The 60,948-nt window shown below is 33.1% G+C and overlaps 7 protein-coding genes and 1 pseudogene across 8 annotated transcripts; 3 read left to right on the forward strand and 5 right to left on the reverse strand.

Annotated features, from left to right (window-relative positions):
• Positions 1-3,423: 3,423 nt before the first annotated feature.
• On the reverse strand, positions 3,424-4,585 carry LOC7469049 (cyclin-dependent protein kinase inhibitor SMR6). Its single transcript, XM_002312642.4, has one exon. It carries the CDS (start codon positions 4,059-4,061, stop codon positions 3,723-3,725), a length of 339 nt encoding a protein of 112 aa, XP_002312678.1. The 5' UTR covers positions 4,062-4,585; the 3' UTR covers positions 3,424-3,722.
• Positions 4,586-6,817: 2,232 nt separating this feature from the next.
• LOC7469050 (glutamate--glyoxylate aminotransferase 2) lies at positions 6,818-12,160 on the reverse strand. The gene is made up of 14 exons (XM_002312643.4): positions 11,928-12,160; positions 11,368-11,511; positions 10,529-10,594; positions 10,283-10,400; positions 9,825-9,906; positions 9,590-9,677; positions 9,249-9,407; positions 8,766-8,939; positions 8,547-8,678; positions 8,303-8,368; positions 8,132-8,196; positions 7,823-7,914; positions 7,565-7,721; positions 6,818-7,118 (listed from the first exon to the last, which is right to left on the reverse strand). The coding sequence occupies exons 2-14, from the start codon at positions 11,482-11,484 to the stop codon at positions 6,989-6,991; spliced, it is 1,446 nt and encodes a 481-aa protein (XP_002312679.3). The 5' UTR covers positions 11,485-11,511; positions 11,928-12,160; the 3' UTR covers positions 6,818-6,988.
• A 2,791-nt stretch (positions 12,161-14,951) lies between these two features.
• On the forward strand, positions 14,952-18,875 carry LOC7469051 (lysM domain receptor-like kinase 3). Its single transcript, XM_052454942.1, has 10 exons — positions 14,952-15,916; positions 16,188-16,391; positions 16,531-16,670; positions 16,777-16,866; positions 16,957-17,062; positions 17,424-17,575; positions 17,774-17,871; positions 17,981-18,119; positions 18,230-18,328; positions 18,602-18,875. Exons 1-10 carry the CDS (start codon positions 15,259-15,261, stop codon positions 18,761-18,763), a joined length of 1,848 nt encoding a protein of 615 aa, XP_052310902.1. The 5' UTR covers positions 14,952-15,258; the 3' UTR covers positions 18,764-18,875.
• Positions 18,876-23,095: 4,220 nt separating this feature from the next.
• On the forward strand, positions 23,096-27,149 carry LOC7473216 (AP-1 complex subunit mu-2-like). Its single transcript, XM_052455552.1, has 11 exons — positions 23,096-23,500; positions 23,667-23,813; positions 23,906-23,968; positions 24,057-24,233; positions 24,340-24,443; positions 25,126-25,233; positions 25,378-25,474; positions 25,571-25,668; positions 25,785-25,926; positions 26,084-26,206; positions 26,807-27,149. The coding sequence occupies exons 1-11, from the start codon at positions 23,372-23,374 to the stop codon at positions 26,903-26,905; spliced, it is 1,287 nt and encodes a 428-aa protein (XP_052311512.1). The 5' UTR covers positions 23,096-23,371; the 3' UTR covers positions 26,906-27,149.
• A 150-nt stretch (positions 27,150-27,299) lies between these two features.
• LOC7473217 (disease resistance protein RPM1-like) lies at positions 27,300-29,777 on the forward strand (annotated as a pseudogene).
• A 1,068-nt stretch (positions 29,778-30,845) lies between these two features.
• On the reverse strand, positions 30,846-36,139 carry LOC112328448 (L-tryptophan--pyruvate aminotransferase 1). The gene is made up of 5 exons (XM_024607001.2): positions 35,384-36,139; positions 34,794-35,097; positions 31,919-32,199; positions 31,427-31,728; positions 30,846-31,303 (listed from the first exon to the last, which is right to left on the reverse strand). Exons 1-5 carry the CDS (start codon positions 35,470-35,472, stop codon positions 31,074-31,076), a joined length of 1,206 nt encoding a protein of 401 aa, XP_024462769.2. The 5' UTR covers positions 35,473-36,139; the 3' UTR covers positions 30,846-31,073.
• Positions 36,140-36,278: 139 nt separating this feature from the next.
• Positions 36,279-40,463, reverse strand: LOC18101688 (uncharacterized). The gene is made up of 8 exons (XM_006379946.3): positions 39,923-40,463; positions 39,716-39,810; positions 39,510-39,613; positions 39,266-39,366; positions 39,074-39,177; positions 38,143-38,580; positions 37,636-37,767; positions 36,279-36,642 (listed from the first exon to the last, which is right to left on the reverse strand). The coding sequence occupies exons 1-8, from the start codon at positions 40,196-40,198 to the stop codon at positions 36,483-36,485; spliced, it is 1,410 nt and encodes a 469-aa protein (XP_006380008.2). The 5' UTR covers positions 40,199-40,463; the 3' UTR covers positions 36,279-36,482.
• Positions 40,464-52,195: 11,732 nt separating this feature from the next.
• On the reverse strand, positions 52,196-57,323 carry LOC7469052 (uncharacterized). 2 transcript variants are annotated; one of them, XM_024606343.2, is made up of 7 exons: positions 56,507-57,317; positions 56,296-56,382; positions 55,947-56,159; positions 55,039-55,203; positions 54,519-54,572; positions 54,249-54,395; positions 52,196-52,854 (listed from the first exon to the last, which is right to left on the reverse strand). In XM_024606343.2, the coding sequence occupies exons 1-7, from the start codon at positions 56,870-56,872 to the stop codon at positions 52,477-52,479; spliced, it is 1,410 nt and encodes a 469-aa protein (XP_024462111.2). In that variant the 5' UTR covers positions 56,873-57,317; the 3' UTR covers positions 52,196-52,476. The 2 variants fall into 2 exon arrangements, with proteins under 2 accessions (XP_024462111.2, XP_024462112.2); XM_024606344.2 differs by lacking the exon at positions 55,039-55,203 and having other exon boundaries at positions 56,507-57,323.
• Between the last annotated feature and the right edge of the window lie 3,625 nt (positions 57,324-60,948).

The following is a 60,948-nucleotide window of genomic DNA, read 5'->3' on the forward strand; positions in this document are numbered from 1 at the left end:
AAACGTGTCAATAGGTAGTTATTAATAATATATGTGTGTGTCGGCGTGTGGCATGTGGGTTAGGTAGAGTGTATTTGTTTTTATATTTAAAAACAAAATTAATTTTTTATTTTAAATTTTAAATTATTTTAATGGATTAATATTAGAAATATTTTTTAAAAAATAAAATAATATTAATTTAACATATTTATAAGTAAAATTTATTTTAAAAAACAACCTTCTATTATTATAATTTACTCGAAAAAAACATGATTGGATGTGGGCTAAAGTGACATATATGAGTATATGACAAATGTTATAATAAGTTTCGTACAATAAACAGAGACAGGATGACAGTGTTTTATATATATAAAAAAATCACTTTATCAATCTAAACAGCTTTTTTGTGAAAAAAAGCCATTAAAAAAAATCACTTTAAACTATTTTTGTCGCTACCCGTCCCTTGAAGATATTACCGGGTCAGATAAATATTACCCCATAAGTAATCAAGGACGTCGTTTTATCTTATGAAAAGGTTGAAGAAAGACATAATTATGTCAAAAATGTTTTCACACAAAAATTTAATCTCAGATTTTATTAATAAATGTTTCTTATTTAAATAGTATATTTATATAAGAGGTTTATTAATTTTTTTCTTAAATAAATCTAAAAATATATAGACTTAAACAAATTCAACAAACTATAAAATACTAAAATAGAGATAAAAAAAATAACAAAATCACCTAGAAAAAATTTTTGAACCTAATTTGAATACTTTCATGACCTTGATTGGTTATAGCTAGGGGTGATCATTTTCGTTTCGATTCGGTTCGGTTTTTTAGGACAAAAATCGGTTCAAACTAGTTTGACTCCGTTTTTTCTGGTTTTTTTTGTTTGGGTTCGGTTTGGTTTTTTCAGTTTCAGACTTATAAAACCGAACCGAACCGGTCGATTTTTTCAAAATTTTAATCGATTTAATCGGGTTTTTTTCACGATTCGGTTTTTTCAGTTATTTTTTTCCAGTTTTCTCGGTTTAATCGGTTTTTCAATTTTTTTCCTCACTCCTGGTTATAGCCGACTACATCCTTATACAATTGAATATATATAATTTTTTTAAAAAAATTGAAGTATAATTCAAAATTACATAAAAAATAATATATCTTTATGTTAAATCAATCATTCGGTGCAATCCACATCTCTTTTTAAACCTAGTTCTTGTTGTTTATAAATATTCATGCAAAGATATCCAAATAACTCAATTATGAGATATCTATAAATAAACTAATCAGAAACACCATCATCGTACCTCAAGCAATTTTACCGGGAAAAGTTAAAAGATGTCGATGAAGGAGTAACTTGGTAAGAGAATAATATAATAATATATGGTACGATAATTAACAACAAATCCAAATTTCCAAACTCGATCTGTGGGCGTATGTTTGCTCGCATAATTGGTGTCATCACGCGTCGATTTAAAATACTTTTGCTCCCTTGTCTTTTCCTTCTTTGTTTTTCTTTTCTTTTTTCGGTGCAGCTCCCTCGTACGTCTTTAAGCATAAAAAAAAAAACTTGTCGAGAGTTGAATATTAATTAACATATATGAAGCTTACACTAATTGCCAAGCACATAGAATATTATCCCTCGAGGATTCATCATGTGGTCTCCAATAATGTTACTATGCTGCCACTTAACAAAGCAGCAATAATAATAATAACAACAAAGATATAATCATAATGGATGTAGCTTAATTAGTTAGATTTCAAGTTTACTCTCTAAAGATCACAAATTCAAGTCTCACAAACCTCAGGACCATTAGAGACTTACATGCATAGTCATTAATTTCAGAACCCGTTGGATTAGTTGAGTTACACGCAAGCTAACCCAGACATCCACGTTAATAAACAACAACAACAACAACAACGATACTTTACCCTTTAATTTGTCCTTATAGATTCCTCGGTGTTTCATTTCCACTCATATATTTTAAAATTCCTTAATGTTTCCCTTTATTGCTCAATAAGTCTTAATATTGTTGCGTTGGTAAAAAAAAAACCAAAAAATAAAAGTTAAAAATCAAATTTAGAAGATAGACTATTAAGGGGATATTTGAAAATGTGATATTTTTTTAAATATTTTTTGCTCGGAAATATATTAAAATAATAATTTTTTATTTTAAAAAAATTATTCTTGATATCAGCATACCAAAACGATATAAAAATACTAAAAAAATATTAATTTGAAGAAAAAAAATTCAAATTTTTTCAAAATTATTTTTGAAACGCAAAAACAAATATAATCTAAATAATAGTTAAGGGTAGCAATGAAACTTTTTAGGAAATTGAAGATTCCATTGGGAAATTTCAAACTCAATATTGATTGATCTACAAGGATAAAGAAGAAGTTTACCCAGAATGAGTGATTTAAACCACCATTAACACAGTTTAATTACAACTAGCTAGCTTCCAAGTAAAGATCACTCGCAGCATTTCTGCAGACGTGGTGGAAATCGATTGCCCCACCAACAGCTCCGATCCCGAGAAGCTTTCTTGTAATGTAAGTAAAATGAACCCAAGATTCGGTGAACTTCCCCTGGCTAGCTATCTATGTTGTCGCTGTTGTAACATTTGCTTTCATAGCTACATTATTATTCTCTAGCTACCAAATAAACAACTGGGAGTCCTTGATTACTAGGGTTAGATAAGATTATATTATTCATGTATGTGCTCGCGCTCGCGAATAGCACATAGGATTCTAACCTCTACCAATTCACATGTTATCTGTCCTTTTTAATGGTTCTTACGAGAGAAAGCACTACAGAGAGAACTTTCCCGGCCAGTTCCACTACCGTCAGAGTCCGAGGTGGGTGGGGTGGGTCACAGAAAGACTAAACACACTTAAAGTTTAACGTTAAACAAGGATGATACATCGCAAATCAAGAGTCCATAAAAAGGTTTTGATCAACAGTGGGTCTAAATGGCTATAGGGTCCGAGGGGACTTGTCTCAGTCAATCAGGCCGTCAAGCATCATGATCCGTGCAGCATCTTCTTATCTTTGAAAAGGATTTACCCCTACCAGCATTTGACAACTTTTGGCTACTTAATTGCTTAGATGTTGACTCGCATGTCTCTTCCGCTCCGCATGAGCATGAACAGTCCCATAAAGAGCAACAGAAAGATATGTACCTCTATCAGAAGATGAGAACAAACTGATCAAACCACTGCCATGTTTTGATTAACTTGAAAACTGATCAAGCCCAAGAGATCAGATCAGGAAACTAAGACTATTAATCATTGCGAATTGTTTAGTTGTCTTCCAACATGGTTGTAAAACAAAGCCATTTAACAAGGGCTAGGAAACCTAATTAATTTAATTACTCTCTTTAATTAGTACAAGAACAAAGAATATAAGTTCATCTGACCTTAATTTAAAACATGGAAGCAAAATACCAAGAAAAGAAAAAAAAACAACTTGATTTGTTAAACATACAAGTAGTAGTATTATACAACTAGCTAAAAGCTTGGTAGGCCAGGAGCTTTTTTTTGACGAGTAACAAAGACAAAAACATATCAGTGAAGGCAAGTAATCATTCCAGATTTTCTTTTATTTTATTACTAATTATATGACCTATACAAGCAATGAGATCCTCCTGCTAAGGTTGCCTGCCTAACTCGATCGAATATGCAAGGAAATCTAAAGAAGTAAGTAGTCGTTAAAGGAGGCGAATTAAGAAGTCAATCAGTGATCAGTTTGCCCTTTGTATAAAAAGGGTTTCCAAGTCAGGAGGAGTAAAGAACTCCCTCATACCACTAGTGTAATTACACTTGAAAGTAGCTTTTCGCTTCCTGGGAGCCGGAGGGCACACCAATTTAGAAGGGATTTTGGCTTCTTCACTCGTTGGCGTTGTTGAAGTAGTGCAGTTGCTCTGACCATCATCGCTTTCGTCGTAGATCTCTTTCTCAACTGGATTTGTAAATATGGGTTTCAAAGGAGCTCTTAAAGGAATTCCAGCAATAACCCATCTTTTATTTCCATCTAAATCCAAGCCACCATCCACAACTTGAGGCTTCTCTGAGAACCCCATGTTATGTTTTGGATCCCGTACTTTAAACTAGAGCAAACCAATACTATAGGAGTAGCTCGATCGGAGAGAGGGAGGGAACTAGCTAGCTATTAAGGAATAAGGAATAAAGCTATTGCTAGCACAGATAGAGAATAAATAAAGATGAGAGTAGGGATTGGTAGAGAATCAAACGAAACCAGAAGGAAAGTGGACTCGAGAAAGAAGATTTGTAAAGTGAAAATGAAAGGAGATTTTGGTTAAATTCCTGAGTCGTCGTCGTCTTTGTGAAGCTATAGGGAAGGTGGGAATAAGCAAGGGAGGAGATGAAGGTCCATGAAAGAAAGAAAGAGAGAAAGAAAGAAAAGTAAGGAGTGTTGTTAGCTAATCAAAAAGCTTTAAAGGGGGCGGAGGAGGAGGAGGAGGTAGGTACATGAATATGATGAGTAAAAATAAATAATTGCTGAATGTTATTGTTTATAGCAATCAGATTTTTGATGGAGAGTGAGAGAAAGAGAACCCGAGGAAGGAACCTCGTGACATAAGCAGATCCTATTTAAGATTTGATTATTTATAAAACCAAAATAATAATAAAATGAAGACTTGTAGCTAGAAAGAGAGTGGAGTGCCCGTGAAACAAGCTGAGCATGGCAGGATCGATTGACTTGGGATTTGGCGCCAAAGACATAGGGATCATCAACTCACCTGTGCCTGTTATTCGCCCCTTTATGGCACCTAATGTCTTGTGAACAAAATTTAAGAATAGGACGCCCCCCCCCCTGGTTTTTACTGTTTAAAAGTTTGAGTTTTTTTTAATTTTGTTTTTGGATATTTTAATCAATAAATAAAAAAAATTCAACTGGGTATGATTTTAATTCTAGATTTTAGAGAATGAAAGAAATGCACCACACAAATGGTTTAATTCTTTCATCTGATTTAGTCCAAGATCTTGAAAAATAAATTAATTTGATGTTTTTTTATCCAAACCAAACTCTTGAACCGATGCTCACCCCTAATGTTTTTTTCTTCTTCATTGTGATGCAGCTATGTGTCATTGATGTAAGTAGAAAAAAAGTTGATGCAAGATGGGACAGGTTTGCAAAGTAGATTGCGATGTCAGTCTTGTACGACCAATGCCTGCAATTATGTGAGTAGCTCAGCAAAATTTACGATGGATAATGACTCTTAATTATTTATTTTTTTTTGAAAAAATATATGGAACATCTCTATCGTAGGGAGATGACTTGATGCTATCAAGCTGGTAAAATGCTAAAAGAAATTGAATTTTAAGGATCTTATTTGTATGCTTAGCATCAAGAAATTTATAAAAACTTAATGACTTGCATTATATCTTACAATTTTGGCTGAAAAAAAGACACAATATAATTAGTAACATCATGTTAATTAGCTCTCGAGATTCGTAATAAAAATATTTTTATTTATGATTTATTTTTTTAAAAAAGTATAAAATAATAATTAATAAAAATATTCTAATGACTTGATCTCGAGACTTAGTATTATAAACTTTTATTGACTAACATGTTCTCAAAATGTATCTTTCAAATCATGTACCGAGGGACCATGGTAAAAATATCATAGGACCATCTATTACATCAATTTATCTTTCATATGTATCGAGAGATCTAAGAATATCATTGGACCATGTGTTACATCTTGAGACCTCGTGTTATAAACTTCTCGAGACTTACTTTTGATGTAATAATGGTCAAATGATATTTTAATCGTTATTTTATAAGCAACAAACTAATTATTTTTTTTCTATAATATTTCATACCTAAATGGACCAAACTCTACGAAAACCATCAAATGCCTGTTGTAAACTCTCTCTCCCTCCCTCTCTCAAGTTATCTCTTCGTGCGTGCGTACTGTTCTTCTTATAACATGCAGCGAATATTTATATTTTGAGCATGCATTATTCTAACATCTGGTGCTACTTCAAATCCCACATATCTGAATTATTTATTCTAGCATTCCCTTTTTATACCTCGTATGTCTTGAACTCTGTATTGGGTTTGCCCTCTCAGTTTCCTTTTGATCAGTAAACCTTTCATTTATCAGAGGAGAAGAAGAAGAAGAAGAAGAAGAAGAAGTTGTTCTTACATATTTTGTAGTCTATAAAGATGGACTAAAGCTCTCTTTCAATCAATATGTTTTATTATTTTCAGTGATTATTTTTTCTTCCCAGATGTTAATGAATTTAATAAAACCATGTCTTAAAACATAACTAAATTCCTGTTTAAAAGTCGAAGGACTTCCTTATTAATTGGGTGTTCAAACACCATCACTTCCGATCTTCATATCCGTTTCTAGGCTGGCTGCCACTTTAGTAGCTAGGGTGGGGGGAGGCATAAATGGCTGGCTTCCTTTCAAAATATATATATAAAGAAAAATTTGCTTATTTACGAAGGGAGTGCGGTTTTAATGGGTGGCAGAGCTAGATAGTAGGCTTCATCGAATTTAAAGAAGGCAGTTCATATTGACAGGCTAAGGCAAGCCCTTAGAGGAGGTCGTAGGCCTTATTTACGAGGAGCACAGAAAAAGCGAGGACTGAATTTATGTTAATCAGAAAAGGGACAAGAATCACGAAAGGCTTAAATTCCAGGGCAACTAAGGTTGCTTAGGTCCATCGGCAACTTTTCTTTCAGCCTGGGACAAGATACTGATGCGAAGAGGCAGAGGTAGGCATCCATTTAGTCGCTAGCTCATCAGATCAGAGTAACTGAGTGAAACCTTTAAGAATGACAACATTAGACGTTGGATTGAGCAGGTATTCATGCAGACGATTGATGTCTGAGTCATCATTAGCAGCAGAAAGAATCGTCAACAGACTTTAGCTTACATAGCCAAATCCAGGCAATTCAAGGAAGCATTTACCAAACGGCTTGAACTGCCCAATAATATGATACAATTTGCAGAATTTGAAGAATTTCTTACAACCTTGAATAACCACCGTGGCCTTCATATTGCTCCATGAACTCATCGTTGAACTTCTTGAAACTGTCCATGATTTCCGGCATGTCTTCCTCTGCCGGTAAAATGGTGGTTCTTAAATGGAATACCCTACAAGAAAGAATAACAATCAGACACTAGCATTTAATTATAGTTCAGAAACAGACCCATCTAGAGACTTGCTTTTGCACACCCGCAAAAGGAAGGCCGAAGGGGGAAAATGCAAAACCCCCTTCAGAAACAAAAAGTGAGAAGCTGAGAAGAGGAAAAAGAATTCCCCATACCCCTGTCAGATGCTTACATGTCATCTTCATAAATACATGATTCATATTGAACGTGAAATTAAAAAGATTCAGTATGTGTTAGGAAATCAATCTGCAGGAAGAGAAACATAACCAGGAGAAACTAGAATCGGCAGAATTCTCTTTTGTTTTGTTTTATTTGTCTGTTTTCATGCATGCTTGTGTGTTTCAAGCAATGTAGAACCATTTGATAGAATACGATAGGAAAATGGCATTTAACCACATCTAAATCAAAATAAAACAACAAGCAGTTACCCTTCTTTCTGTCCAAATCCTGAACCAGGGACAGTGGAAATGCCAGTGGCCTCCAAAAGCTTGAGACAGTAGAAAACATCAGGAACTTTTCCAGCCATTTTGGCAGCGTCTATTGCTTTAGGTGGCAGTCTTATTTGAGGAAATGAATACATGGCACCTAAAACCAAATTCTACGATGTCATACAATGATCACATATAGATTGGGAAAGAGATCACGAAATGAAAGATGTTAAAAATAGCTAAGAAACAACAATTTACCTTCTGTGAAATTGCATATCACATTTCTGCAGCTGTTGAATCCATCAGTCATCATCCTAGCTCTTCTCCTTAAAGATTCCAGGATCCCTTTGCTGCGTTTTTTTTTATCATAAAACACTGTTATTACCTGCTCAAAGCAGACAATTCTTTGACTTTGACAGTGGACATCAACATCCATTAACTAGTTTGGTAATCAGATTGACAGTTTAGCATGGTATTAGATCAAAGGGGAATGTCCTTGGTTCCATTTCATAAGATTATCATGAATACTGAATTGACTCCCAAAGAACTAAATCTTAGCAGGCATACCTTTCCCTAATGAACTGCTCATATGAAATATCTCCAGGTTTAGGCGGGTTGACCATCAGCCCCATCTGTAAAGAGGTAGACTTTTTAATTGGAGTAATAACGAGAAACAAGAACTGGATTTCCCAGTTAAATAGATAAAAATACCACTACAGAGTGTGCAAGTCTACTTACGAATATCTGTGCAGGGACATTTGGACTGAGTGATACTGATGCAACCTTGTAAATCTCATCAACAGCCTGCAGCATAAATCATAACAAACAAAAATGACTTTTGGATGTTTGTAGTTCAAATACTGCCGGAATTTAAAGATCCTTCTTATGTTTAATTTCAATATTGCAGGTCGCAAAATACATGAGACTGAAAATAGTGAACAATTATTATGGAAAGGAGAAATCTATTTGATAAAAAGAAAACCTTTGGAGGAATGTTGGTCATCTCAAAGTATCCACCCCGCTGCCCACATTCACCCCAATATCCTTTGGACACGGTGTGGAAAGAAATGAGCTGAACTTCCTTGCTTACGGGTGGCCCCATGCCCATCAAAACCTTCCAAAGTCGCAACAAAAATATGACTAATACAAGTTGTAACTCCAGGTAACAAACACTTGAATTTCGAGGCAAAACAATATTTACCTTTCTAGCACTGATAAAAGGACGCTCATCCTGATAAATGTTCTGCTGATAAACTTCGTCTCCAAGAAGAACCAAGTTTTCTTGGTAACAGAAGTGCAAAATTTCCCTTAAATTAGCTTCACTAAGACACTGACCAGTGGGGTTGCCTGGGTTAATAATCACCATTGCTCTTACCTGATCACATATCAATCATGTTAGAGATTTATTTTGCAGTGATGAGTGCTACAAGATAAGTTGGGTCAGCAGGTAATTAATGCACGTTTAGTTTTCAAATGGAAGAGGACAATAAACCAATCTTCACAAGTATATATATATATATAATCTCAGAGGGTGATTGTTCAAATAACTGGCTAAACCCGGACAGTTAAACCAGTACCCTGATCCATTCTGTTTTTACAGTTTTCAGTTAACTTCTTAGGTTTCAATTTCCAAATAGATAGCTAGCAATTGCATATATAATAGGAAGAGTCAAAGCATACTAACAGTTATTCCTTTAGAGCGAGCTTGTGCAACTGACTGTCTCAGGTCATTTACATCAAGACCCCAGTTTGCTGTCTCTTCTAGAAAATATGGAACAAGGGAGCCCCCAAATAGAGAAATTGCAGCAGAGTAAAGTGGGTACTGTGGCACTGGAACCAAAATCTGACAAATATGCAGTTTTTGTATTAACAAGCATTATCTTGTAAACGGTACTATAATCGTACTAAGACAAAGAAAACCTCCATTGTTACCAGCAGGAAAGAAGGGATTGGAAAGTTGTAGAAGAAGCAGCCTACATTCAATCAAAGAGGGAGACAATAGTACTTGCAGGGAAGTATACGTACCCCATCACTTTCACCTCTGATAATAGTATTCAAGATCTGCATAACACCTTTGCTGGCACCATCAGTGAGAAATATGAGTTCTGGGTCACTGTCAACAAAGCAAGCAGCAAAGTGAACTTCGGCTTACCACTTCCAGTCCAAAGATAACTATTTATTCGAAACACAACTTTGGTTTTTATTTTTTTCATGTAGTCAAAGAGTTGAACAATAAAAATCAATGGCTATAACACATCACCTTGGATATCCATCACGCCTTTCAATGAAATCTGCTACCTCCTTCCTAACTCCCGGCATACCTCGGGAGTCAGTGTAAGCACCTAAACATATGAACAAGAGTGGCTTTAATTTGCATTGCAGGCTGATGTCTCAGTGGAACTACTCTTTAACTAGCTAGACTTCAGCAGCACAGTATTGAAAACCATAAAGTTGTTAAGACAAGAACATCTATGAAAGGAATATTGGCGAGAATGAAATAACAATTAGGAAAGATATGTGTAGAGTAGGCATAAGGGGAAGAATCTAGAACACAACCAACTAAAAACAAATCTTAATATTTCAATGCATGTGATCTAATGACCCTCCATAGACCACCCCCATATACGCATGAAACACCGAAATACTCGATACAATTGCTTTGGATTTTTCAACCCTATCCCAAACTTGTGTAAGAAAAGGCAGATAAGAAGAAGATACCTAGACCACCAATAGTCATAGCAAGATAATGTTTAGCTTTTGCAATTGCATCCGCAGGGAAAAACAATCCTACATTTGGATCATCTAATAGAAATGGAGCTTGGCAGAGAGCAACCACCTGCAATAGAACTTTTCATGGTTCAACTCGACTATATAGACAAGAATGCATAAGCAACTCAAAACAGTTCGTTTAAGCAGTAAATACATAAGATAAATAGACAGGAATATAATATACTTCAACTTAACCTGGCGAGGAAAGGTAAGTGGCTTCTGTCCAAGCGCATGAGGATTGCCGACATTTGTGAAAATAATCTACCGAATAAATTTGAAGCAGTGAGACTCAGAGAAATATGCATAGGATAATGACATGTTATACAAAAAAAAAAAAAAAAAAATCAATTATTTGTCCTGGTTGATTAAAGCCAAAATACAGATGCCATCTCATGGTTTTACAAGGAAGAAAATGATATGTGAAGTAAGATTTTACACATAAAGTAACATGTTAAGGCCCTAGAATAATATCAGGTCTAACGTTTAAGATTGTCATTGATAGCCAAGTGCAGGGCCGTGGAGGATTAATTGCTATTGCATGGCTCATGGCTGTGCTACGAAATATGCAAGAACATGTTTTTGCGGATACATGCTGTTCTTCAATAAACAAATTATACGCAATAGAAAATGCATCTCATATAGGACTAAGTTTTCACATTTGACGAGAGAAAAGCGTCCCTCTAATGAAAAATGCACGTTACAACATGTGACAAGTCCTTCATGAATTCAAAAGAAGAAGAAAGGGAATACAAACAAGAGGTATATCCAACAAAGGAACGGCAGTGATTTATACGAACACTTGGAAGACACTGAATAAGCAACCGAAACTAGAAGCTATTGATAAAGATTAGTCAGCAGATTCAAAATTGAGGTGTGCAAAATCAAGTAAAAATCTCCAGTTGTTGCATCCTGATAAACCCAGTAGAAACTCAACACATTTAAATCCACTTAACATCATAAGCAAAATTATGAACAGCAACATTTCTAAAGAAAACTTGAGCAGACTACACACACACACACACACACACACACACCTTCTTCCCTTCCTTCTGGAGCTCAGAAGCTCGAAGATACAACTCGCCTCTAACAGCATACTGAACCTTCTTGACATTTTCATTCAACGATTCATAGTCTAATGCTCTAGGTGCCATGACAGTTAGTCTACCTTCTCACCCGGTCTGAAAAATCAAGTAAGACAGCAAACTCAGTTCCTAGCCATCAATTTTCTTCAGAAAACATTAGAATGAAAACTAAACATTGGATGAAGCAACTGCTCTGTGATCTTAAGAAAAATTGCCCAATTGTCAGAATTTTAAATCTAATAACAACATTTCAAGCTACGAATTTTGACAAGGAATTCACAGCAACCAACGAATAATTATATAACAAATGAGCCAGAGAAGTCAACGAAAACCATCAAACATTTTAGAATCAGACAAAGAACATGCTAACACAACTTCGAAAGGGAAAAATAATTGAAAAAAAAAACCTCAAAGCCAAGATAGAGCAAGAAAGAATAGATCAAATTACATTCACGAGAAATCCCTTAAAAAGATTAAGAAAAAAAAAACATCAAATGGTTTGGTGAAGCTACCTGGCTATGACACTGTTTTGGTAAGGGAGATTCACGTGTGTGTTTTCTGCTTGGGCGGGCAAAGACAGGAACTAAACTATGCTGCATGCACAAGAGCAGAATTTCTTTTTTGTGTCAGCAAAAAAATCTGGTTGTGAGGATATACATATATTTTTTATTATGTGGCAGCAGTCAGCACATGCACTCAATATTGGCAGCACCAGAGCCACTGAAATTTGGACTTGTTCTGGACTATTGTTTTGTTTATTTGACCCAAAGGGATAAAGCTATCAGTATTCAACAAGTGTGGTGTAGCTTCAAACACTGAGTTCTTGGTAGAGACTCTTCTCGTGGTCATCTCTCTTGGTTTTACTTCGCTGGAGTCAATAGTAGTCACTCTCAGCTCAATGCCTGAGTGATCCTAGCATAGCTACTAAACCCTGTCACGAGTGGTAAGTTAATTTGAGAGATTTAAGATGTGGAGCCTAATTTATATTGAATTGGATAAAATATAATTTAAAGAATTTTGATCAACTTAGTTGACCTCATCTAAATATTAAAAAAATAAAATAATATCGTTTTAATAAAAATAATTAATCTGAATAATTTTATCCATATAATAAATATGACCATTCAACTTATTAGTTAAAATAACTTGAATAATTATGAAGTTTTATATACTATTTGTTTTTTATTCGGGCTAAGATTTATTCTTAAAAAACATCAAAGAAAGCTGCAATATATTTTAAAAAATACAGATCAACAGTGATAGCTGACAGCCTCCAACCAGAAGTAACTGCTCGTCTGATTTCTAGTTTCTCTGTATGAGAATGATTTTTGTATTTGCTGTATCCTTATTTAGGTAATCTTGGGCGGCCTCTCCTTTGTAACCAAAGAAGAAAACTAGTATGTCCGTTAAACGAAGAGACATGTCAAGAATCGACAATGTCATGGTATTGGAAAGCAAATTTCGACACCAACAATCATTTCTAGCCCTTGCGTTCGAGGGCCTCTGCAAATGACTGCAAGAACTAGGATAAACATTTTCAGTTCAGTTCGATTCTGGATTAAAAAAACATAACCAAATTAAAATTATTTTTTTTTTAAATTTTTTAACCGAACCGAAAACCGGTTCAAACCGACCAGTTTTGATTCGGTTCGGTTTTTTTCCTTCCAAACCGGTCGGTTCGGTTCGCTAGCTTGAAAATCTATGAAATGATGTCGTTTCTGTACAAGCCAAAATACACAACTTTCTCCCTGAAAAGTATGAAATCTAGGGATTGATTCTAGCTTCAAGACGAAGCAGAAGAAGTAGCTGCTACCGCTTCGTGGGCTTCCTCTTTTTCTTCTGAGTCTGCTTGAAAGGTAACTCGAGAGTTGAAAGAACTAGAATAGAGCATGACAGAACAGAACCAGTAGCTTTGAGCTTTCAATGACCGGAAGAAGGAAAACAAAATCAGGATTTGGCGAAGCTCACTGTCCCGTTCTGAAGTTTCCCTCTGTGTTGGTGCAGCAAGACAGGGAGATCGTATCGAAAAAACTAATTTTCCTCTCCTCCCCAGTTGAAGTATCAGATGAAAGCCTAGCTAGAGTGAATAGAAAGAGTGGATTGTTAAACTCATTGTCCGTCCTCTCTTTCCTTTCGGTAGTTGTTTGTGTGTGCGCCTTCGGCTACTGGTTAAGAATCTTAAGATTAGAGAAGGTTAGATGCAGAGAGCAAAACAAATGGAGGGGCGGCTAGTTATGTATTTAGGGAATGCTCCTTTAGGTTTAGGGTTAGAAAAAACTATCTATTTATACTTGTTTTATTTTTTAAGTGTTGGCTTGGTTGAACCGGTTCGGTTCAATCGGTTTCAGACTTTCGAAACTGAACCGAACCGGATTTTTTTGTGATTTTTTAATCGGTTAATTCGGTTTTTTTTCGGTTCGGTTATTTTGGTTTTTTTTTTTATTTAATCGATTTATCGATTTTTTTGCTCACCCTAGCAAAAACTAAACTACTGCGTTCTTCTTCAGCTCTTATATTGTTTTCTTTCTTACTTCCCAGGAAAAGAAGAAACGGGGCTGTTGCTGTCAGGTTGATTAAGGGATGAAAGAAACAAAGGGAAGCAGAAGCAACACATCCAAGTCGCTAGTAAGAGCTTTTAAAATCTTAATTATTCTCATAAAGTCAAGTAAATTTATAAGCGCATTGTGTTAACTGTTATGCCTGCAATTCTCAATGCTTGTATCCTTGGAAAAGAAAACAGCCAATGCAAAGATAAAAAGGATAAAAAATCCCTTAAAATTTACAATAGGAACAAAACCACAAGGAACACTTCACAAGATTACAAAATCTGTTCCGAGCCGAAGAGACAGTCGAAAAAAGCTCTGCGCAGACGGGAAAATCAACATCCTTCCAGTCCCATTTCCACAGCTAATGCGAAAGGGGCATGGCTTATTCTATGCCCTGATACATATATGATTATCTTTATTCCTTTTCATACAGCTGTGTTACTTAGTACCAGTGCATCAGACAAAATTATGCTTGCAGAGAGCCCAGCAGACATATTTTGTACACTACACTACACAACCAAGCAAAGTGTGTAGCTGGTAGTTTCCTTCTATGCAAACGAGCATGCGTCACTCATTGTAGGTGGTGAAATATTCTATATTTGACTGCCGTTAATTGAAACAGCAAGGCATGGATTCTTCTCTGCATGGTTGTCGGATCCAGCTAGGGATCGACTAATCTGAAAAAAAGGTTTGGGTTGTCGAGTCACCGAGTTAATCCATGAGTTATTGAATCATTGGTCAAACCGAACCAACCATTTTTGTTAAAACAATACCATTTTGTTCTTCCTTCATTTTTTTTTTAAATTTCTCGTTATTAATGCTATCAGATTTGATTAAATAAACCTAATGATAGACATGATTGGATCAATTAAGTTTTATCCGGTTAATATTTTGTTAAATTCAACTTTCCCAAATTAAGTTAAACAACCATGCTTCAACCCATTGAGGAGGAAGTGTGTTCATTGGTAAATCAACAGACAAAATTGTCTCAGTCACTAGATTGTAAGCATCGACATAATTAATTATATCATCTTATAATGGATGGGGGAAATACTTTGGAAATTACAAAAACCATATCATATTCAAGATGGAGAACTACAGCTCTCCTTGTAAGAGCCTAAAACCAAAGGGGGTGGGCCACATGAAAAATGTCAATCCGACACAATTAACTGTTGTGTTCTGATGCAAAATAAACAAACAGGTAATGAAGGAGAGGAGAAACTATAGTTTCTAGCTCCATCACTTCATCTCATTTTCTTCCACTCTCACGGGAAAAAAATTCCTATGCTCTACAACCATGACTTCCCACAATTTCCTTCTTGGTCTCCTGATCACTTTAATGGCAACCCTAGTAGCTTTAGGTTTTGCCTCTGATGACTCCACCAATTCACCAAATATGTACCCATTTACTTGCTCTGATTCTGAAGACATCAAAATTTGTAATGCCTCACTGTACCATACCAACTACGACAGCTTACAGAAAGAACAGCTTGCTTCCATTTATGGTGTCAGCCCAGCTCAGATCATTTCTATTTCCTATGCAAGCCGACAAGACTATCTTGTAACGGTACCTTGCTCGTGCAAAAATATCAATGGCACTGTTGGATACTTCTATGATGCAATCCACAACGTAAGTCAAGGAGAACTGTTTTCTAATGTTTCAGCTCAGATTTTTAATGGGCAAGCTTGGTGGGTTGAAGATGAAGCGTGGTTGTTTAATCCAAGAAATAATTTCTCCATGCATCTCTTGTGTGGGTGTACAAAAAGCAAATCCCAAATTGTGGTAACATATACTGTTCAGCAGCATGACACATTATCAGATATTTCAACCAGGCTATCATCTACAGTAGGTGGCATACAGAGCATGAACATAAATCTGATTAAGAACCCAAGTTCCATAAATGTGGATTGGGTGCTGTTTGTTCCCATGGACAGTAAACCGGCCTCTGGAAAAGGTGAATACGAGTTCTTTCCCAAATTTTCAATATTTCATCGATATAGAAGATAAATGGAGATATATCATTTATGTTTCCAATGTCTCCGTTTCTTCTATCTTGAGAGAGTAATCATGCGCTATGTTTCACAGCAATATTTGTCTTTTCGGGGAAAAGAAAATTAATCGCATACATGTATGTATGTTTGCATGAAATGCAGAACTTGATTGAAATTGAGTAAAATCCTGTGTAATTTTTCTTACATGTATCTTTGTCTTGTGTTTCCATTCAGGATCAGGAAGGGGACACAAATGGATAATAATCGTCGGCATACTATCTTCTCTGACAGCACTTTCAATCATCACATTGGTAATCCTCCTTCTTAGGAGAAAAGGATGCCGACAGAACAGCGAGGAGGACTTGAAACCTGTACCCAAAAGCATGAGCACGAACAGAGCATTTTCCTTGCAGAGTCTGTACAAGGGAAGTAACGAAGGTTAGATTTACTCATGGAATCTGAAAAATCATAAAAAAAAAGTCGCATTAGTTTTATTGTACATGGAAATAACTAGGGTAGCATTAAATTCAGCTGAGACGAAAGAGCCTGCAGTAAGTGATGAGTTTGCATTCTGCAGATGGGACAGCTTTTGAATCAGAAAAACCAGTCGTCTTTAGTCTAGAAGAGATTGAAGAGGCTACAAAAAGCTTTGACAAAACGAAGAAAATCGGAGAGGGTGGATATGGATGTGTGTACCATGGATTATTGCGAGGACAGGTATAGACTTCTTTCTTGATTTCTCCCGAACCCATGCTCATAAGAGAAGGTCTCCAAGGTAGAAAAAAAAAAGTATGAAAATACGATTTTTCCTTGCAATATTCAGGAGGTTGCAGTAAAGAAGATGAGATCAAACAAATCCCATGAGTTTTTTGCAGAGCTCAAGGTCTTATGTAAGATCCATCACATAAATGTGGTGAGTGATCATTAACCATACTAGTCAATCTCAATGCAATTTTGCAAAGAAACATTTGCCTCTATTTACCAAGTATAAATCATGTAACAGGTGGAACTTCTGGGTTATGCCGGTGGAGATGATCACTTCTACTTGATTTATGAGTATGTTCGAAATGGGTCACTTAGTGATCACCTTCACGATCCATTGCTAAAAGGTATTCAAATTAGCGGTACAACATATGCCTCTTAGTTTAGTAAGATGACTTTTCTGCTGCTAAATGTATTATAGGGTAAGCCTAAGATACCTCTCTGTTAGTTCATAATGAACCCAGAAGAGAACCATGTCATTTTTTCCTTTGAAAAGGATGTTCTTTGAGACTAATGAGTTGTATATTTAGTTATCTGTAGGTATCACAAGACAGGATTGATGCATGTCTTTGGAAAACATGGTTTCAACTTCCTATAGATGGAATATTTTACAAATTTGTTGAGCATTTGGTTTGCAAAAGCTTTACATTTAGGCATTTAACAGACAAGAAAGCTAGCTAGCAGCTGAAAAATGGGGTCTTGAATCAGGTCACCAGCCACTCTCTTGGACAGCAAGAGCACAGATTGCCCTTGATGCTGCAAAGGGAATTGAATACATCCATGACCACACCAAAGCACGCTATGTGCACAGAGATATAAAGACAAGTAACATTCTACTCGATGAGGGACTGCGAGCAAAGGTACTTAAAACATGTTTTACTAGCAGTTTTTTTATGCTATTATTATCATCATCATACTTCATTCTCTAATGATACACAACTGTCTTTGACCAAATGAAAGGAGTTTTCCTCGATGTTAGAGCGAGCTTCCATCGTTTTATCAGACAAGACCTTCTAAAATGGAAAACACAATTAGCTAATCATCATCTGGCTCTATAGGTTGCAGATTTTGGATTGGCAAAGCTTGTTGAACGAACGAGTGATGAAGATTTAATAGCAACACGACTGGTAGGAACACCAGGCTATCTTCCACCAGAGTAAGTCTGTTATATCCTGATTGAATTGTGTGTGCGTGTGTGGTGTCATTCTAGTTTGAGAAAGGAGAAAATTGATCTGTCTTTCTGATTTTACGTACTGCTTGGAAAGATCTGTGAAGGAGCTGCAGGTGACTTCCAAAACTGATGTATTTGCATTTGGAGTAGTTTTAGCTGAGCTGATAACAGGACAACGTGCACTTTTGCGTGACAATCGAGAGAGAAACAAGATGAAATCACTCATCACAGTTGTAAGCTTTACACATAATTACTCAATCATTCTTAATATAAGACTTGCATATATTTTTCTGTATCATATATATGCAACTATGGTCAATACTAACCTGATACATGCTGTCAGGTCTACAAAATTTTTGAAGATAAAGATCCAGAGACTGCTTTAGCAGATGTCATAGACAAAAATCTCCGCAACAGCTACCCCATGGAGGATGTCTACAAGGTTATATATTTAAATATAGCTTGATCTTATTACTGTATCTGTCTCGTGGATTTCTACGTTAAGCCTATACAGAGGACACATTAGTATATTCCTATTATGTATTTTTTTTTTTTATGAAATTGAATATGAATGTTTTTCACCAAATCCAACAGCATAACATCATGATGTTATAAATCATTTTCCATGTATATAGCTTAATATATGATAATTAAATTAATAAAAAAGTTGATAATAATAAATATAACCATGATTTTTCTTTCTATTTGGTTGCAGATGGCAGAAATTGCTGACTGGTGTTTGAGCGAAGAAGCAATTAATAGACCAGAGATGCGAGAAGTAGTTCAAAAATTATCTATGATCGTAGTGTCCTCAGTAGAGTGGGAGGCTTCACTGGGAGGGAGCAGCATATTTAGTGGGGTTTTTAATGGAAGATGAACAAATTGTAATTTTCGAGTCTATGGTGTGTTTTTGAAACGTCTTTCATTTAATTGTAAGAGTTTTAAAAGACCCAGAAACATGTGTAATTAGGATTTGCAGTGTTAATTTAATTTTGCATCATAATTTTGCTAGTCACTAACTTTTTTACCATTTAGGTTACAATAGTTTTTTTTTTTTTTATGTTTTTTAAAAGGGTATTTGTATTGAAAAGATATTAAATTTATGACTTCTTAGTGTTTTTCGATGATTTTAATGTTACGATATTAAAAATAAATTAAAAAAAATTATTTTAATATAATTTTAAGTGAAAAATACTTTTAAAAAAACCAAAAAAAACATGTGTAATTAGGATTTGCGGTCTTAATTTAATTTTGTATTATAATTGTGCTAGCCACTGACTTTTTTACCCATTTAAGAGTGCCATAATTTTTGTTTTTGGATACTTTTAAAAGCATGTTTGCTTGAAAAAAATATTAAATTCATGTTTTTTTTTGTGCTTTTCGATGATTTTGAAGTGGTAATGTCAAAAATTTTAAAAATCTAAAAAGTAATTATTTTGATGTATTTTCAATCGAAAAACACTTTTAAAAAGCATATTACATCACAATATCAAACACACATAACTGGTTATTTTAGTGCTCTTGAGTCATATATTAGAGCAACTAGGGCTGATATAAGGTATTTTTGGTTTTTTACAAAAAAAAAAAAAACAAAAAAGTTGTTGACCACGTGTCAGCAGCTTCGCCGTCTTCTATGGTGCATGTGACTCTCTTCGATGGTTGTAACCGTGATTTTGCCGTATCATTTGATTTATCTCAACATTCTCTTCCTTTCTGGGTAGCGTGTATGGTGGTTCGGTGTAGTTGGATCCAAAATTGATTTTCTTTTCTTTATTTTCCTTTTCTTTCTTCCTCAAATTGCGTGTTGGTCATGTAAAAAATTATATCAGCCCTTCAAATTATTTTTTCTTTTGACTCATTCCCTCTTCTCTTATTTGGAATTGCTTTATTTACAATTATTATTTCTATTTAGATTTTATTTTTGATTTCATCACTGGTCATTTGATTTTTAATTTTTTTTTTTCAAATTTAGTCCTCATTCTTTTCATTGTTATTTGTTTTGTTTTGAATCATTTTCTTGATTGATTTTTTTTTCAATTCCACCACTGGGCATTTATTTTCATTTAATTTTTATGTCAAATTTGGTCATAATTCTTTTAATTGTTATTTTTTAATCATTTTCTTAATGGATTTTTTTTACAATTCTATCCCTAAACATTTAATTTCATTTAATTTTTATGTCGAATTTAGTTCTAATTCTTTTAATTGCTGTTTTTTTTTTTGCATTGTTTTTTATTTTTTTTTCAATTTCATTCCTCAATATCTGTTTGATTAAGATTCTTGCTTCTTTATTTTTTTTTTTTTGGTTTTCCTTGAATAGGATCACCCAGATCTTATGACCTGGGTCATAGATCCAACAGATTAGTTCGAGTTGATTTTCATATTTTTTAAAGTATTTTTTTTTGAATATTTTTTTATGATATTTTTTTCACTTTTCTATTTATAGGGTCATTCCAATTTCATGTCTTAGGTCATATGTTTAATTTGTTGACTCGGGTTGGCTGTTGGATTTGCTCAAGGCTTTTTTGTTATATTTTTGTTTTGCTCTTAATTTTTTTAAAAAATTTTATATTTTTAAATTGGTTTATAATTAACTTCTTGATACGACCTATCCAGGGTTTTATAGGTTACGAACTTTTTAAGATTTTACTATATTTAGGTTCTTTATCTGGGTTTGCTTGATATTTACAAATATTTTTAATTTCATCTCCTATTATTTTTTTAATCTTTAAAATTTAATTCTTATTATTGTAGCAAAGGACTTCCATGGCAATTTCAGCACCATCCATCGTCAATATGTTTTTCCCTTTGGATTACAGCAACAATGTCGCAACTCTGGCACCCAACAACATCTCAGCTGCCATCAAAATCATCTCGTTCTCCAAATATTGGCATGGAATCGCAATCGCTGCGAACACAACCACAACCTTCTTCTTCTGATACCGCCCCTGAATCGGAATCACCATAAAGACAACCTCCACCTTCTCCACAATTACCACCAGAAATGCTGCAAGTACCCTATCGCACCATTGATCAGCCACAACTAAACAATATGATCCGCCTGGAGCAGGACTTGGAAATGGAATTACTGAAGGTACTCTTCAATTTGTGCTTCACGAGAGCACTTCATATTACAATTCAGTACAAAGTTGTTGCCGAATCTGAATTTCATCATTCCATCAATTTGATATCCTTGGCTACTCTAGTTGTTTTCGTTTCTCTCTTCATTTCACACTTTATCGGCAAAAGGCTCCCTATGCATCTAAAATGTTTGAGAAAATTGCATTCTTCCGTACAGCCACGACATTTTTCTTTTCCTTTTTCTTTAATTGTAACCGTGATTGTCCGGGCTAACTTATACACATTTTAACTAATCTTCTAAGAGCCTGAGGTTAACGACCATTAAGCCTCCAGTGACCTTGAGGTTTATGACACTCGAACTAGTAATCTAGAAGCAAACTTAGAACCAGATCAGTTAAGTTATACCCTTCGGGTTACAACATTTTTCTTTACTATATTCATTCTGTCCCCCTTAAGTGTCAAGTGTATTAGGTTGTCTATGTCTTGTTCTTGATCGCTATTGCCATCTGCAATTGCCTCCAGGCGCTTGTATTTGGTTTTGAAAAACAATCCTACATTGATATTTGTTATGATCAAAGTTTGTTACATTATATGTTCTTTGAAAATGTCGTAACTTCCATATTCAGAAGTTGTATTGGTTATCAAATAAACACGAACATATGTAAATTACCTATGTATTACTATAATCATGAAATAACCAAAAAACCATTTTAACTTATATTATTAAATGAAATCAAAGATATAATTTTTTAACACACATTTTTAAGTAAATGTCTTCTAAGTTTAAAACTTGCATAACTCAATACTAGAAGAAAAAATAAAGTGTTTGTGAATATGTCCTGTAGTCAATCATTTGGTTATAAGTAATATTAATTTTATTCATTTAAAACATATTTATTATTAATAAAAGCTTTTTTATCTTTAATATTAATTTATATTTGATTAATGAATCTAATATTTGGTGAATGAATCTAGAGTAAAGATAAAATCCGTGAAAAAAAATTATTTTACATAGTAAATTATAAATTTGTTATAATTATAAGATTCCTATTGCATCAAAGTATTGTTCTTAAATCTTCATGGTTAATGTTGTATTAAGACTTGATATTAATTAGAAATGTAAAGACCGATATATATTATGTTCATCATTTATAAAAGGAAACAATTGCTTTTATAAACTGAGGTACGAAGGATATCTGAAATTAATATATAGGTGTTTATTAAATGACATATACATTAAATTGACATGTAAGAGAATTCTATATGGAGAGATCACATGTCTATATAAAGATTCATGTGATAATTGTGTTAAGTGATCCTTAGACTTGATATTATTAAATTATTTTATATAAAAAGTGTTATACTTTAATCCTAATCACACGTTGTCATAATTAAAGGTAATAAAAGAGCAAATATTAAGTATAATATAAATTATACTAAGGTATCTGAGTAATTTAGAGAGGATTCATTATCTTAGGTGAATTAGAAAAAATATTTCATCTGTTCTCAAATAGTATTGATTGTGAAATTCTTGGACAAAATGGAATAGAATTCGAAAATAGTTTCAAATCTTACTAAAAAATTCAATGACTATAGCGTTAAGAATAAAAATAATTTAATAAATCAGATATACTTCATGCTATAATATCTAAATCATAATATTTTTTTATGAAAGAGTAATAATTACATTTAGAAAATTGTCATTAAAATATTAAGTCAAACTACTTATAAATTTTCTAATATTTGAGGGATCATGACATGTTATTAGAGAATGTACTTGATTTTCAAATATAAATTAATCAATTGTTGAATTGATAATAAATTAAATTATTTAATTAAATTTATTCTATTTTATTTATAATTATAATTTATATTTGATCAACTTATTAAAAAACTTAATAAGTCATATATAGAAATTATTGATCAGAAATTAAAATAAAATATTCTTCAAGTATGATTTAATTATAAATAAATTAAATATTAAAATGTAATTTATACAAAAAATAATTATAATTTTAGACATAAAAATAATAAAGTAAGACTTTGATTTAATATGTTTCTAAAATAATTTACGTGATATTATTTAAGGGATTAGTTGTGTAATTTCACATAGAAATCGTTTCTTGATTTTTTTGATTTTGCTGAATTTTCTAGGTTCAAATATAAAAACGAAAACACATTCAGTCAGCTGTCAAGAATCCTCGCCAATCAGAAATAATAAATTAAATTTAAAAAACAGGGAAGAAGGAGATGGCGATGATTCAAGTTATTAAAGTGAAATTAAATTAAATTTTGCTGCAATTCCGTTGTCATCGTCCATCGACCATCATCATCATCATCATCAGTTTCCAATTAATTAAGCAGCATCACCATCGGTTCTCATCTGATCTGATCTGATCTAGTAATGGCTGGGGCAGCGTCCGCGCTGTTTCTATTAGATATAAAGGGGCGCGTTCTGGTGTGGCGCGACTACCGTGGCGATGTCTCTGCTGTCCAGGCCGAGCGCTTCTTCACCAAGTTCATCGAGAAGGAGGTTTCTTTCCTTACCCTTCTCCTGCTTCGTTTCTCCTTTATCTAAACCTAATTGGATTGAATTTTTAGTTATAATCAATCAATTAATTGAATAAGCGTATCGATCTGGTTATGGTTATGGTTATGGTTATGGTTATGGTTACGGTTATGGTTACGGTTGAGTGCAGGGAGATCCGCAATCTCAAGATCCAGTGGTGTATGATAATGGAGTCTCTTACATGTTCATACAACACAGCAATGTTTATCTAATGGCCGCATCAAGGCAGAATTGTAATGCTGCCAGTCTCATCTCCTTCCTCCACCGCGTTGTTGATGTAATTCCGTCATTTATTTATTATTATCCTTTCCATGCCGTTTCTTATTTACTAAATTATAATTTCTATCTTGATTTGTTTTTAACCTCTAGGTTTTTAAGCATTATTTTGAAGAATTAGAAGAAGAATCACTTAGGGATAACTTTGTGGTAGTGGTAAGTTCTTTAAATGAATTTTATTTTCTCATTTGCTATTTTTATTATTATTATTATTGAGGTAATGACCTTGTTGTGCATTTGTCAGTATGAGTTACTTGATGAAATGATGGACTTCGGTTACCCTCAGTACACCGAAGCAAAAATTCTTAGCGAATTTATCAAGACGGATGCCTACAGGATGGAAACTTCACAGAGGCCTCCCATGGCTGTCACTAATGCAGTGTCTTGGCGCAGCGAAGGGATAAATTACAAGAAGAACGAGGTATTTTCTTATCTTTTCTTTTCTTTTTTCAGAGCTTCTTGTTGTTTTTTCTTTAATAAATAATTAATAACTGGATGATAACGAAGCTTTGTTATTGTTTGTTCAGGTTTTCTTGGATGTGGTTGAGAGTGTCAATATACTTGTCAACACCAATGGGCAAGTCATTAGGTCCGATGTTGTTGGGGCTTTAAAAATGAGAACATATCTAAGGTACAATCAGAAAAAATAAGTCATTGCTAGTAGTTTTTCTTGGTTCATTTATGGGTGAGCTTATCATTCTTTAAGGTAGTGTACTTGCATATTGCCTTCTGAAGATTACTTTTAGGATATTCAGATGTTGGTTTGGTATATATATTAGTTTATAAAGCAGCTACTTGCTGGTACTATTCTGTAAGCTTGGTCCCACTCATTAGTGACGCTAATCTTGCGATGTGCTACACAACTTCCGTAAGTTGATGTGCTGTGGAACTCATAGTTTAATATACCAGAAACTATTGTTGATTAATGTGGTAGAGAAATGTTGCAACTACACATTTAGTTTCAAATGTAGATTTCAATTTAGTTCTTTGCGACACATAGCTACACAAGTTCTTCCTCTTGTTTTTTTTTCCCCAATGAATTAAGTTACATAATGCAACGACTAGCTTGCATCAGTTGACATGAGGGGGATGCTCACTTTTCTAAAAACAGAGCCGGTATTCATTATGATGGCACCAAAGTCGATGGGGTCTTACTGTCTTAGAAAAGGAACATTGGAGTTAGTCCCACCCTTTAGCAATATTACATAGGTGACTGCACCGTTCTATATAAGTATTAATATGTACGTTCAATGTGTTGCATGATGTGCAAAGAACTTTATGTTTAATTGCAAGTGTCTGTTGTTATGTTGCAGTGGCATGCCTGAGTGTAAGCTTGGCCTAAATGATAGAATATTATTGGAGGCCCAAGGACGGACAACAAAAGGAAAGGCCATTGATTTGGAGGACATCAAATTTCATCAGTACGTAGCTTAATTCTCAGGTCTACTTGAATTCGTGTTGGTTTGCGCAGTTTTTTGGAGGTGGATGTAAATGCCAATTTATTATGAGTGAAGGTTGCTCATGGCAATCTAGACATTTAAAACTAAATATGCAATTTGGTTCAGGTGTGTACGTTTGGCTCGATTTGAAAATGATCGGACTATATCATTTATACCACCTGATGGGGCTTTTGATCTCATGACATATAGACTCAGCACTCAGGTTCGTTCTGTAGTTTTGAAAGCTTTTCTTATAAACAGGAGGACAGCCTTAGTACTTTTATTAGCATTTGATGAGTTCCATGGTGTCTTCTTTCAGGTAAAGCCTCTGATTTGGGTGGAAGCTCAAGTTGAAAAGCATTCGAGAAGTCGTGTTGAGATAATGGTAAAGGCTAGGAGCCAGTTCAAGGAGCGTAGGTATGAAGTTTTTAACATTAATAGTGTAGCTATGTATCCATTTGATCAATTGCTCAGAGTTTTGGGATGGCTGATGTTTGTGTTTTCTGAGTATTTATAAAAGTTTAACTGTACAGCACTGCAACGAATGTTGAGATTGAGTTGCCTGTGCCAGTTGATGCTTCCAATCCTAATATCCGGACGTCAATGGGGTCTGCATCATATGCACCTGAAAATGATGCATTATTGTGGAAAATTAAATCTTTTTCTGGTGGAAAGGTACTTTAATTTTTCCCAAAAAGAAATGGGATCATTTTGTAGTTTGTTAACTTTTGCTTGTAGTTTGTTTTATGGATTGTAAATTATAAATGTTTTCTTTCCTGTAATTATGATACTTCCCTGGTTTTTATTCTATATGTATATAAATATTATTCAGGAGTACATGTTGAGGGCAGAGTTCAGTCTTTCCAGTATAACTGCTGAAGAAGCAACTCCTGAGAGAAAAGCTCCTATACGTGTGAAATTTGAAATACCATATTTTACTGTTTCAGGAATACAGGTACACCTCCACAAACACAATTACCTGTTCTATTTTATGATATCCTGTGGTGAATGGCATGACCTCTACACAAACACAATTACCTGTTCTATTTTATGATATCCTGTGGTGAATGGCATGACCTCTACACAAACACAATTACCTGTTCTATTTTATGATATCCTGTGGTGAATGGCATGACCTCTCTGTCTCTGATTTGGACTTATCAATTATCATGAAGTTCATTCCAGAATTGCTTTCCTCTTGCCTTAAGATTTCCAAATTAGGGCTAGCTTTGACTACAAACCATGAATTATCAATTATCTCTCTCTCTCTCTGATTTGGATTATCAATTATCGTGAAGTTCATTCCAGAATTGGTTTCCCTTGTCTTAATTTGGATGAGGTTAAAGGGGCTACGATTTCCAAATTAGGGCTAGTGTTGACTACAAACCATGAATTATGGTACCTCAAGTGTGAATTCCTGTCTAATCGGAACTTGCTATAAGAGATTATTATGATAAAAGTTCATTTTATATAATCATACTCAAATTTCTAAAAATATTGCTTGAGCAAGTTCAGGTAATTTAATCTTGTATAATTAAAATTTGGTGCTTTGTAGGTTCGATACCTGAAGATTATTGAGAAAAGTGGTTATCAGGCTCTCCCATGGGTGAGATACATAACAATGGCTGGCGAGTATGAGCTTAGGCTTATCTAGAGGAGCTCCATCAGAAGGGCTCTATCAAGATGCATTTCCAATATCTTTGAGGTTACCAATCTGTAATGTTGAATTTTTTAGGACAAAACTGGTGGAAAAACAGGGAGCCATGGGAAGTTGGTTGTGCTAGTCAAATGGCTGATTAAGCTTTACCACCTTATTCTTTTTGGCCGTTACTTTCTGTATGTGCATCATTATTGTATTATTTAGTGTTTTTGGAAGAGTTGAAACAGTTTTTTTTTTGGTTTTCCTGTGCAAATTTGCATCAGTTATTGGATTTCAATATTTTCAGCCTACAGTATATTCGAATTTTGTGCTGGGGACAAGGGGGAACAAGGGGAAATTTGGTTCTTTGGGCCTGTAATTAATCTGATTGCCCTTCTCTGTGGACTGAAGAATGAATTTTATTCCTTGAGATGAGTGTAAATGGGCGACTTTGCTCAAACTCTTTAGTTTAGAGTTTACCCTCCTTAGTGAATGGTGTCAATATTTCAGCTTCAAAAATGATAGTCGTCTGTTATTTCCATGTCGGCCACTAAAGAGTGGGGACGGGGACGGAGTCGGAGTCGGAGTCTCGGAGAGGAATGAGCATAGAGCTGCGAGCAAACTCCTGATGACATTATTGTTTGGCGGGCCATGACGTGTTTAGCTTATCTGGTGGTGGTAGTGGTGGGGAGCTAATTTTCAACATTAGGAGATAGTCAAGAGTGCTCAAAACTTCCATCTCTTATTGTAGGGAACTAGATAAACAAATCAAAATCTGCACCAATCATCCCTTGACAAATGTTGAAATCACGGCTAATGGATAGGTTGGAAAGTCGGGAGTATTAAATTAACCGAGCATTATTTTCATCTCCACCCCACTCAAGCACAGGAAGCACCTCGGTGGGTTCGTTGCTATCTCTAACTTTGACTTTAGTTGACAGATAATTTGATACAAAATAAATAATCTCATGATACAAGTTCTGTTTTGAGATGCACAACAGGTGTAAATTAGGACTTGGTTGAGCTGATGATATCCAACCATGCCTTATTTCAAGTGCACTCAAGAGATAGGTAAGCCTGACTTGGTTCCTGAGGAATTTCATGGAAGTAAATCTCAAGCTGGTGTTGTTCCAAGTACATCAACAGCAGAAGGAATAAGCTCATCAAGAGTCGCTGACAATACAGGTGAGAGTTCTTCTTCAGAAACCTGCAAATCAAATTATGCAAAGCTTCCTGATTATCTTAGATCCTGCCTAGACTACTCGTCCTTTGTTAGCAATAGATATCCTGTAGAGATAGGAAAACTAGTTCGGCTTTTGTTGGCTGAAGGTCTTATACAAGACAAGCCAGGGGATATCATGGAGGATGTAGCAGCAAATGTTGTTAAGGAATTGATTGACCTAGGAATGCTTCAAGAAGTACACGATGGGACTGAAGTAAAAGTCCCTCCCTCTTATCTCCAGTTATCTATTCTTAAATTGGAGAAACAAGATTTTGTTTCTAAAACTGCAAATTCACCTGTTCGTTTGGCGATCAGAGATGGTGGAAGGGATATCTTTCCTAACGTCGAAGGCCGTCTAGTTCGATCTTTATTTATAATCACTGCCGAACGTCGTCATGATTCTTTTGGTTCAACCGGATGCCTCTCGCGGGCCTATATGGGAAATGTTTGCGGGATGCGGTTTCTGTTGGTGTTGGATTTGGATGGCAAGATAGCGTACTTGCCTGATGAAGTGGGAGACTTGATTCACCTGAGGTACTTAGGCTTGGCTAACTCGGATCTAGATGAGCTTCCTCGGACTTTAGGTAATCTTCAAAAACTGCAAACTTTGGATATAAGAATGTGTGGGAAACTGAGCAAACTACCAATAGAAGTCCTGCATATCCAACAGTTGAGACACCTTCTAATGTCCAAAAGCATTAATGATTGTGAAATTAGAGTTTCGGAGGGAATTGGAAAAATGGTAAATCTCCACACTTTGTCTGGTATTTATGGTGGAGACGGGATTGCTAGAGAATTGAGTGCCTTAACTCAGATAAAAGATCTTGGCGTTAAGCGTGTGTCTGAAGATCATGCCAGTGAGCTGTTTGCAGCAATAAAGAAGATGGAAAGCCTCGCATCCCTATCGTTAGAAGCAGAGGAATGCTTTTTTGAAGAAACAAATTGCGCTCTTTTTCCTGAATTGGATGCATTTTCTCCTCCACCTCTTCTTCAAGAGTTCTATTTACATGGGGGCTTAATTGAGATTCCCATGTGGCTTGCCTCCATGGAAAACCTCACCCGTCTAACTTTATCCTTTTCTTTTTTATGGGAGAATCCAACCTCAGTCCTTCAGTTGCTTCCGAAATTGAAGCACCTCAACCTCTGGGAAGCCTACAGAGCAAAGCACATTGGTAAAGAATTTTGCAATGCAGGCGGTTTCCCGGCTCTGGAAACTCTCACGATTGCTTCTCAGTTCCTAGTGGAGTGGACTGAAATTGCAACTGGGGCTTTTCCAAGTTTAAGATCTCTTAGTTTTAGATGTTGTTTAAGCTTGATTTTTTTCCTGAAGGCTTGCAGAACATTTCCACACTTCAAGAGCTGTATTTGGACTCCATGCCACCAGACCTTGCAAGGCGATTGAAAGGTGAGGAGAATTACAAGATCAAACACATTCCAAAGCTAAAGTTTTGCTCTGCTTTCTGAAGTATCCGTCTTCCGCAGGTTATTAGACATATAACTAGAATTTATGTCACATGCTTTTATTATTCGTGTTATTCTCTTTTAATGGAATGTGTGAGGTAGTAATATATTACAAATTATATAACAATATTAAGTATTAATAAACATTTTTATAAATTCAAAATAATAGTCATGTAAGCATTCACATGTTGCAATGCCATTAAATATTATTGATTTCTCAATCGTTTATTTTTTATTCTCTTTAAACTCTTATTCGTACAATCATATTTATTTTATTTTTAATGCCTGGACTCTTTCTTATTTCTCAACAGTATTACATAACAAAATTCTGTATATTTTTGCATTTCAAAATCATTTTTAAGAAAATTTAAAAAAAAATTATTTTTGTTTTTTATTTCAAATTAATATTTTTTTTATGTTTTTAGATCATTTTAATATGCTAATATCAAAAATAATTTTTTAAAAATAAAAAAATATTATTTTAATACATTTCCAAGTAAAAAACACTTTAAAAAAAACCGAAACCACACTTCCAAACACATTCTAAGTCAACAAGGATAATAACTTTCAAAATATTTCTACCATAATTTCATAAAATTTTTACAATGTTGTTAACAATACATGATATACATGTCAATCAATTTATTCATACCAAACATTCATGTACAATATATATGTTTCTATATTCATAATAACATATAAAATTATCATATTAATCTCCTTGATGTTAAATCTATTTTTGGAAAATATTTTTTTGTTCTTATAGTTAAATTAGTACTTGAAACTGTTTAAAGCAACAATTACTAGCTAAAATATGTTTAGTATTCTTATCAATAACATCCAGATATAAATTTAAATTCATTAAATTTAAATTAATAAAATACTTTTTAAATTAAACCTTAATAAAAAAATTTAGCATGCATTTTCTATTTATAAAGCTATTGGTAAATTTATTAACGATAAACTCACCAACAGGTGACAGGCCAAAAATTACCGACGAGTGTTTTTCATTTGTGATTCCGTTAGTAAAATAATTACAGATGAACTGTTAGTATAAATACCAACAAAACATTTCATCAGTCAAATTGTAAAAAATGCAAAGAATTTTTTTTAAAAAATTTAAAGGTTTACACTTAATTAGTTAGATATCAATTATAAATTGTTTCCTAAATTTATTTCATGTAGTTTGGAATCATTGTGAAGGAATGTTTTCTCTAAATGTAATGATTTATAGCATATGACAGCCTAACTCTTCGACATGGAGATCCTCTATGATAAGAAATATTTTGATTATGCATGTATATATGGCAACAGTTTATAGAAATTATACATCCCATACTGTGTTCAAAAATAGAGTCCAAAGCTGTAGCAAATATGTCTAAATATATCGCATTTAAATTCTGCAGTAACCTTATCGGATGTATGAATTTAAACCACTCTAGTATCCCTAGCTAGGTTCCCATTCTTCAGTGCTCTCCGAGACAGGTAGGCTAAGAGCATTTATTTGATGATCGAGCTTTCTTCTCCTCCCACTACATTTCCATTGGTGTTGTCGATGATTGCTGATAACCTCTCCAAGAAAAGGTTAAACGCTTCTGGTGGACTAAACATACTGATTCTGACATATTTTGGATCAGCCCCAAACCGCTCCCCGCTTCTTCCTATTATCTTATGTTCTCGCAAAAGACTCTCCCAGTCTATACCCTCCTTGCTGTGCAACCATGCAAAAGCTGTTGGCAAAAAAGCAAAATATATTAAAAAATCCTTTCAACTGATGAGCATACAACAAAGTTAGGTTGTCCTATTTCAAAACTAATTAATAATAATAATAATCATCTTATTACGAGCATTACCGGGATTTGAATCTGTGTACTTCCCGGTGAAGTTGCAGTAATCTTGTGGGAACTTTGGCAGACTGAAGATTTTACTGTTTTTGACAACATTTTGCAGGCTCTCCCGTCTTTCTCTCATAATTCTATGGCTATACTCGAAGAAGTTCTCTGAATCAGCAGTCCTAAAGTGTTGACAACCTTCGCTGAGTACTCCAAGAATCTTGGCAGCTCGAAGCTGGGATTCTTTGGATACACCAATGGAGCTGATCTGCATGTATTCGGTCATCTTTCTAGCTACCTCTTTATCCTTGACAAGTGCCCAGCTTCAATTTGGAAACAAAAGAATTAGCAGAAAGGAACAAGATGAACTACCAAGTACGTAAACATACTTTAAGTAGAATGACATGTATATTATGGCGATTTTCTTATCACTTTCACCAACATTAAATCATGGCATTGCGACCTTCTCTTAACAACGACGTGATTAGAGTGGAATATATACGTGTTGCTCACCCTATACGGGAGCCAGCATGTCCAGTGCATTTGGAAAATGTGAACAACATGATATCATGATCCAAAGGGTGAGTAATGGGCGTGTATTGTGGCCAGTAGTAGGCCAGGTCATACACAAGCTTCCCTTCCCCGAGGTTCACCACAGCTTCTCGGATAGTACCATCAGGGTTATTTGGCGAGGTTACGACCTCAATATAAGGTCCATCCTTATCAAAGGTATGTGCATCTCCTTCCCATTTATAGAGTCCTGAACGCAGGAATTCTGCCTGATCCTTATATCCCTGCAGGTAATAAATGTCGCAGCCACATGTATCAATTAATCTTGTACGGAGAATAATCGACAGAGAGAATTCATCTTTCCTTTTTTCACTATAGGCACACCACGAGGTGAGAAACTAGTATACAATTTTTTGTTCAGTTAAGTAACATTAACATGAAGAAAACTTGCTAACACCAATGGAAGCATGCAATCACATTATTGAAGCTTTAACCTGTAGTATTAATTTTATATATATACACATGTGAATAATATGCATGCATGCAAGCAGTGAAGCATCTGCAGCGATGTTGAAAGACAATTGCATATAATATAATTAACTTGAGAACTAATTAGTATTATAACATTAATATTATTAAGCAAGCGCAGGAGGTTTTGCAGCACAGTTTATGGTAAGTGTGCTAACATCGATCCAAGATTGTGTGCTCCAAGTATCGCAAGTACTGTTGTAAATTATAAAGGTTAGGAAGTGCAGAACAGGGAGACGGATTGTCTCAGCACTTTGATTTGCTATTTTATAATAATCAATTGTCTTTGTTCCTGCTCTCCGACGCTCCAAACACCAAGCACAAGTTCTCCCTGGCTTTGACACAAACCAGACATGTTCACGTTACAAATATTAGTTTCTCTTTAAGAAACATGTTGGGCTAGGGCTGGCTATTCTGTGTCTTCCCCCTCACTCGGTCTCTTTCCTGTTTAATTCTCTCTAGTCTTGGCCCAATCAACCCTTAACTTCAACCCAACAGAAGGTAGGAAAGAAAAAAAAAATGAGAAAAAAAGACCTCGCACCTAAATCTCTCTAAAAACGCTTATGTTCCTATTTATTTATTAGAAAGTTTAATTTTTTTTTGGAAAGTCAATTCTAAAAAAATAAAATTTAAAAAAATATTTTCTGATGTTGTAAAATTGTAAAATTTTAATAATATTGTAAGATTTTTTGAAAGAGGTTGATTGGAAGGTAGGAATTCAAGATTATAACTGAGTTCCATGAATAAGTAATTAAGCTAGTATTAAATACTATCTAATAGACTAATTAATCTATGAGTTCAATTCAAAATAAATAAATTAGTTTGGCGAGGGAGGGAGGGGTGGAACCAGAAATATAACTAGTATCAGGGGTAACTAAGAAGATAAGCAATTTTTGGGATATAAAACATGTTAAACTGAAAGCTATAATTAAAACTCTTAAAAATTCTATTAATAAAATGTAAAATATTTCAGGATTTGGGATGCCATGCCCACTTTTCAAGAAATTTGAAAATATTTTTTTATTTCAAATTATTTTTTATTTTTTTATCTTTTTGATTTATGAATATTAAAAATAAAATTTAAAAAATAAAAAATATACTATTTTAATATATTTTCAAATTAAAAATATTTGAAAAACAAAGAATATAATCATCTTAATTCTACTGTGAGGGGGTAGCTACGTACCGAGTAATAAGGAGCAGCAGCCACGAGACTGACGGGGTGACTAGCGGAATAGCCATCTCTAAGCAGTACTCCACACCTAGGGGCCGTCCTACAGCATGTGTTGGAGGTGCTATGGCATCCCAAGCTCAAAATTGAGCACCGACACTCCTAACAAGAGTGTTAGGAGAGATGAAGAGAACCCATATCTTAAAATTAAGACACTTTTAATTTTAACTTTTTTTGGAATTGGTTGGATAATAAGTATTTTTTTTTTCCAGTTTAACGTGGGTGTTCGGGCCAGCTTGTGCGTACCTTGACTAATCTCACGGGCCCTGAAGTTAACGACCATGTAAGCCTCCAATGACCATCATATGAGCAATCACAAGGCTCGAACCTGAGATCACATAGGGAGCAAAACCTCTTGATTCCAATCTCTTACCACTGAACCACCACCGGTTGTTGTTCTTGAGCCTAACTTTGCATAAACTTTCCTTGTTTGGCCACCATTTATGTATTGATTAATGCTATGCATTAATGACCTTTGATATTAATGATATGCTTGAAATATTTATCATTAACTCAACTTTCTAAGCAAGTAGATATTTTTTATAATTTTTTTTCCTTGTCAGGTAAATTTTTTTCCAGACAGGTTGATTGGAAGGTACGAATTCAAGATTATAATTGAGTTCCATGAATAAGTAATTAAGTACTATCTAATACAATAATTAATCTAAGAGTTCAATTCAAAATAAATAAAGAATATATAAGTTAGTTTGGTGAGGGAGCTAGGGAGGGGCCGGTGGAACCAGATATATAGCTAGTATTAGGGGTAACTAAGAAGATAAACAATCTTTGGGATATAAAACATGTTAAACTGAAATATATAATTAAAAAATTTTAAAAATCTATTACTAAAATGTAAAATATTTCAGGATTTGGGATGCCATGCCCCCTTTAACTTAGGTCCGTTTGTTTTTGTAGCATGGTTGTGCTTTTCAAGAAATTTTAAAATACTTTTACTTTAAAATATTTTTTATTGTTTTATCGTTTTCATTTATTAATATTAAAAAAAAAATTTAAAAAAAATTATTTTAATTTATTTTCAATTTAAAAATGCTTTAAAAAATAACTACGTACATCATCAAACATTATACAGTAGTTGTACTGTGAGGGGTAGCTACGTACCGAGTAATAAGGAGCAGCAGCCACGAGACTGACGGGGTGACTAGCGGAAGGAGAAGAGAGAGCATATAGAGCAGCCATTAAGAGCTGTGTTGAACCGGTCCCAACCACGATGTGGCGACCGTCGGTGACTGCATTTCCAACAACACGATGCAGTCCCTTTATGGCATCGCCAAGTTGTGGCTGCAAAAACCAGCAAATGTTGCTACTATCACTGAAATAACTCATCAAATCACACCCTCCAATCACCAGCGTACACTTGTCTCCCATCTTCTTCCAGTATGGCTCGAACAACGTTGGATCGCCCCTGCAATATAGTTCCATATATATTTATGCACCACTTTCAAGTACCTTATTAGTCAGCTAGCCATTCAAAAATAAATTTTATAACACATATATATGATCAAAACTGTGAAACCCTAAATGAGCAGCTAGCAACCAGAGCAGAGCCAGGCCATTGCACCAGCACAGCGTAGGAAAACAGAAGGTGGTTTGATTATAATTATAAAGAAAATCTCAAGTGCTAATAATTTTTCGAAAGAAGAACAAAATAGTTGATTTGACAGGATCAATGTTAATGAAGGTGAACTTACTGATCTAGATTGATTATGGAATCTGGTGAGAGGCTTGTCTCGGTGGGCTTATTTTGGTTATCGGTTGCTCCATTCTCTGAACCACCCATTTGCCTTTATCGTTTCTTCTCTCTGGAACTTGAATTACTGTTGTATACAGTCAGTGCTTCTTTTTTTGAGATTTTAACTACTGTATATGGAAGTGTTTTTATTTTCATTTAGTCTTCTGGATTCTGTCATGGATGGAAAAAGATCTAGTGCCAGAGAAGAGAAGAGGTTTTCTGTAGATCTCCTCCCTCCTACATATATGCATCCGATTTTCCTCGTATCCCTGTTTTCTTTTTATAGGAGGGTAAGAGGTATGATCCATCTAGTGACTTCCCTTTATCCAAATATGAGACATGATACATGTTTAATATTGAGGACAAGCAATTCAGTGTGTGTATATATATATATATATATATTGTGAGGTGCATTTTAATGCATGCAATTTTGCTTGTTTCCAACTTTCCATCCATGGCTTCTCCTTCCATATTATCAGTGACTGGAAGATGCAATGCAACCAAACATCACATCCGTGATTGTTGCTAACCCCGTCCATGTTTATCCATAGACACAAACCTTTTAAAACAGGATTTGATCGTATATACGGAAGTTACGCTTCAAAAAACAATTTTATATAAATATATCACAAAAATTTATTTTTTAAAATTTATTTTTTGCCTTCAAACATTAAAACGATTTAAAAATATTAAAAAATTAATTTTAAATTAAAAATATTGATTTCAAACAAAAAATAAAAATTGACCACCAATATCAATTTCCCATGGAGGACTAAAAGCACGATTTAATCTGTTGCCAACATGGAACTATTATTTCTGCAAGGCTACAAATTAGACAAGTCATCACCAGAAAATAGAACGGAAACAGGATGAGATGACTGTAATAGAAAGCTTAGGAGTGTCTTTCAAGCTGTGACCTCAAACCAGTTTTAACGTTGCTGAAGATGGCAATTCCTTACAAAAAAAATTACATTTTACAGAGACAAGTGAGGGAGGCAAAGAATTGTGTCCTTTGATGGGTTTTGTTTTCCTGGTTGTATATTGTAAAAGACTCTGAACTATTGATGGATTTCGTTTGGTAACGTTTGTCGACTCTTCCTACAGGCATATTTTCTGCAACGCTCAAAAATACTATCATATATCATATCGAATTGAATTCCTGCTCTATCCCTATTCACAATGAACAATATGTGATCACCTTCCACAATCTTGTAATACCTGCATTAAACCAGATAAACCTCCATGTTAGCTTAGGATGGAGTGCAAAATGATTACTGAATCTGAATTTAACATATAAATAGAACTAAAACTTGACTCCGCTTATAACTTGAATTCAACAGTTTTCGCGTGTCCACTAAATATTGAGATGCTTTTGTAAAAGTTCCCCAAATAAACTGCATGTGTAAGCTACCTTAACAAAATATCTATTTTTTCTTTCTTGAAGCAAGCAGCAAAAGTTAGGGGAATCATTCTATAAACATGCAAGGAGCAAGAAGGCACGACTCTCAAAGGAGAAAAATGGGCTTAAAGTTTCATGCCTTCAGAGCTCTTGAATAAAAAAATTTGTGATAACCATGCACATTTCGTGTGACTCTAATGGCCTCCTTCAGCCAATTTTCATCTAAACACCCTTGCAATTTTTACTTTTGCAGATCATATACGGCATGGCAATGTACTGTCTTCTACTAGTTGGTAACATAAAAATGCTGCAGAATAGAAGGCAAAATTTCATATAGTTTTAGAGCTAAAATAGAATGTCTAGGGATTTGGAATGTCTTATCTGAAAAACTCGAATGACAGGCATTTGTATGGCTGCTACTCTGTAGCTATTGTTAAATGTTTATGACGTAAATACTCCATATAACAAAACTAACTATTTTTCATGACTAAGCTTTATGCTAAAAAATTACATCTATGTTAGTAACTGAGGTTAGCACATGGCCTATCCAACTATCCAAGACAGACATTGGAAGTGTTAAAATTAAACAGGCATTCGCATGCAAGGGTTGACACATTGAATAATATCCGACAAGATGACTCGGGTATTCATTAAAGGTAGCTATTGTTTTGTGATTTACTAAGCAAGATACAGCAAGGAGAACACCTTGCATCATTGAACATAATGAAGGGTCCTGCTAAAAGAATGTGAGTGACTATGTTAGTATTTAAGTATCCATCCAAGACAGAGACATTGAAAGTGTTATAACTAACCATATTCCTGGCTGCAAGGGTTGGCACTCCGAATCATGCCCAACAAAATGGCTTGGATGTTCAACTGGAATACGAGGGTGGGTCATAGATATGGTGTTGAGTGCTCCATCATTGTCCTGCCAATCCTCATCCCTGTGCACACATTCACTCAAGGTGTAAGCAATCATGCAATTTGATTATGCTTCTCAGATGTTTCATTGCTGTTGAAATTCAGTACAATGTTCTATCTCCTGAATTCTTGCTAGAAACTAAGCATATCACAGAAGATAATTCATTTGGGATTCTACAATCGAAAGACATGTGCAATAGTCCTCACAAGCTCACTGATGATATAAGTAAAATTTGATTAATTAAAAATATTTTTCATTAATGATATGAGAAAATGAAACGTGAAGTCAAAGTCATTAAAATGATCCTAATATGAAACATTATGTAATTATAGGAAAGCTTTTGCGTTCTATTCTTAATTAAATCAATTGCGAGTGATATATTGATAAAAGAATGCACCTGTATCCTTTATAAGGGGGAAAGACATCTGGAGGATGACGCCACTGGCTCATCTGCAACACTCTTATAAAAAGCAATGGGTGGATTCCAAATATGCCTGAAGGAACAGTGATACCGAAGATTCTTTTAGTGCGTTTGGTGGCATAGCTGAAATAGTACGTATCAGGGAAGGTTTGTAAATGGCAGTTGAGTTGCATAGACCCTTGAATTGTAAGATCAGGAAGTATCCAATCTCCAGAAGCAAAGGGTCCTGCATTCCCCGACAGGCAGTCAATAAGACCAAAAATGCCCATTTTTTTCCAGGAAATGTTGAAGTGATCAAATCCAAAGTTGTAGTAAGCCTTCAGCCAAGCAATGTCAAGCCAATCATAAATTATTGTTCCTAAGCGACAGAACTGAAGCAGGCAAATTGGTTTCATGTTTCTCCAATCTTCTGGCCTGGAATATTGAAAATGCAGTCCCAAATTTAGATGCAAATTGATAGAGTTCTATTCAAGAGCAACTAATAATGAAAAGGGAGTGTCAATTAAATACAAAGCAGAATTTTTCTTTGAGAAAAAACAAAGGATATGAAAAGGGAAAGAGGAAAGGAAAACATCGAACCAGAAATAAGGGTTTCATTAATTCAACTACCACATCATTTGGGAAAATCTCTAAAGAAGGGGGTGAATACCAGTGTTTGATTATTTTCTGATTACCAAATCTATGGTAGTATATGCTCAGTCATTAGTGAGAAAATTAAAATAAAATATTTTATATAGGCATCATTGAGTCCCAAATCTTGCAGCTACATACTGATGTCATTAGCAATTTCAAATCATTCTAATTTTCTGCACATTGTCAGTAAGACAATATCGTTTGAGTAATTGAAACCTTAAGAATTCTAGAGAGAAGTTTCAAATAGAAGACCAAGTTCGGAAAGCACACTCACTGCATCCCGTCTAAGTAGGTCCTCGTAGTCCCATTGAATGCTCCGGACACGGAGGTGAGGCTTAGCACCCATTTATCAGAAGTGTTCTCATACCCCTTAAATGCCTACAAAGTCATCATGAACAAACATACAATCAAACTTGAAATTCTAAGACATTCTTTGATGACTGTTCAAAACATAAACTAGACTAACCTTGTCAGCAAGCATTTGCTGCAGTACGCGAACAACCTGCGCCCCAGCAGAATGCCCAACAAAGTGAATAGGGTGATCCTCATCCCATTCAGGATAGTGCCCTACATTCCAATCACAACAATCAAAGACATTTCAAACTTAAACACAGATAATGATCGAATAGAAAAGACAACATAAAGAAATAGTTCAGAAATCAAAACTAAATTTTTTTAAAAATAAAAGAAATGAAGGAAGATCATCTAACCCTGTTCATAAATCCGTCCAAATTGTGAGTGGCCATAAGCCATGCTGTGTTCTTCACCATAATCAACTTGCCCACCTTTCAAATAATAGAATAATTCGCGTGCCCTGAAACCCAGAAAGAAGAAGCACTCGAATGAAGAACAAACCAAAGAGAATGTATTGCCAAAATGAAAACCCCTAAATTGCAAGCATTTGCTAACTAATTACCTATCATAGATGCTCGTTAGAGACCCCAAATCAGGCACCAGGACCCTCTCATCTTTCTTCTCTGCTCCAGCAAAATACGATAAACCTCCCAATCTCTGGAACCAAATAGAAAATCAAAACCCCGTGGACCAAAAGGAGATTTATTTTAAGGCGCAAAATGCAACTAAAAATCTATTTAATATATCATGACAAGAAAAAATAAATTACCCCTTTGCCAAATCCAAAGATTCCATGAACCAACACAATAGGTGGCAAGTCATCAACGCTGGTCGTCGTCTTCGTTGTTGATGAAGATGTCGTCTCTCTGGTCTCCTCCTCTTTGACAACAACATGCACATTAGGCTTGGAAAACCATTCATTCATAGCCTGTGAAAGATCACCAGCCAAAGCTGTGCTAAATATGTAAAACCCAAATAGCAAATGCACTACCGCGCTTACAAATAGCTCTGTTAAATGCAGAGCAGAAACCCACCACCTTATCATTTGGTTTTTCAGCCTACAAATTGAAGAAAAGTAATTCAAAGCAGCAAGAGCCTTCTTCAAAACCAAAAAGTAAAAAGTAAAACACAGACTCAAAAGAAGCCTCCTACTCCTCCTCCTCCTCCTAAAAGGATCAAAATTCTCTCATCAACCCCTCCTATGATTCATAAAAAAAAAAAAAAATTCATAGAACGAAGCTGTTGCTGTTGCTGTTGATGTTGTTGTCTGTATATTTATTTTGATAAAATGATTAAAATATTAGTTTCCCACAATTTTCTCATTTCCTACCTTACATTTATATAAGAAAGTCTAAAACCAGTCCAGCAAGCCAATCACACACGTTTTACTCGTCGTATTACTTTAATTTTTAAAAAATATATATATGAAAATAATTTTTTTATATTTTTAATATTAATATATAAAAATTATTGATTTAATATTTTCTTATGATAAACTTATTTTTAATATGTACATGCACGGCACCAAACAGCCTCCAGAATTCACTCAAAAAGTTTGGTCTGGGTTGCTGCCATGTGTCTTCGTCGTAACCACTGCCCACAAGGAGGGACCCCACTATTCATGGGAGCCTAATCTACAAAAACTTAGCCTCTCTAATCTCTATTGTTTATAAATCCAGGAATTTAGACTGTGTTAGTGTTAACCATAGTTGTTAAGTGAAGGAGTTGACTTGAGAAACCCATAACTCGAAATTAAATTTATGTTGACTATAAAAATATTAATAAGATTGATTTGCGACTTGATTGATTTAATTAAAATTAATTTAAACCTTGGTCAGGTCTTTTTCGAGGAGATCTTTCCCAGCAAGAAAAATTCACATTGTTTTAATAAAAATAATTAATTAAAATTAATCTATTAGCTCAGAAGTTAATCAAACAACCCAATAACCTTAATCTTTTCGAATAACCCCCTGACCTGCTTACGTTGTTAACACCCTTTGTTATTTGTGATGATATTTATTTATCTACGTGGCGAACCCGCATTAAAAGGAATTTTAGTGGATACTTTATTACTCTTACTTTATTTTTCCAGGTTTAAGATGATTCTAGGCGTTTCTTTCTGGGGGCTGTTGCTGAGCTGTATCGAGGTGGAAGGTTTCCTACAAATGAGATTATTAAATTAACAAGCAGCCCCAAACTATATCTTAGCCTTATCCTTTTAAAATCGCTGTCCTTCAAAATTCAATGCTGCTAGCTCTTGGATATTAACGCCTACGAGCAGCCTGGAAACCATCTTCTACATTTATCATGCCATTGTTGGTTCATTATTTAAAAAGATATTAAATTATTTTTTTATATTTTTGATATACTAATTTTAAAAATTAAAATAATATTATTTTAATATATTTTAATTAAAATAATATTTTTTTATCGTATCACTAAACATACACTAAGTGCCTATTTGGTGTTGTATTTTTACCCGTATTTGGGTGTATTTTAAAAATATATTTATCGAGCATTAAATTAATATTTTTTAATGTTTTTGATATGTTATATAAATAATTAAAAAATATATTTTACATCACAATACGCATTAAATAACCATAAATAATAAGTATTAATGCATCGAAACAGTGTAGGGATGAGTGTGGTCCGAGTGCCTACAAACCATTTCCAATTTGAAAATCTTAAGTAAATATCTTGGTATCCACACGTTGCCTGTTTTTTACTGGTTTAAAGTTTTCAAGTTCTGTTATATATAGATTTCAACACAATGTATATAATCAATATTATTCATTTTTATTTTGATTTTTAATTTTAATTTTTTTAAAATATAATTCTTTTTTTATTAACATGGATATCCGGGCCAACTTGTGCGTACCTTGACAAATCCTACAGGCTCTGAAGTTAACGACCATGTAAGCCTCCAGTTGTTATCATATTAGCAACCACACGGCTCGAACCTGAGACCACAAGGAAGCAAATCCTTTATCCTAAATATTTATCATTATCCACCTACTAGATGGTTTTTTAAAATATAAATCCTAAGAAATATAATAAATGTATTTAGATGATATTTAGTCGTTGATGTAAGGATACTCGTTGATTTCTCTTAAATTTATTCAAAATTCAATAAGCACTTCGTTAGACTGCTGGAGTGTAATACACGCGTTGGGGAAGAGTGTTCGAATTGGCTTTTGTCACGTGGAAAATGATCGGTGGATGGCAGCCATATGCTCGATGCTTTCTTCGTTTAATCAAGGGGAAAATGGACTGGACCTTCTCGTGACTCTGATGATTTCAATTCAACCCCGCCCTGGTGGCTGGCTGGTGTTTGATTCGACTATTTGCCTGTTTTTTCATAAGAAAATAATCCGTACGTATTTCAACATCTTCGATTTCTCTTTGGTTTCGGTTTATCCGCCGCCTGATAGAATCAATACCGTTTTGAAGCAAATTGATTCTTTTACACGTAAAATATTTATAAAAAAATTCTAAAAAGAAATATTTTTTTTTTTAAAATGATTCTAATATTCTATTACATATTGTTATGGCAGAAACACATGGCGCTCATAAGACACGGCTCTATAAATTAGTTGTCCTGTTTAATTAATTAGGCAACAACTTGCACATGCCACTGACAATGGATGCGTTTTGGATAAAAAGAAGCGTTCGAATCGTTAGTGTCTCATTACTTCCAACCATATTTATTAAATTCAGCCTGGTTATATGGTTGGTTGCAGGTTAACTCAAAAAAATTAAAAAAAAAATATTTAAAGTTTTAATATTTTATATATAAAAATTAAAAAATAATTCATGTAGATATTAACTATTAATAAATTATCATATCTTATATTAAAGTTTATTTATTCAAAAGATTCATAAATAATTGATCATCCATTATTCAGACGTTCAAAAACTCAGGTTTTGAAATATCATCAACTATATATAGTGTAAATAGAGAAGTTTAAAGATTATTTTATAATGTTTTTTTATTTTATGTAATAAAATTAAATGTAATTTAATTTTGTTAATTGGTTTTTTATTGATATAGATTAGAAATTTTGGTAATCTACCTGGTTAGCTTTCTTCGATTTTTATTTGATGGGATGACAAATAAAATTTTATAACCCAAATATGTGAGGAATTAAAAAAAAAACATATATAAATAAATTTCAAAAGATTAAAAGAAGAAATGAATTAGTTTTCTAATGATGAAATTGTATTATGTGTCTATAAATTCTTTAATATGATGGTTTTCACTTGATGACAGCAGTGACTAGTTTTGTGACCGCTGCCAAAAATGGTCTTTCAATGCTCTCAATTCTCTCCTTTTCTAATATTTTTTCTTATTTTTATATTATTGAATTTTGAAATGGCTTGAATCTTAAGTTAGGATCGACATGGGAATTTTGAAATATTTAAGTATATCTCTTGAAAAAAAAAAAATCTTTGAAACATATCCCTATTTTTACTTAAAACATGTTTCTACCCGGCCCCACAAAACTCAATCTTTTTGCAATTCCTAAATATCTAGACAAAAACCTTTTACTTCTCATTATCACAAACTGAAAAGGGTAATAATGTAATTTAATACTTTAAACATTGTCGCAAATACTTGAAAAAAAAATGTTTTTGAATCACAAAAACAAACAAAATCAGTGGCAACTTTTTATCTTTCACCCAATCATAAGGAAAAAACCATTTGATTTGTAAAATGGTTTTTTTTTTTTTATTGATTCCTTGTGTAATTGCATTTCAGATATTAATTTTATAAAAATTAAAATAATTTGTTTTATATTTATAAATTATATTTATTTATTTTACATGTAAAGATCTATCTCATACAAGTTTTAACAAATCACATATTGTTTAAAATCTATTTTTTTTATTTTACTATAACTAAAAATATTTTTAAAAATATAATTTTTTTAAATAACAATCACAAAAATTATCATAATACCAAATGTATTTTTATTATACATGCATTATGAGTTCATACATATAATTGAATCATTTGATGGGAAATTAAAAAGAAAAAGAGAAAAGCATATGTTATATAAAATATTAAGTAATACTCTAAAAGACGTGGGAAAACTACTGTAGCTTTTCCACGCCTTTCACTTTCTCATCCTTAATATATTATATAATAATAATAATTATTATTATATTATATTATATACTAAAAATTAAATGAAACGCTAAATTGTTTTTTTAAGTTTTTTTAATGAAATTTTTTGTTTGATCCCAGGTTTCATGGGTTAGTCTGGTTTGACGAGTTAACCCGAATTTTTTTTCTTTTTAATTAATTTTTTTCATTTAGTTTAGTTTGTTAATATTAAATTTCTTTATATTTAATTATCAGACTTTCATGACACCTATCCCGAACTTGACGAGTTAACTTGGTTTGACGGGTTAACCCGGTTAATTTTGGTTAAACCCGTCAATTGTTTTTTTCTATTTAGTTATCAAACTTTCATGACGCGAATCTCAGGTTTGACGGTTTAACCTGGTTTGAAGGGTTAACCCAGTTAATTCAGATTTTTTTCTTTTTCTTTATTAGTTTTTTTTCTTTGTTTTTTTCTTTTTAATTATCTATTTAATTATCACACTTTTATGACACGACCTTATAGTCAGACCCATATCCAATGCTCTAGGGTCCGGTGTTGCAGCCAGACTCACTTAAACTTAAATCATGTAAGTTTAATGTTATTATTAATATTATAAATAGTATTCTTGGGTCAAGCGTTGCAGCTAGACCCAAGGCTTTTGGGTATATCTTTGCAGAAAGACCTAACACTCTTAGATCTTAGCATTTTTTGATATTTTTATGCAGGAAAAAAAAATTAACCCGTGGCGTATGCCGTTGTTTTTTGTTTTCTTTTTAAGCCTTTTACTTTGAATAGCACGGTGCAATCCACAGTGAAAAAGCTTATGCCTTTAGTTTATTTTTTTTGTCTATAGTTTCTTAATATTAAATTTTTTCTGTTTAATTATCAGGCTTTCATGACACGGATCCCAGGTTTGATGGTTTAACCCAGTTGATTCAGAATTTTTTTTCCTTTTCTTCATCAGTTGTTTCCTTCATGTATGTATTTTTCTCTTTGCCTTTTCCTTTTTAATTATTTTTTTTTAAAATTAGTTCATTAATATTAAATCTTTTTTCTATTTAGTTATCACACTTTCATGACACGAATCTCAGGTTTGACGGGTTAGCCTGATTTGGCGAGTTAACCCAATTGATTCAGATTTTTTTTTTATTTTCTCATTAGTTTATTTTTTTTCTGTTGGTTTTTTTTCTTTATTTTTTTCTTTTTAATTAATCTATTTAATTATCACACTTTTATGACACAACCTTGCAGTCAGACCTACATCCAATGCTATTGGGTGTATTGCAGTCAAACCCACTTAAACTTGGGTCATGCAAGTTTAATGTTATTATTAATATTATAAATATTACTCTTAGGTCAGACGTTGCAGCCAAACCCAAAATTTTTGGGTATAGTTTTGTAAAAAAACCTAATATTTTTAAATTTTAAGTTTTTTTAATAGTTTTTACATAAAATACATTGACTCGTGGCATCACATGGATAATGTAACTAGTATATATTAGAGAAGGTAGCTAGAGAGGATGGAATTGAGAGAACGGATGGAGGGATTAGGGTGTCGGCGAGGAGCCTGGTCCCCTCCTCGCTAGTCTATAAAATCCAGTACATATATATCTGGTATGGAGATTTAGATTCCTTTCGGTAAGGTAGAAATAGTTTTTGTTTTTTTTTAAGTATATTTTATTTAAAAATATTTAAAAAATATATATATTTTTCATTTTTTAAAATTTATTTTTTATATTATTATATCAAAATCATCTAAAAATATATATAAAAAATTAGTATTGTAAGACGTGGTTATTGTGATAATATATATATATATTTTTTTTAAATTATAATAAGGAAAAAAAATATCTTCAATCATCCAATCGGGATAAAATTTAATTTTTTTTAAAAAAATTAATATTTTTATTTTTTTAATTATTTTAATATGCTGATATCAAAAATAATTTTTTAAAAATAAAAAAAATAATTATTTTAATGCATCTTAAAGTGAAAATTATTTTAAAAAATAATTATTATTATATTTTCAAAGATGCTGAATACCAAACAAAACCTTAAAGTTTGGTTTAGTAATTTATAACAGCGTATAATTTATTTATTTTTTTACAATTAAATGATTTTAAGCATCACTAGTTATTTTCCTCTTCTAATAAACATCATTAGTGTTCCGTGTTCCTTTCCTTTTTCTCTCGATAAAATTTGACTCCGCATGAAGAAAAAAACATATTAGAGAACGGTAAGATCAATATATGATCTCTCAAGTTTCAAGAATCAGTCAAATCAATCCCTACACTTTGACTAATGATAGCTCTCATACTTTCAAATCACAGTCACACGCGATCTCAGTACAAACATGTTCACTGGATGTCGATCACACGTGCTCCAAGTGGACAGAGGAAGCACTTGGCTACCACAAATTAAGAATACGAGGACCTGCATGTCTAAAACTAAAAATATATGGGCTGATTTAATGCATTTCCAAAACCTCGGGACCGCGATAAAAAAGGGAGGTGAGAAGTGAGATGGTTCAAAGTCTAAATGCCGCGTTATAAAAGAAATCAACTCTACGACGCCAGCCATGGAAAACGCTGGAAGTTTCTGGACAGATTTTATTTTCCTGGTAAAAGAAGCAATAAAAATATTCAAAGTTTTCGGCAAACCATGTGATTTAAGCTGGGATTACATGATTTATTAATAATAATACCATGCATTAGCCCTTAAAACGGATCGTACTCTTTCTCCTTTCTCCTTTCTTTCTTTATTTCTAAATAAAATGTTGTTGATATCAGCATCATAACATAACAATCAATCCAAATCGTTCACAAATCAATGGATTGTTGTTATATACAGCCATTGTCATGAAACTCGCAGACCTAGAAAGGGATTCATGTCAAACTCGGTTGTGAATCGACTCGATCAAACTCACTCGATCAGACTCATGTCAAGATTTTGAGCCTACTCTTTCGCCAAAACACTACAACAAAAATAATCTCGAGTAACATTTCAGGCTCACCTTACACGAAGACATGGAGATGTAAAGTAGTAGCTAGTTAGGTGTCTAAATTGGGGGACAATGCTGGCCGATAGGCCGGGCACATGTCTGTCGGCCCAGTCCAACTAAGTTATAATTGAACTTGAGGTTGGCTTTTCTACGGCTACTACTTTTGTTTTTCTCCCCTCCCCTGACTTGTAATGTATGGGATATCTTCCATGAAGCATAGCCATGCGGTACTCCACTCCGGGCTACTACTTTTGATTTTTTTTATACTAAAAATTATTTTTATATATATTTTTAAGTTGTTTTGATGTACTAATATAAAAATATTTTTTTAAAATAAAATAATTATTTTAATATATTTCTAAATAAAAAATACTATAAATTATAATCATTACTATAATTTCAAACAAACACATACAAACTTGACTATTTGAGGCGTCAGGTATTGATTTCACCTGCCTTTACCAGTCCTGGCTGTTGGCTTGTCATAGAATTCTGCTCATTGGTCATAGACATGCACGTCCTGATGATGGTTAATCAATCTGGCGTCAGTGATCACAATACGCACACGATAGTGTTGGGAGAATTAATGAAAATAAATAAGAACAACAAATGCAATAATTATTCCTTGATTTGAATTAGTGTTAAAAAGCAATAATAAAAATAATTTTAACTAAAAAATATGAGAAGAATAAGAGTCTAGAATTTTCGCATCTTTTTTCTCAAGATACAACGGTCTATTAAGATTTTTGGATGCAACAAACATTCTTCAAACCTTTAATTATTCTTAATATTCACTTAAATTAAAAGAAAAAATAATAATAATTATAGTGAAACTTGAAAGAAATAAGAAATGAATGTTTAAAAGAAATATGTGACAGAACAGTTTTAAATAGAAAAATGCTTTAAAAAAAATCCGTTACAAATCATTTTTACAATAATTAAATATGATAGATTAATGATAGCCAATTAATACTATTAAAACATAAAACTGTTATATAATTAATTATAATGGTTATAGTAATTAATTAAAATGGATATAATAATTATTACTAATGGTTATCATTAAAGGTAAATTTTAAATTAAAATTGTAACATTCCCTCACATGATTTAAAATTATTAATATCTATAATGAATAATTTAAGTGAGCAATAATATTATGTAATAGGTGTTAGGCATCTTCAGGATTTAAACATACACTTAGTGTAAATAAATTTTAATTTAAAGAACCATAATATCTAGAATGTTTTGAACTAGTTTATGAAGATCAACTATAAACTTATCACACACATAACATTAGGTGATGTTAAAGCTCTATCAATGTTGTATTTTTTATGGTTATGCACACTTATTTTGTCTTGTGAGTGTTTTTAAAAAGTTGCCCGAGTTCTTACAGTAATGACCCCACCACCACACTTACTTGGGTAAATCCTCCCAGATGTTTTGTGAGCAACATCCTAAAAAAAAATCAGCTTTTGGATTCATCTAAAGATTAACTCTTCCTAATTGTCATAATAAATAGCACAACATCATAAAAACAAGAGTCGAGACTACCCTGCAAAATATATATGTAATATCCATGCTTTCTCCAATCATTTAACAATTTTGTTTCTACCTGTTGAACTTCATTCATGGGATTGTCATCCATTTGAAAATTGGTTTCCACTATAAGTGATTAATTTAAAGGCTTCAATTTCATTTTCTTTGATGATTTAATAACTCATGGTGCATAAAATCTTTAATAAACGGATTCACAATGCTGTTTTCAGACCTGACAAAACCCAAAGAAATAATTCCATGAGATATCAAATATCTAATGGATTTATGTCTAATAGTCATATGTCTTCTTTTTTCATGAAAGTTTTTACTCTTAACCTTAGCTATAATAGTTTGGCTATCACAATGTATTCATACAAGTTGTATTGATTTAGAAACAAATGTTATGTCAATTAAAATTTCGTGAAGCCACCCAGCTTCTAAATTAGTAGTATATAGTGCAATCAATTCTGCTTTCCATGGTGGAATGAGTAATTATAGTTTGTTTAATAGATTTTCAACAAACTGTACTGCCATATAAAATAAATATATACCCACTAGTAGACCTTGTTTCTTCTTAATCAAGAATCCAATTAGCATCATTAAATCCTTCCATTGCAGTAGGAAACCAGAATAATGAAGTGCATTATCAATAGTTCCTTTTAGATATTTAAAAATTCTTTATAAAACACTATGATGTGAAAACATTTGGATTATGCGTATATTTAACTGATCTATCAAGTGCATATGATATATCAAATCTAGTATGATTTGCTAAATGCAATAAAGATCCAATAATTTAAGAACAAAAATAGAAGGATATACTTTCACTATCATTTTTTCTTAATTTAGTATAAGGACTAAAAAGATCACATACAGTAGATACATTAAAATAATTAAATCCTTATAATATTTTTTTAATGTAACGTGATTGAGTCAAAACAAAATAAAAATTAATTTTTTAATGATTTAATTCCTAAAATAATATTGGTAGTAATATTTATAACTTGAAAATCACTAACAAGTATCCTAATGTAATAAATAATATTTTTAAACCCATGGATTTGATAGAAACACCTTTTCCAATAACCATTTGAAATGAAGCTACTTTTTAACCGAATATCTTTTAAGATCTTTTATATATATATATATATTCAAGTGTTTTTCTTGACTTAAAAGCATTTTTAGTATAACAAAATATAAGATAAATATTATCAGATAAAGCACTCAAAATATCTCCACTTGAAGAAACAACAGATAGTATGCATAGAATGCCATCAAACGGCCACAAGCCGTTGCTTCTGGACGAGCACTTACCACTGAGGCGTTAGATTGGCATTTTGGCACTAAAGAATTACATACAGATCGTGATGCTGATTTCTATCAGAGTTAACACGTGGCCACATGCTGACACAGCATGTGTTGTTTGGTGAATTCAAGTAACAGGAGGGTGCACAGAGTGGCTGTTTGATCTAATTTCAAACCCTCTGCTGGGATCGGAAAGAGTAGATGTTGCCTTTTTTCTGGTTGGTGCCCATGTTTCTCTTTTTTATCCATTTCGTGTGGAATTACTGGGTGGATGATATTCTTTTAAAAATGTTTTATTATTTAAAAATATATTAAAATAAAATTTTTTATTTTTAATATTAGTATATCAAAACCATTGAAAAGAATTAACAAAAATTAATTTAATATTTTTTCAAGAAAAATAATCTTATTTATTTTGAGTGAGTTTCCTGCTTTTAAGTCGGTAAACTTTACAGCACTTAATAGTCTGTAGATTCTTGCTTACCTGGAACATTTAGGGAATTTATCTTCCTCACAGTAATTTGATGTTGATTACAAATTCGGAAATCAGATACGTGTCCGTGCTGATTTTATATAGGGTTTGGAATTACGGCCCAAATGCTTTTTGTAAAAATATATATATATTTTTTTGTTTAAAATTATATTTTTATTTTTTTTATTGTTTTGATGTTTTAATATCAAAAATAAATTTTAAAAAATAAAAAATATTATTTTGAACCCAAGTTAATATTCTAAATTCAAGTTAATCTATTAAACCTGCAACTCAGGTCTTGGATCCGATTAAGCTTAGATACATTGTTTTAAAAAAAGACCATGTGTTGTTGGGCCTAAAAGTCCATCGCGGTGCATTTACTTTTTTCTCAAGAGTGGATGATATGTTGTTCATTTTTTTTTTCTTCCTACTATGTTTTTAATTATGATAGCTAAAAAATCAAGAGAGAGAAGTTTGATCTAAAATTTTATTCTTTTATTTATTTTCACCTAAAAACACCACAAAAGTCTTTACAAACCACATATCAACTTTAAAATCACTCAATTTTTTTTTTCTTTGTTGTTTCCATTGGATATTTTTTTAATAAAATATGGTAAATCAATAACTTTTTTTTTCTTTGTTGTTTCCATTGGATATCTTTTTTAATTAAATCTAAAAAAAAAAGAAAAAGAAAAAAAGAAAGTACCGTGGTGCCACTAACAATAAATGCACATCTTGTAGTTGTTTTAATAATTACAGCTATAATTATAATAATTAGCGGGGAGTGGTAATTAACGTAAACTTCAAGAAAGAGAAGGAAGACAAATCATACATGCTAGTAATTATACATGTTCATCTAATAAATTAATTAAATCTTCTTGTGGAAGCATTAATGGATGGGCGAATCGCTAATTATATTTGGGTGGAGTCCACAGTACTGCTACTAATTAGTATCATTTGGCTTAAGCTTTAATTAAACAAGATGAGTTATATATAATAATCTTTTTTCCTTATCAGACGATATTACGTTATATATATTTCTTCCCTAATAAATTAAAGAGTAAGATTCATTGTATCTTATTACCTTGATTATAATATTATTTCGATCTGGGTTAAAAGAATAATATAAAATATTGTTATATTTTCAAGATAATGTTCCCCCTGGAAAAACAAAAAAAAATAGAAGCAACATATTCAAGATCATTTGCATGGATGCCGACGAGGACTTTAAAGCATGGCCCAGCAAGATTATCTATGTCAAACATAATTTGAAGTGATTAGACACTGGATTAATTATGTGAACACAAACATTTTAATTACTTTTACATAAAAATAAAATAACCTTTTACTTTAAAGTTACCATAGCAGTCACCGTGTGTCAAGGGAGGCGGCAATCTCTTCGAAAAGTCGCATAAAATAAGAAAGATTAATGATATTTAATTTCTAGGACCCATGATCTCCTGTTCAGGATTAATGAATGAGACTGTCGAGAATTCAAGATAGTGGTTAGCCTTTGAGAGGCCCCGTCTCATCCCTTTCACCATTGTTAGAAACAAATATAAAGCTGCCACCCTCTACATGTTCTTGAAAATCTTGCATACAATGACAGCAGAGGAGAATAAAATCACAAACCATAGTATAAACTTCACTAATATTTCCTTTCCTTTCCTTTTTTTTTCCCCACATTTACATCAGTCCCTAAGGGAGGTATACATGATAAATCATCTGTTGGCTGTTAGCTGAGAAGAAATAAGAAAACAAATATGGATTAACAAGGAAATTATAAGTATAAGAATAGCCCCAAACTGACCGAGTGATCTCGAGATGAAAACCCATATCACCCAACAAGAGGAAGAAGAAGAAGAAGAAGAAAAAATTCCCACCCTATACCATTCCCTTAGGGACATCTCACATTTCTTCCAGGTCCTCCATAGTAAAAATAATTACCCCAAACCCTATTAATACCGCCTTGTATATCATAGCAATTTGGATGGTCGGCCAAAACCCTAAGATTTGATAATGGAAGTAAGTTGTTATCCCAATCAACAACTTGCAAGTTCCTAAAATATGAGGCTTTTCCAAAACCTTCTCCAGCAAAATGGCCACTTCCCATTTGAGTAGAGGTGTGGAACCCTGATGGCATGGAGTTAACGATCTCTCCGCCGAACTGTACCATACTTGCATGATCCCTCAGGTGAGTGAACAAGAATGATGGCCAATACCCTACTAGAACCCCGTTTCCGAATTCTAGCCACCAATTTCCATGCTTTGGATCCTACACAAAAGTGAAAATAAATCGTTGTTGTTTCCTTGGTAGCATACAATAATTATGACCGTGTTCATGGTGACAAGCAAGGGAGGAAAAAAACAGGGTGCAATGAAAAGGAAAGTTTCTTCCAGGAATATATAAAATGATGATTTTCTTACTTACAAGGCTAGTAAATAGAAAAAGAAAAAAAGAGAGTAAATACTGATGGTAAAGTATAAAAAAAGCCAGTGCAGAGGGGTCAAGCGTCAGGAAGCTCTTTCACTCGGAAAAGAAGAGAATCTAAACAAGCAAAGCAGAAAAGCACAAGGGAATTACAGACACCATTTGAAGTTATGAGTGCACGCCAATTTTGGCCCATTTATGCTATTGCAGCATTATTTTGTAAGGTCAGTGACTCAGTAGTATTTGACAAATTGTCTCCAAGCTTTTGGTGTCAGCAAGTTGTGTTCTTGATAGCTAGGGTCCATCATTGACCATCCCATTTGGATACCAAGGGAGTCTTTTTTACGAAACTTTTTTGCAAAACAGTTCAAAAATAATCACATTGGATGGTTTAAATCTAAAATCACCTCTCACTGAATTCTTTATATATAAAAAAAAGTGATGGGTCCAGGAAGTCTAGGCAGTGGATGCCAGGTTACAATCCAGGCATACATATGCATATAAATGGCAATCCACATAAACAGTAGAATTTTACTCTTGTTTACAAGGAAAACAAAAGTAAAATCCTGAAAAGTAATTTTTTTAATATTTGATAGTATTATAGAAAATAAATTGGAACTATATTATAGAAAATAAACTAAAAATAATTTTTTAATATTTTAATTTTATTTAAGTTTATTAAAAAAATATGAACAAAATCTGACAGATAAAAAAGTTAAAAAATAATGAAATTGAATTTTTTTTTTCATAAATCATCTCAAATAAAACAAATAACAATCAAAAGAATAGAAAACAAATCTGACGGATAAAAAAATAAAAGAGGATGAAATTAAAAAAATCAATTTCATAAATTATTTCAAATAAAATAAATAGCAATAAAAAAATAGAGATCAAATATGATAAATAAAAATAAATAAATTAATAAAAGGATATAAAAAACAAATAATAATAAAAAATGATGATAAAAACTGATATCATTAACAAATAACAAAATATTTTTTAGTTTCTCGCAACTTTCAAAATATGTTTTCCCTCTAAAAAAATATATTTTTCTGAAAATTAAACTAAATTTTTTAGAAAATAATTTTTTTAAAAAACTATTTTTTATGAAAGAAATATCGCCTAATTTCACCATACAAGGCATAGGATGTTACTAGTTTCATGTCTGATGTTCTCTTTTGATGTTTTTAGTGGCAGTGAGTGAATGGAAAGAAAAAAAAAAAAGGAAGTTATTTTACCTTCCAAACCAATAAGCTAATGTCAAACTGTCCTCCACTGTAGGAGGATGTTGGAGAGATAGCAGCCCCAATTGCAACTCTATTGTTGGTTTGGACGAAGCCTGAGCATAGCAAGTTGTAGCATCCAGTTGCTTGATAAGCGTCGGACTGTTGTTAGAAATTAAGCTATGAATTAGAAAGCCGTCATGATTGATGTTACAGTTGAAGGTAGGGCAAGGAAAGAGTTAATGGAAGGAAACGAAGCCAAGTTCTTCACATATATACACTCACAGTCCAGTATGTAAAGAACCGTGGATAGTTGTCCCCGTACAGTTCTGGGCTAACCTGCAAATACATACTTAATGGATTAAACATTATTGCTGCATCACAAAAATTAATGAGAGTGAGAGGTAGTTGAGCTCCGATTACTGCTTTAAATGTGAATTCCAGATATTAACCAATGTGTTCAAACTCTACCTTGTTTCCATAATTCGTAAGCTCTACGCGTGCATGCTCACACACACAGGTAATAGCATTTAAGCATTTGCAGTCAATCTTCAATTATTTTCTCCTATGGATGGTGAATTTGGTAGAATTAAGCTACCAGTAATGCTGCTTTGTCATGGCTACGCGGGTACTAACTAGTTATATGTGTGATATGGTATATGCAAAAATGAAGGCTTGTTGAAGGAAAAAGATGAAGATACAGGCAGGTATGCCTAGCTAGTTATATGTATGAGTATTTATTACTAGCAGTAGCATATCTTTTCTGCGAAGAAGACTTTTTGCGGGAGATTAGTCCCTTGTATACCTGCCATCCAGCTTCAATGGTGTTAAGATCATCGCCAAATGAACCGGAAATGACCCACATTTGTGACAGGCTGAATTCATACTGACTGGAAACCCTGGGTGCCCACACATTTATGCTGGCTTTCGCTCCATAATATTGATCTCCAGTCACATATCCAACCGCATGCTGTAACCCAACAATTTGAAAGCAAAGGACAATAAATACACGATGGAAACTTCAGTGTTCAGCCTACTGTCACTTTCAAGATAGTAATATTAGTGGCCCTTGAGGTCTAATAACCTTGTATATTTGACGGTACCTGAATAGCTAGATTAGATGTGTTCTCTTTTCTTTTTCTTTGAAATTGGTGGGTCTCTCAGGTCTATTTACAGACCTTGATCTCGTTGGCATGAGTTCACACATAGAGTCAAAAGAGAACTCATTAACCAAAAACGATTTAGTTCCAAATAAGTGAAAGAAGTAAGAACAGTGACCACTACTTGGCAAGAAGACCAAGAAAGTCTGGAATTACTATCAATAGAAATCTGCTCAGCAGCCAGAATTCCTTTTTCTCATGATGACAAACGCATTCAAATCACATACTCTGTAAGGTAAATGGACGTTATTTTTTTTTCACGCAGGAAAAAAATAATAATAAGGGAGGTTAATGCCCTTTGTTTTAATAAATATGAAGGCTTTAAAAAATTCAAAAAGCAGTTTTTTGTTTCTCTAAGCTTTTAATCTTTCTTTGTGTTTTTAATACGATAGTTGCTTCAGAAAAAGCAACATGAAAAAGAAGAGACAATCAGCAGGTCCATCAGACATTCGCCATTTTGTTTGACTACTTTCTTTTATGTTGTTAAGTTTATGAAGGCTGTGATTAACAGAAAAGAAGGGGAAGAGAGAGAGAGACAGAGAGAAGAGAAGACCTCATGGCCATTGCTGTTAGTGTCTCTTCTAACATGCCTTCTTAATTTTCTGCCAAATCTTCTAATGGAACTTGCTCTTAGCATGTCTTGCTCAGTTGTTCTTCTGATTGGAATTGTCCCTTCTGGGCATGCTTCACCAGACAAATCCCACAACTGAAAGTTTTCAGTTACCATGCCTGTTGGTTCAAGACCTTTTGGTCTCTCTGGAGGCTCCTGCAAATTCATTCAAGAAATTGAAAATAAAGAACACTTTTAACATCACATATATAATTGAGCTTGAAAGCATGATTTTTCCGAGAAGAACGATCAAAGTTGAAATGTATCAAGTAATACGGTAGAATTCAAGTACCAATGGCTTTTGTCCTTTAAGTTGAGGGTGATCAAAGGCTGGTTGCTGATGGGACAAAACACAGTCAATAAGATCACCGACAGGACTCTGCAGTGACAAACAAGAACCAACCAGCATATCAAACCTCAAGAAAACAGAGCAAAAACAGGGGGAATTAAAAGTACAAAACCAGATAGAATGAGGTTATATATTAGGGACAAAAGAAGAATGCCTGAATTGTCTTGACAGCAGGCTTGTTAATCTTCTCGAGATGCTTTCTTATATACTTCAACTTCTGTAACTCTTCTTGGGGTCGGAAAGTTTGGTTGGTTGCATGGCGACTGCCGGTTTCCGAGGATGAAACAGGACAAATCTTTGAAGAAACAACAAGAAGAAAGCATACAAAAACTGAAATGACGGATGAGATCTTCTTATTACACCAGCTAGAAGCCATGTTTGAGAAACTTCCCGGTGTCATTTCTTTCGCCAAATCTGTAGTGGTATTTGTTCGTTTTGTACATTGATGTTGTCTTCTTCTGTGATCAAAATAACCCCATTTATTCCTAGTTTTTGTATCCATCCAGCACATAATCACCATTCTAAGCAACTGCACTCAATCCCTCACCATTTCCAAAGCTCTTGAACCCCCCAAAAATAACAAAACTAAGACTTCTCCTCTCTTTATCTGTGTTTCTCCCCTCTCTATTCGTTCCCAGTCGCAGCTTCTAATGCTCCTCCTTGGTTTTATGTGTCTGACACCTTGAACTTCTAAGCACGAGCTGATTAAAATAACACACTGTTGGGCTGGCTTTTCTTAGATTTTTTTTTCCCTTAAGAAATAGTACTGTGTCGAAAAAGAAACTGGAGAGAGAGATGATGATGAGAGGAGGTTATGTCTCCAGTCTCCAATACAAGGACTGAAACTTTAGCTTTTGTGTTAATTTTATAGGGGTCCTGAGTTCTGTTATTCTTTACTTCGGTGTTGAGGACAGATAGGAATTACACTTGATTCTGGGTTTCCAAAGTTCTTTGCTTTGACGTGTTCTCTTTCTCACTTCCCTAGACGTTCCTTGTCTCGGCAACTCTGTTTTTATGATTCTCCATTTAATTACCATTATTTATCAAACTAAAGCTAACTTCCTTTCATCGACCCAACATTTGTTTTATCATTATTTTTCCAAGCTAATTAGATTTAATAACCATGGAGATTAGTGATAAAAGAAACATATGCTCACAAACAAGAGAATTACAGCTAATAAGTTCACTTTTAACAAGCAATACGGAGAGGCTGAATAATGATTTTATTGATTAATATTTAAATATACCAATACATAAGCAGCCTGTATATCCCCACCATGAAACACAATGAGAATTGTTTTTTTTTTCAATTATTTATATATAGATATTATTGAGAGAAAAAAAAAAACATAACACTATGAATGGCTAATTTTTTTTACTTTAATTGAGTTTCTCCAAGCACCACGTAGCTCTTCAAGCCGTCGTTTTCCAAGAGTGAAGGTAATTTCTTATTGTGGCGAGCACTCTGTGGTGGCACGCGCACCTGCATGCTTACATTATGCTTACGCACATAATATTGTAAAATAATTTGTATGTGTGTGGGGTAATAAGGTAAACACATTTCAGTTTTAAAAAGATTATATTAATATTTTTAAAATATATTTTTAATAATTTTAACCACTTCATATTAAAAATATTTAAACATATTTTAAAAATATATTTAAATATAACCATACCGTTAAATAAAACCTATATCATATATCATGATAAGTTACAGTTTTATTCTTTGTTAATATTTTTTATATGTATAATAATTTAAACTGTTAGGTGAAGTTTCAAAATATAATTTATATTATTCTTTGTTAATAAAAGTTTTTTGAGTTTGAAACTTACACATGTCCACATTATCTTGTGCTTAATTTTTATCAAATAAGTAAGAATGATGAGATTCGAACTCGTGATCGCTTAGTCATCAAAGCTCTGATATTATATCAAAGAACCAATTTAACCTAATAACTTAAGCTATTAAGTAACATCTCAAGATATGATTTATATTATTCTTTAACACTTATTTTGTGTTATAACTTAATTTTTTTTAATAAATTACATGTTTTGATTTAATTGATTTTTTTAAAATTCCCCTCTTTTAGTCAAAATTCTTAGTTCTATGCACCTATTAGAAACAATTAAAATCGAGAGGGCATTTAAAGGACAATTTGGATGTTTTAAAAAACACTTGATAGTAAACCTTAGTGAAGGAGGAAGTTATAATTTCCAAATCACTAGTTAAGAACTAAGCTATGATTTTCAAACCAAAATAACTTAATTACAAAATCATAAAAAATCAGCTACTATAGAATATTTTACTTGCAATTTTGTTTTTGTCATGAATAGGATCATATAAAAAATTATATTGATATTATACGTGCATGGTTTTGTTATATTGTCTTCATGGGTTTTTAATTTTTTTTCATTGAGTTACAAAATAATAATTATGCTTTACTAATTAACATTTCGAAAATAATTTCATCCCGTTTTTTTTTAAAATAAATTATATCAATAATTTTATTACCAAAAGATAGGCATATTTCCGTTGGAAAGGAATGGCCGAAAAGTTCTCTCGGTAATCGGAGAAAATTTTGGAATGCAGAATTTGGAGTTTAATTCAAATATTTAAGTCCAGGTCCGGTTCTCACAACATAAATTTCAAATTTATAGGTTTCAGTCTTTCCCAGCATCTTGGCTATATATATATATATATATAAAAGGTTGGCTTTATAGGTTATTTAACATAAAAAATAAAAAAAATGTTTAAGTCGAGTTAATTTGACAAATACATGAGATATTAGATCAGGATACCCTATAAAATAAAAAACAAAAAACCACAAAATTTAAAATCCAATAACCTAACATCAAATGATAAAATTAAAAAAAAAACGTTGAAGAAAAAAACCCGAGTTAATCTGGGTTCACTCTACTAACCCATCACCCGTGACATGAGATTCAGGATTAAAAAATATTTTTTAAAAAAAAATGAGATGAAAAAAAGGATTACAGTTAAATAAATAAAAAAACATTGAATAAAAACTCGAGTCACCCCGAGTTAACCCAACTAACCCGAAACCTAGGATAACCCCTTAGAAAAAAATATAAAAAATAAAATAGCTCAAGACCCATAATTTAATTTCAAATGATGAAATTGAAAAAAAATAAAAAAACATTGAAAAAAAATCCAGAACAACCCGGATTAACTTGACTAATCCGCGATCCGAGATAACCCTATAAAATAAGAAAAGGATAAAAAAAAACAATTAAAAGAATAAGAACCAAAATGAGATAAAATAAAATATTGAGGGACAAAATTAAAAAAAGACAAATTAAGAAAAAAAATAAAAAAAAAGATTAATTGAAAGAATATGGACCAAAATTGGATAGTAAATAAATAAAATAAAATGTTGGGGGATAAAATAAAAAAACAAATTAAGAAAAGGATTAAAAATGAATAATTAAAAGAATGATAATCAAAATTAGATAAAAATAAAATAAAATAAAATATTAAAAGATAAAATTGAGAAAAAAAAACAAATCAAGAAAATGATTAAAAAAACAACAATCAAAATAATGAGTGTCACACTTGATTTAAAAATTAAATAAAATCAAAGAAAAATAGATGAAATTGAAAAAAAAATTCAAAATAAATCCAAAACAAATAAAAACAAATAAAAAGAAGAAGAATCACAATTAAAATACATAAAAATAAATGGAAGGATGGATTTCAAGGAGAGAAGATAAAAAAATTTAAACAATCGCACTACACGTGTACCCCGCTATTTATTTTTACTTTTCACGTAATTAAATATTTTTTTTATTTTTTAAAAATAAAATGATGTAAAAACCCCTCTCATTTTTTTATTTTTTGTTTATTTTTTAAGGATATTTATGTCATTTACCTGTACAAAAAATTAACATACCATTATACCCCAATTAATTTCATATAACCAAATGAGTCCAATGGAAAAGATTATCTTGTCCTCATATAAAGACTTTTTTGTTTTGCATAATGAAGGACAAAACTATTATTACACTTAGTAATCTATAGTGATTGTTCTTGATTACTTTGTTGTTGGGTGTCTGAGTATCCATACAGATGCTAGCTAGGCATTGCTTATTTACGAGGCTCGACAAATAATTGATTTTCTAAGTATCATACAAGTAATCACTAAGACAAATAAATGCTAAAATCTTGTCTTGTTTCCTCCATCTCTTGTTTTTGCTGATCATTTCGTCAAATACCTACAATGCACTCACCCTTGTCATGGGCACGCATGCTCTGTTCGCTTGATATATTGCTTTCTCGGAGACCATTTCTGTAGTCAGAAGGGCATATTCCTTCGTCGGCATCCTCAGCAAGAAGAATAATTACTCATTAATACTGTCAGTTTTAAGTCTAAACGCATTTTAGATTTAGGGCAAGGATGTGCCTTTTCAGCATTCCACTGCCCCTTTTTAGGGTTCTGGCAATGATGCCTACCACTTCCCTAGCTGTCCCTTTGTCACTTCTTGTTTCGGTTGTTTTTTCCAAGTCTCTTGTGCCCAGGCATGCACCTGTGGAAAATAAAATGGAGGTTTTATATATACATGGCGGCCCACAAGGTG

The sequence above is a fragment of the Populus trichocarpa genome, chromosome 8 (assembly GCF_000002775.5).
Source record: "Populus trichocarpa isolate Nisqually-1 chromosome 8, P.trichocarpa_v4.1, whole genome shotgun sequence".
NCBI classification, from domain to species: Eukaryota; Viridiplantae; Streptophyta; class Magnoliopsida; order Malpighiales; family Salicaceae; genus Populus; species Populus trichocarpa.

Coding starts and splice junctions, on each gene's coding strand:
- LOC112328448 (XM_024607001.2), bottom strand. CDS start 35,472: ATGGGTGGTTCAGAGAATGGAGCAACCGATAACCAAAATAAGCCCACC. Junction 35,098..35,383: donor TCCATAATCAATCTAGATCA/GTAAGTTCACCT, acceptor ACTATATTGCAG/GGGCGATCCAACGTTGTTCG. Junction 32,200..34,793: donor CTGCTGCTCCTTATTACTCG/GTACGTAGCTAC, acceptor TATTACCTGCAG/GGATATAAGGATCAGGCAGA.
- LOC7469052 (XM_024606343.2), bottom strand. CDS start 56,872: ATGGTGATTATGTGCTGGATGGATACAAAAACTAGGAATAAATGGGGT. Junction 55,204..55,946: donor CTAACAGCAATGGCCATGAG/GTCTTCTCTTCT, acceptor GTTGGGTTACAG/CATGCGGTTGGATATGTGAC. Junction 52,855..54,248: donor TTAGCTTATTGGTTTGGAAG/GTAAAATAACTT, acceptor ACTTTTGTGTAG/GATCCAAAGCATGGAAATTG.
- LOC18101688 (XM_006379946.3), bottom strand. CDS start 40,198: ATGATAAGGTGGTGGGTTTCTGCTCTGCATTTAACAGAGCTATTTGTA. Junction 39,367..39,509: donor TGGACGGATTTATGAACAGG/GTTAGATGATCT, acceptor ATTGGAATGTAG/GGCACTATCCTGAATGGGAT. Junction 37,768..38,142: donor CCCCCTTATAAAGGATACAG/GTGCATTCTTTT, acceptor ATGTGTGCACAG/GGATGAGGATTGGCAGGACA.
- LOC7469050 (XM_002312643.4), bottom strand. CDS start 11,484: ATGGCACCTAGAGCATTAGACTATGAATCGTTGAATGAAAATGTCAAG. Junction 8,679..8,765: donor CTTTTATCAGTGCTAGAAAG/GTAAATATTGTT, acceptor CGACTTTGGAAG/GTTTTGATGGGCATGGGGCC. Junction 7,119..7,564: donor GGATTTGGACAGAAAGAAGG/GTAACTGCTTGT, acceptor TCTTTCTTGTAG/GGTATTCCATTTAAGAACCA.
- LOC7473216 (XM_052455552.1), top strand. CDS start 23,372: ATGGCTGGGGCAGCGTCCGCGCTGTTTCTATTAGATATAAAGGGGCGC. Junction 25,669..25,784: donor AGCCAGTTCAAGGAGCGTAG/GTATGAAGTTTT, acceptor TTAACTGTACAG/CACTGCAACGAATGTTGAGA. Junction 25,927..26,083: donor AATCTTTTTCTGGTGGAAAG/GTACTTTAATTT, acceptor AATATTATTCAG/GAGTACATGTTGAGGGCAGA.
- LOC7469051 (XM_052454942.1), top strand. CDS start 15,259: ATGACTTCCCACAATTTCCTTCTTGGTCTCCTGATCACTTTAATGGCA. Junction 16,392..16,530: donor GTACAAGGGAAGTAACGAAG/GTTAGATTTACT, acceptor TGCATTCTGCAG/ATGGGACAGCTTTTGAATCA. Junction 18,120..18,229: donor TGAAATCACTCATCACAGTT/GTAAGCTTTACA, acceptor ACATGCTGTCAG/GTCTACAAAATTTTTGAAGA.
- LOC7469049 (XM_002312642.4), bottom strand. CDS start 4,061: ATGGGGTTCTCAGAGAAGCCTCAAGTTGTGGATGGTGGCTTGGATTTA.